Raw genomic sequence first — 61,569 nt, 5'->3', positions numbered from 1 at the left:
CTGTGGGGGAACCAAGGCCATGCCACGTAGGTGCTCGATGCCAGTGCAGCAGATCATGTAATTATTACATATCTGTGCCCGCCGGACCAGAAAGGCCATCCAACCCTCTCACTGTGTGAGAGGATCCCTTGCCCAGGTATGGAGCAAAGCAGAGGCCACGTGGAGCCAGGCCCCAGGCCCCAGGCTCCCCAGGCCCTGCCAGGCCTGGCCAGCTTCTGGGAGAGAAGAGCTCTGCTCTGAAGGGCAGATGCAAGACTCTGCTTAGGCCGGTCACCCCTCATCGCGGTTGTCTGACTGTCACAAGGCTCTCAGTGGCCACAGGCCCCAATATGAGCCCAAGCCCCATTTTATTTTATTTTTATTTTTATTTATTTATTTCTTTTGAGACAGAGTCTCACTTTGTTGCCCAGGCTAGAGTGAGTGCCATGGCATCAGCCTAGCTCACAGCAACCTCAAACTCCTGGGCTCAAGCGATCCTGCTGCCTCAGCCTCCCGAGTAGCTGGGACTACAGGCATGTGCCACCAAGCCCAGCTCATTTTTTCTCTATATATTATATATTAGTTGCCCAATTAATTTCTTTCTATTTATAGTAGAGACGGGTCTCACTCTTGCTCAGCCTGGTTTTGAACTCCTGACCTCGAGCTATACGCCCACCTCGGCCTCCGAGAGCGCTAGGATTACAGGCATTAGCCACCGCTCTGGTCCCCAGCCCCATTTTAGAGCAGGCTCCGGGAAGGTAAACTGAGGAATGACATCCAACCCAGCGCAGGGACCCAGCGCTGAGGCCGCTTTCGCAGAAGGGACAGGGGGCATTTCCAGCTCCCCTTTGCCCAGCTCCTGGCACATTGTAGGCGCTCAACATTTCTTGAAAAAAGAGCAGCATCTCCAAGCTGCAAGCGCGCAGAGCGAAGGCACCTGGAGAACCGCAAAGGGCCTGCAGACGGCTGGCAGCGCAGCGCGCACCTCTGGGGACGCTGAGTCAGAGCCCGCGGGAGGGGACCCTGGGAGAGGAGGGGTGCAGGGAGGGATGAGGACGCGGGGATGGGAGGGGGCGCAGCCGTGGGGAGGGACGCGGGGAGAGGGCGCCTCTGTGGGGACGAATGCGGGGAGGGACGCAGGGAGGGGACGGGGCGCGGCGCGGCTGACGCGGGCCAGGGTCGCGCGGCGGGCCGTGGGCGGCGGCGGTGGCGCGCAGCGACACAACGTCCCGAGACGAGGACGAGCGAGCGCGGAGCCCGCACCTCCCCGCACAGCCCGCGCCGCGCGTCGGGAGGAGCGGCCGCAGCCGCCGCCGAGCTCGAGCCGCGCTCCCTCCGCGTCCTGTTGGCGCTGCTCCGGCTCCCGGCGCCGCCATGGCCCTGGCAGTGTGGTCGCGCCTCGGCCGCATCCTCTGGCTCGCCTGCCTCCTGCCCTTAGCCCCGGCTAGGGTGGCCGCAGGTAAGGCGCCGGGCCGCCCGGCCTCCCCGCATCCGCAGCCCGCCCGCGGCCGGGCACAGTCTCCGGCTGGCGGGCCGCCCCGAGGTTAGGCTGCGAGGTGGCGCCGTGCGCCCTGCGCGCACCGCGCTCGTCCTGGGAGGCCACGGTGGAGCCCTCGGTTCTCCCCCTTCTCCCTTCTCCCCTCTCCCCAGAAGTCGGCCCAGCACTTGAGGGGGCTCCTGCCCCCTTCGGTTGCTGCTTCTAACCCCGGGTGGGCTCTGCGCTGGAAACCGCGCGGGGGGCCGAAGCTGCGTCGGGATGCTTGGGGACTGGGCACCCGCTGGGGGAGGGGAGGAGGATGCGGAGGCCGGAATGTGCCCGGGTCGTCTCGCCACAGCCCCCCAGGGTGCACGGAAGGGTGGCCCGCGGAGCAACGTTTTTGCCTTAGAATGTCACCTTATCTGGAGAGGTTTTCCACGCAGTGTGTGTTGGCTTTGGGGAGATGCGATCTTAGAACCCAGGAGGCCAGTCTGCCATTTCCTCTCTGGAGGTGATTTCCAAAATGGACCCCGAGCTGACAGCTTCCTCGGGGGCCCACTCAGCGCCCACCCGGTCGTGGGCAACCCCACAGCCCACCGTCGGAAGGCCGGCACCAACCTTTCTGCCACGTTTGGGGAATCAAAAGGACCCAGATGGGAGCCTTGTCGAGGGACAGGTGGGACGTGGGCAGCTAAGAGGGTTAAACATTATCCAACATTTTTCATTTTCCCCCTCCCCGCCCCGCCCCTAAAAGAGTGGTAAAGAGAGGAAGAGATCTAATGCAAATTTGTGAAAGAAAAGCCACAAGGTAAAATAAAAACCTGCAGAAGCTCATGGATGCATTGGAAGAATTTTGTGGGAATTGTGCTTAGTCAAGTTCACTGACTTTCCTCTAAAAAGGAGTCTCTTGCCTATTAGGTTTATTTGTGTCCAGAAATTATCGATGCAATTATAAATTGCAAAAAAAAAAAGTGAATGAATTTTTTGGAATTCGTGTGGTTCCCAGGCTGGCTGATTGAACCCTTGATATGGTCAGAATTACAGTGGCTACGAGTGGGGTTGGGAACATACCTTCTCTCTTATCTATGGGGGAAAAATAGAGGCTTCAAAGCCTTTTCCAACCCTTCCTGTGTCTAAGTCTGCCTTCGTGGAAGGTTTGTACACCAGGGATTTAGAAGTCAGAAGTCCATTACTGGACCATGAATGAATTCCAGGTTGTGTTATCCAGACTTAAGAGGTACCCTTGGGAAGTGTTTTGGGCAGTGTGCATGTGTTGTGTGAAAGGGCTAGTGTAGTCATTTTCTAGAATGTTCAGGGCCCCACATGCTGTGTTGTTGAAAATGTGCCAGCTCCAAGTGGAAGCCCTGGGGGCCTGGTAGGCAGGTATTTCTTCCATGGGCCAAGCTTTAGGACAGTTTTCCCTTCTCTTTTTTGCTTTGGCCCCTTCCGGGTCACTTGGAGCACCAGTGGAGTCCCCTAAGTCCCTGCCTTGGCTGCTCTATACTCCAAGGGCAAGTCACCTGCACTCCCAAACCTGGAAAGACAATGCGATGCGTAGAGCAGCAGGCCCTGGGCTTGGTTTCTTCAGCCACCCTTGGCAAAGGCTTTGTGGTCCATTTCAGTCCTGCATGCCCTGGACACCTCCGAGAGCCTTGAGGGAGAAGGATGGTGTCACCAGGGGCTGTAGAACACCCGATTTAAAAAAAAATCCATCTGAGAAAAAGTGCCCTTGGAGCCTCCTTGCAGCTGGGCAGGTGGGGTGCCCCAGAGAGCTGGGCCAGTGTCTGCCGCAGTGTCTGCAGCGGACCCACCCCTCCCCTCCACACCCCTCCCTTCTCCCAGCCTAGCTGCTGCCCTCCTGATTCCATTCCCCTGGCAACGGATCTGCGGATCTGCCTCGTGCTGACATGCGCCCATCTCACTGCAGATGCTGCTTGGCCATTAGCATGCAGCTGAATGTCCCTGCCACCTGCCAGCCTCACTCTGGCCCACGCTTTCAAGGGGGGTGGGGAGCAGGAGGGGAGGGGGGTTCCGGGAGCAAGAGGGAGAAGGGAGGAGGTTGCCTCTCATCCAAGTACTTCTCTCTGAGCAGCCTGGCGAAGGGCTGCCTCCCAGCCCAAGGGAGGGAGAACAGAGCTCAGTCAGGGTGGCACAGACCTACTGGGTGGGCCCAGGCAGCAGCAGCAGTGGCCCGTGTGGCCCCAGGTCCCTCAGTGTAATATGCACACTGCATTTGCTTGGAGAAGCTTCTACCACAGTGCCTGGAATTCTCTCTTTGGGATTAAGACACTGCAGGTCTCTATTTCAATGCCAGCATTTCCTTGGAAATGTCCAGCCCTTGGCATTTTGACTCAAATGGCTTTATAACTAAGAAAGGGCCCTGGAAGAAAGAGCCAGAGGAAAAGCTGGAGCTGGAATCCCCAGTGCAGGCAGGCAATGTTGGTTCCAGGTGAATAGGACGAACCTGAGGACAAACTCGCCTCCCAGTTTCACTGAGAGGCTGAGAGTCCAACAGGTTGCCCATGAAGTCCTTTAGGGCAAGAGCAAGTCCTATATTTCTGGGTCCCCCAGCACCTTCGAATACAGTGCACATGGGACACCCAGTACCACCTGGGTCCCCCTGCCACACCCTGTTCTCTAGTTGTGACTTGGCAGTGACAGTACCAGACACCTACTATGTGCTAAGCACTGTGCTGGGCAAGGGGAGATGGAGGTGACTTCCGCCCTCAAGGAGTTCCAGGTGCAGTGCGGGAGATGAAGAAACCTTCATTCCAACATAAAGTGGTGACAGCAGTGGGCTCAGGCTGTTGGAGAGCACCGAGAGGGCAAGGGGTACAGCAAAGGCTTCCTGGAAGAGGGTATATCCACGGACAGATAGGTGCAGAGGGCATGCTCGCAGTAAGGACAGCATGTGCAGAGGCTCTGAGGCAGGGAAGGGCGATTGAGACACTGAATTTTTAGTTTCAATTACATTGAAGCAATTAGATTAATTTAGGCCAGGCAAGGTGGCTCATGCCTCTAATCCTAGCACTCTGGGAGGCTGAGGCGGGTGCATCGTTTGACCTCAGGAGTTCGACGCCAGCCTGAGCAAGAGCGAGACACTTTCTCTACTAAAAGAAATAGAAAAAACTAGCCGGGCATGGTGGCGCATGCCTGTAGTCCCAGCTACTCGGGAGGCTGAGGCAGGAGGATCGCTTGAGCCCAGGAGTTTGAGGTTGCTGTGAGCTAGGCTGATGCTGCGGCACCCTAGCCGGGGCAACAGAGTGAGACTCTGCCTCAAAAATGAAAAAATATTAATTTAAATTGTGGTTAGTAACTACCGTATTGCTCAGTGCAGGGCCTAGAGCTCAGGGAGTAGGTCTATGTCACTGGGCTCTATGGAGCTCTATGGGCATCGAGAGGATACTTGAAGTCATGGGAGGGCTGAGCTTGGTTGGGAAGGTGGGTTTGAGTGAAGGGAGCAGAGGGGCTTGAAGCCCCTTCACCCCTTCCTTCTGTATCACCTCCTCTGCCCAGGTGCACGCTGCAGCCTGCAGGGCTCTCCTCCCCTTGTCCCAGCTGCTCTCTGACATGGAGCCCTGTGGAAATCTCCCCTGAAGAAAGAACCAAATTGCAGGAAAAGAGTTCCATGCAGGAATACTGTTGAATATGCAGGAGCACTGTTGAAAATTCAAATGAAGGGTTGTGTGGATTCAGATATACCTGCTTGAGGGATTATCGTGCACATGTTGAACTTGATATTAGTGAGACCACAGACCTGCTTTGACTATTTCTATATTGTCATGTGCAAATAAAATAATTCAAAATTGTGTGTAGAGAGTGATTATAACTACTTAAAAAAATGTCTATGCATGGAAAAGAGACAGGAGGACAGCAGTCTGGTAACAGTTGTTATCTTCAGGAGAAAGGGTCATAGGATAGTTAATATTCTTTATGCATGTGTATTACTTTTATAATGGAAACAAACCTTATTTTTAAAATCTTACCTTTGTAAGATTAAATGTTACATGATAACATTATGCAGCTATCTAAAGTAAAGAGTAATGACTCAGGAAAATGCCTAAGGGTAGACATGGTGACTGTATACCTATAATCCCAGTACTTTGGGAGGGGATGTAGAGGGGGGAGGATGACTTGAGGACAAAAGTTTGAGACTAGCCTGGGCAATGTAGCAAGACCCCATCTCTACAAAAAAATAAAAATAAATTAGCTGGGCATGGTGGTGCACTCCTGCAGTCCCAGCTACTTGAGAGGCTAAGGCGAGAGGATCACTTGAACCCAGGAGTTTGAGGCTGCAGTGAGCTATGATCTTGCCACTGCACTCTGGCCTGGCTGACAGAGCAAGATTCTGTCTCCTAACAAAGAAAGAAAGAGAGAGAGAGAGAGAGAGAGAGAGAGAGAGAGAGAGAGAGAGAGAGAGAGAAAGAAAGAAAGAAAGAAAGAAAAAGAAAGAAAGAAAGAAAGAAAGAAAGAAAGAAAGAAAGAAAGAAAGAAAGAAAGAAAGAAAGAAAGAAAGAAGAGGAGGGGAGGGGAGGGGAGGGGAGGGGAGGGGAGGGGAGGAAAGGAGAAATCCCCAGGATACATAAGTGCAAAAAAAAAAGTGATAAATAATCTCAGATTAAAAATATAATTAAAAAATACAGTAAGACATGTCCAAATCTGGTAGCAATGGTTGTTATTGATTATTTTAACAATTAATAAGATATTTAAATTTTTATTTTTCACTTTTCTTTGTTTTCAGAATTTTCCAGTTAGTCTTACCCTCAATATGGTGGGTGGGGGGGGTGTTATTTTAAAAGCCCCATTCCCTGGCCTCCATTGCTTTTATGCTCAAGGCCCTATCTTCTGCTAGTGACCTGCAAGGATGCGCCCCAGGCTCCCTGCAAGAGCTGCATCCAAGGCAGTGCAGGTCAAACTCCCCGAGGGCTCACCCTGGCTGGAATCACAGAGGTCCAACGTCGCCCTGCCAGGAACTCTGGAGCTTCCCTAGCACAGCCCTGTCTGGTAGGGCTTTCTGCTGTCCAGTGTGGTGGCCATTGGCCACATAGGGCTGTTGAGTACTTAAAATGCAGCTGGCGTGACTTAGAAACTGGGTTTTCAATTTGCTTCATTTTTATGGAAACTTAAATTGCCACATGTGGTCAGTGGCTACCATATTGAGTGGTGCGGATCTGGAACCTCTCGCTGTATAGATTGAGCTAAGGTCTAAGTCCAGGCAGGCCCCAGCCATCCACAGGCTCTGTAAGGCATTGCTTGGCTGGAATGAAAAAAATATATATTAATTTGGGGACGCTGTAAAGAGTCTGAGATTTGGAGTCAGTTGGGCCTGGGTTCGAATCCCAGTTTGACAATGGATTAGCTGAGTGACCCTTGGGCAAATCACTTGATGCCTGAGCCCCAGTTTCTCCACCCATAAAATAGAATAACTGACGCCAGCGCAGAGGTGGCAGTGGGGCTCCTTGCCACACCCCCTCCTGAAGTGTGGCCTTTGTTTCTGGGCTCCTAGGCCTGTTTGAACTCAGTCTCACCACTGATGGCCCCAGCACCACGGGAGCAGAGGCGACCATCTCGGCCAGCCTGCTGACCAGGGACAACAGCAGCTTGGCCCTGCCTGCCAAAGCCCACCCCTACCGCTTCCACTGGATCCACACCCCGCTGACGCTCATTGGCAAGACAGAGGAGGATCTTAGCTCCACCATCCGCTTGGTCAACAGTGCGCCTGGGGAGTTCCCGGTGTCCGTCTGGGTCACTGCCGCTGACTGCTGGATGTGCCAGCCTGTGGCCAGGGGCTTTGTGGTCCTCCCCGTCACAGGTGAGGAGCTTCCCAATTTACCTTCAAACCCTTGGTGCAGAGAAAAGCATCCGCACATCAATGCAACTTAGATTCCTGGGCTCATTCTCTCTTGTCAGGCAAGTTAAAAGGAGTCAGAAAATGATATTAATAATCCCTACTCTGGCAGGAATTGTGTTAAAATGGACACTTAAAGCACATATTGCTGCTGCGGTGTATAAACTAATACAATCCTTTGTAGAGCAGTGGGCCAGTATGTATTGATGGTTACAGGTTGTTTTAGTCTTTGACCCAATCATTCACTTACTGGTTCTCTCTCCCTCTCTGCGTGCTCACTCTCTCTCTCTCTCTCTCTCTCTCTCTCTCTCTCTCTCTCTCTCTCTCTCTCTCTCTCATCTCTCTCTCTCTTCCAAGAGTTTCCTGCCCTCTTATCCTTTTGGAGCTTCCAGTCTAATAAAGAATTTATCTTCAGGAAGTAAACCTCAATTTGGATAATGCTTTATGCGCTAAGATGTTCATTGCACTGGTCTTTATAATAGCAAAAGAAAATATAAACAAGCTAAGTGTGCAGCCACTAGGGGACTGGTTAAATATAATGAAATAATTGAATCAACTATTAACAGTGACCCTTACAATGACTTTGTAATGTCACGGGTATTGATTCATACTTGTAGAATTACATATAAAAAAAGCAAAGTACAGAATTGTCTAACCCAGACGAACTGTGTTTAATATGTGTATATGTTAAACACACACTCAAATACTTTGCAGCACTTCAAAATGTGCACAGTGCTAGTGTTTGAATGCTAGGTAGCTTCTTTCATTCTACTTTTGAGCATTTTCCAAATGAGCTCTACTGAACATGTCTGTGTTACCTTCTGCTTTCCTGATGAAAAAAAAATCATTTATTTTATTTTTTTTTCTTTTTAGAGAAGGAAACAGGACAGTGGCCTGACCCAGCCTACCACACTGGGTATGGAGATGCAATCAGTAGCACTGCTCATTTTTCTAGGTTCATCTAACATTTTAAAATATTTACCAAAAGTTCCCTTTGGTACTTTTGGTTGGGAAGCCTGCGTATTTCCTTCTGGTCCTGGGCATCTTTTGTGGCAGAAGTTTCGGGGTCCCTGGAAGAGGGGCAGGAGTGAAAACTGTGCACATGTCACACATTGCGAGTCCTCAGTGGTGTCCACACACGGGGGGGCCAACCTGGCTGCCTCTGTGTTGGGGGCTCTTCAGGGTCCCCTCACCCCACCCAGCTCTGACAGCCAGAGGTCTGGGTGGGGGAGTAGCGGCTTTGCCAGCTGCCGGTGAGGTCACTCCCAGGCTCCGCCCTCCCTGTGTCTTCCCAGAGTTCCTGGTGGGAAACCTCGTGGTCACCCAGAACACCTCCCTGCCCTGGCCCAGCTCCTACCTCACCAAGACCATCCTCAAAGTCTCTTTCCTCCTCCACGACCCAAGCAACTTCTTCAAGACTGCCTCGTTTCTCTACAGCTGGGACTTCGGAGACGGGTATGTCCTGACCCCCCTTCACTCCCCAAAGCCGTGGCCAGGGCCCTGTCATCCCATGTATGGTGCAGAGTGCTTTGCACCTCCCCGCCCTTCCCCCCTCACTTTCCCTCCAAACGTTCCTCGAGCACCTGCTGCTTGCCAGGCCTCGAGGCCCTGGGGACCAGTGGTGAATCAGTGGCTGGCTCTGCCTTTGAGTGTCGCAGCCTAGCAGAGGAGGCCATCAGTGCCCAAATCAGCCCTTTAAGGAAGGTCAAGGTAGGTAGGATTTTTCCCCATTTGACTTTAAAGGGCACCCAGCCAGGGATGGCAGATGCGGGGCAGAACCCAAGGCTCCTCTTTCTAAACAAGCCAGTCTGGAGGAGGCGGCTTGGGAAGAGGGGATTGGGGACGGAGCCTGGGCAGCCCTTGGACAGACACCCAAGCTCATAAGAGGATGCTGCTGTCCGCAGTGCAGCTCAGTGCAGACCCCCCAGTCTTCTCGGGTCTCCCCAGGTCCCTGCAGGGAGTGAGGGAGGGGCACATGTAAAGACACAGAGCCCGAGATGAACTTGGGAACCCATCTTTGGGCTCCAGGGATCTGCTGTGCTCTCTGCAGGGCTAAGAAAGGCCAAAATTTTGAAGGCAGAAAAATATGGAATGGAGTGGGAAAGAATTGGGAGAGGCCTGTTGGGCCAGCACCCCCAACCTTGCTTTAAGGAGAGTTGCTGTCTCTCTTCTTTTCAGAAATCCCCCTCCCTACTCCCACTCTACACTTCTTCTACATGGGTTTCACACGCATGATCTCATGTAATCTTCACAGTCACCCTGAGAGGTAGTTACTGTTACATCCAACTCACAGGTAAGGAAATGGAGGTACAGACCAGGTGAGCCCTCAGGTATCATCGTCCTCTTCTGAAAAAATGAGAATAATAATATCTAACTCACACTTTCAGAAATAGGGCTGCCAGCTGGAAAGTCCTCGCTCCAACCACCATACCCTATGCCCCTCCACAGAGGATACCAGGAAGTCCCTTGGTGTCCTGTTCCGGTGTTATAGCCCAGGGGTCTGTAAATGTTTCTTTAAAGGCCCACATGGTCAGTATTTTAGGCTTGAGAAGACATATGGTCTCCATCACAACTACTCAACTCTGCCATTGGAGTGTGAAAGCAGCCATAAACAATATGTAAAGAAACAAGCGTGGCTGCGTTCCAATAAAACTTTATTTACAAAAACAAGTGGTGGGCCAGATCTAGCCCATGGGTGGTAGTTTGCTGACTCTTCTCTTAACACCATCGTGGGCAGCACACTCTTCCATATTGTTAAGCAGGGCATCCTCTGTTATAGATGTAAATCTATTCCTTTTGTCCCTTATTTAAATACCTCAATAGCTTAACCCCTTACTTTAATAATGGGCATATTTTCTGTGCAATGTGAATTGAAAAAAATAGATTTTACTATTTTTCTCCTGGGCTACTCTTTTGTGTTGGATTTTCTTCTTTATACAGAATGGGGGAAAAGCAGGCATGTTTCTTAACTTTTTTATTTTATTATGCATAGTAGGCTTTCTGAGCCTAGACATGAGATGAAAGCCACCACTGGCTGCCCTAGACTTAGAGCTTTGTCTTGCTTTAAAAACATTTGTGGAAGGGAGAGCAAATATGAATAAATATATATATTTGCTTAGAAATGTAACATATAAAGCAAAAATAAAGCAATGCTAGCAATATTCACATACGAAAAGTAGAATTTGGGATGAAAAGTATTAAAAAGAACAAAAAGGATTCCTTTGGATGTAAAAGGTAAATTTACAGGGACGATATTACAGACCTGAGCTTTTGGAATATTAGAGCATCACAATATATAAAAAAGGTCCCGTTGGGGAAGTTACCCAGAAAGATTGAAAAAAATAAAACAAAAACAAAAACATTTGTCATAGATTTTAATGTTCCACACTCAGACTTTGATATTGTAAGGAGGACTAAGGTAACAACAGAGGATTTTCATAACATAATTAGTTTGACTGAGTAAATATATATGTATGTAGAACCTTAAGCCTAAAAACAAAATATTCCATGAGGTATTTATAAAAATTTTTAAAAATCACATTCTATAGCTTAAAATGTCAAAAAATCCCTTAACAGAGAATGTAGGAGCTTCATTTTCTCAGTAAAGGATACAGATTAAAATCAGCCCAGGGAATTACCAAATGCAGAGCTTCTGTGGAGTCAGGACATGCCACATTCCCAGCATCACTGTGTGACAATATGCACAGAGCATTACCACCCAGGGAAACTCAGCTGCATGTGTGTTCGGGGTTTTTATTGGGGCTTGTATTAGTCTGCTCAGCTGCTGTAACAAAATGCTACACACTGGGTGGCTTCCACTAAGAACATTTATTTTCTCACAGTTCTGGAGGCTGGAAATCTAAGATCAGGGTGCCACCAGGGTTGGTTTCTGGGCTGTCTTCCTGACTTGTAGATAGCCACTTTGTCACTGTGTCCTCACAGGGCCTTTCCTCTGCCAGGGCAGAGGAAGGGAGGGAGAAGGAGAGGGAGAGGGAAAAGGAGAGGGAGGGGGGCAGAGAGAGAGAGAGAGAGATCTGGCATCTCCTCGTCTTCTTATAAGGACAACAGTCCTCTTGGATTAAGGTCCCACTCTTAGGACTTCATCTAACCTTAATTGCCTCTTTAGAGGCCCTGTCTCTAGATGTAGTCACAGGGGGTGGGGGGCAAGGCTTCAGCACATGAATTTTGGGGGCCACAGTTCAGTACATAACAGGGGCCCATTGTCTAGGCATGACTGACTGCCCACATGGTCCATTTCAGGGTCCAGGTCAAGTGACACCATGACCCAAAGCCGCTACTCTCAATCATATTGTTCGACTATCCAGTGCAACCCAAGGCAAACAGACACCCCACCAATTCAACATTTTAAAACATGATTCATAAATGATTTGGGGTCACAAGTAACTTTTAACTGTGATGACATAACATTTAGAAAATAACTATGAAGGGTATTAATACATACAAATTTAGAGAATAGTTCCAAAGCTGTAATTAGAGTCAAATAGTTTTAAGTGTTTTAATTATTAAATAGGAATTAAAATAAAGCACTCACTCACAAAGAAGAAAAACTCCACATATCAGAACAAGGATGAAGGAAGTAATAAATACAAAAATATGAATTAGAACATAGAAAAACAGAATTGATACACTCAAAGTTGTTTTTTTTTTTTTTTGTTTTTTGAGGAGGGACAGGGGAAATAAAGTACAAAACTTCAAGCCAGTATTAATTTCTTAAGTTAAAATTTAGTTCTTAATTTTCTTAAAAGAAATTGTATTTCTATACACATACATTAAAAATCTTATCAAGGATGAGAAAGGAGCAATCACTACAGGTAAAGTGATAAGATTTTTTTAAAAATTGTAAAATAGGGTACTTTGTACAATTCAAAACTCCATGCTGATGTATTTAAAAATGTCAATGAATTGAATGATTTTCTAGGAAAATGTAAATGTCTAGAATTGACTTGAAAGTAGAAAATGTTGCAAATGAATTATCTCTAAGAAAGGGGTCTGAACCAGATGGTTTTACTGGCAAGTTATTTTATGCTTTCAAAGATACAGTAATTCTGTTGTGATATAAAGTCCTCCAGGGTATAGACCAAGATAGAAAGCTTCTCAATTCATTCTACAAAATTAACATAGCTCAAAAAAGAAGACAATATGCCATTAAATTATAACCTCAAATGCAATGATTTTTGTCTGGAATAACAGCAAATTTAACATAGCACTTCATTAAAATAATAATATACCATGTCTAAAATTGTCACTAAAATCCCTTTATCTTCAGAAGAGCAGTTTCCAGGCTCACGAAAGGGTCTAGCCCAAGAGCAACCCGTCTTTCTAAGTGGTATATTTCATATCGAAAACAGATGCACTTTTACTATGCCTTTGCACTGAAAGAAGAAAAAAAAAAAAAAAGAAAAAAGAAAACAGATGCACATTTTGTTCTCTACTCCATAATGTATCTATGTTCCTTTTGATCTAAAAATAATGGCGATACGTCTGGAAGACGCACTAGGTTTGCCCACAGCCTTTGCATAACCTAATTTAAGATGCATGGAAGTCAGGAGTATCTTAGAATACTAAAAACAATTCACTGTTAGGAATATCATTATTTGGGTTCATCATTTTAATAAGTTAAAGGAGAAAGATCCTAAGATCATCTCTTTAGATGCCAAAAAAGTGTTAGAATAGGCAGACATGGATGTGCAATGAAATCTCAGTAAAGTAGAAAGAGGAGTTGCTGGAACCAACAATTAAGATTATACGGAGTGGTGAAACTGTAGAGTGTGGATTCCCTCGCCCTGGGTGAGAATCGGGACCTGCGGTCCAACACTTCAGGTGAATTATTCCATCGAAATCCTGGTGGGGGCACTGTCCCTAGATGGAGGAGTAAGACAAGGATGCTCTTTATTCGTATCTTTCAAGGTCATCATGGAAGTTCTAACTCATTCATAAAGTCAAGAAGATAAACGAGGGATAAATATCACAAAGCAATTTGCAGAAAACATCATCGACTTGCAGAAACTTGTGTTATTTACTTGAAGAAACAGCTCTGTGTGTCTATTGGAAACTCAGTGATTCTCTCTCTACCACGTGTGGCTGTTGAGCCTTTGCATCTTGGCTAATATGACTGAGAAATAGAATTTCAAATTTTATTTAATTTAAAATTCAGCAGCCACATGTGTCTGGTAGCTATATATTAGAGAGTGTAGGTCCAGAGAAGCAGTGGGGGGGAGGAAATGATAAGAATTTAGGTAGGAAACCAATGGAAGGTATCAATAGCTTTCTTATACACCAGTAATAAGAAGTTAGAAGGTAAAGAGGAGAGTCCTATTAATAATATCAAAACTAGTTTGTAAAATAAATATAGGAACATGCTTAACCTGGAAATGGCCAAGATCCTGCGTGAAGAAAACTACAGAGCTACTGAGAGGTATCAAAGATTTAGGCAATGGATATGTACACCACTTCCTGCTTGGTGAATCTTAATATTGTAAGATGTCCATCCCTCCCCAACCCTAGTTATTCTGTAAGTTTAGTGCAAATCCAAGAAAAATTTCAATAGGAATAAGTGAATAATTTTTGGAATGTGATAAAGATTCTAAAGTTTATCCAATTAGGTTATATATATACATACATATATATGATTTTTATCATAAAAGAACATCTGGATCATCTGTCTCAAACCAGTGGACCATCTCCATATTTATTAGGGGCATTTCCTTTCAAATCAAGGACTTTATTCACCATTTCTATTGTAACTGAACATTTTTCTTGACTAGCCAATGAAATAAGGAAAAGAAACATAAATATTATAAAGGAGGAGACAAAATCATTATATACAGATGACAACACTGTTTACAAGGACACTACAAGAGACTCAACTGCAAAGTCTTAGAACTAAAAAGAGGTTTTAGTAATATGTGATGAAACAGTCATAGCTTTTCCATATAATGGTAAAAAAGATCTTTTATAATAGATATAAAACATATAAAAAACAATAATAAACTTAACCTAAAATCGTAGGACCTATGTGAATAAAACCACAAACTATACTGAGAATCTTAAGAAGACTTAAAAAATGAAGATAGAATTTCTAAATATTGTGAGAGGAAGAAAAATGACCAGAAAAGCAAAATTATGTTGAACAGGGATGGGGAAAGGAACTGAAAATGCATTCATACATGTATTTGAAAAGCTATAAACATTTTTGTAGCAACAACAGGCAGCTCAATGGAATAGAATAGAAAATACAGAAACTAACCTAAGTTTATATACATTCAAAATATGATAACAGTGATATTTCCAACCAGTAAGTAAAGATGGATTATTTAAGAAATGGCACTGGAGCAGTTATTTAAGTATTTGGGAGAGAAACAACCTGACTCATAAGAAAAGCAACTTCAGATGGATTAAGAAATCAAACACAAGGAACCAGCACTAGATCAAAATGTAGATGATCACCTGCAACTGGATAATTTGACAATGGGGAAAGCATTTCTTTCTCTCTTTCTCTCTTTCTTCCTTCCTCCCTCCCTCCCTCCCTTCCTCCCTCCCTCCCTCTCTCTCTCTCTCTTTCTTTCTCTCTCTCACTCTGTTGCCCAGGCTAGAGTGCCATGGTGTCAGTCTAGCTCACAGCAACCTCAAACTCCTGGGCTCAAGCAATCCTCCTGCCTCAGCCTCCCGAGTAGTTGGGACTACAGGCATGTGCCGCCATGCCTAGCTAATTTTTTCTATATATTTTTAGTTGCCCAATTAATTTATTTATATTTTTAGTAGAGATAGGATCTCGCTCTTGCTTGGGCTGGTTTCGAACTACTGACCTTGAGCAATCCTTCTGCCTCAGCCTCCCACAGTGCTAGGATTACAGGCATGAGCCACCATGCCTGGCCTGAAGAAAGCATTTCTAAGAATAAAACAAAGACAGAAACTTGAAAAAACTTGCTAGACCAGCATTACCAAATATAAAATTTGAATGTAAAAGAAGGAAATCAAATTAAAAGATAAAGGGTAAACTGGGAGAAAATATTTAGAAGATATATATGAGTTTTAATAAACTTCATATGTAAAGAGCATTGACCAAGCAACACAAAGATGTTCTTGTTATTAGACTTCCTTATGAAGTGGTTCGGGTAGTTGAAGGAAAAAAGCATGATGTCATATACCTTATATATTATATGATGGAGGTATGATTCTCCCTGCTTTATGGATGAGAAAGGTAAGGCTTAGAGTTAAATAGAAAGTCTGGAGCAGAGATTCAAAGCCAGGTGTTGTCTTAACTCCAAAGTTCACACTTCTCTCCTACCCATTGTGTCCTTGTCTCTAACATGAGGTCTCTCCCAGATTCCTGGCTGGGAGGTGGGGTGACAGAGAGAGCCCATGGCCAGGAGTTCTCCCAGCTGTAACCTAGTAGCAAAAAGACAATGAGCAGCCACTTTATGTAAGCACAGTGTAGGCTTCTGGCAAGTTCTCCAGGGGTGACCAGGAGGCCAGTGGGACCCAGACTTCGAAGGTGCTGGCACTGGTGAAGGCATCTGGTGGTTGGTGTATCAAAGCCAGGGGTGATTCTGACAGTCTGCAGAGCTGAGAACCCTGCCAGCCGCCTTTGTGCAACTTGAGACTGATGGGCTGTCATAGCTGCCTCCTGGAGGACACAGAACCTTTCATCCACATGGAGAGGGAGGGATGTGGGTCCCTTCCTGCCCTCTCTGGCCTCAGTTTCCTCATCTGGGAAATGGGCCAGCTGACCTTGAGTCAGCAATAGAGGCTCTGCTTCAATGACAGGTGTGCTCATTGGTAGCCAGGAACGTCACCGTACAGCCACCCTGACTCTAACAAGTCACACAAATCATTTCTGAGCTACAAGAAGGGGAAACAAGCTTCTGACACGGTCCCCATTTCTCCTCCTTGTCCCCTTACAGGACCCAGATGGTGACGGAAGACTCTGTGGTTTACTACAACTATTCCATCATCGGAACCTTCACCGTGAAGCTCAAAGTGGTGGCAGAGTGGGAGCAGGCAGAGCCGGACGCTGTGAAGGGCGTTATGCAGAAGACCGGTGACTTCTCCGCCTCGCTGAGGCTGCAGGGTGGGTCTCTGGCTGGGCTGACAAAGCCTGAGTGTCCTGCCCCATGGGGATCCCCAACACGGCTCCTTCCTGGGGGGGGGCGGGCACTGCCCACACAGATTAGAGTGGCTCAGGCGAGAGGCACACCCTGTCTTCTCGTGCCCTGCTGTCCTCTGAGCAGTGTTTGTCACTAACCTTGTTTTAAAGATGGCACCAAAGGCCACAGTGGCCGAGTGGCATTTGAGCCCAGGGCTGCCTGCTCCCAGAGCCAGAGCCTGTGACCAGCTGTCTGCCGGGAGCTGGCCCGTCCTGCTGGTCTCGTTCCCCCAAGGAGACACCGCCTTCCTTCAAGCTCACCCCATCGGGGTGGACGGCGTCCGTCCACTGCACAGGGAGGGCATCTCCAAACCTGTGTCTAGCTTTGGCGAGAGGGAGACCTGGGCAGATTCGGGAGATTTCTTGGTTCTTGCTAATGGGGTGGTGCTTTCCCGAGGGGCACAGATGATGGCTTGGTGGCAGTGGATAGGACAGTCGCCCTTTGCCTACCTTCTCCAACTTCCTCCCTCTAAGCTGGCTCCACCACCTGCTGCTGAACAGGGGAGGGCAAGACGCCACGGTGCCCTGGACAGACCTGCAACCCTCCCTTGGGAGAGGAACAGAGGAGAGGACAGGGTGGAGGTCACACAGCACTGGGTCCTGGGAGCCTATGACAGCAGTCCTCAGCCACCAGGTCTAAGGGGGCTCTTTCTGCCTTACAGAAACCCTTCGAGGCATCCAGGTCTTGGGGCCCACCCTAATTCAGACCTTCCAAAAGCTGACGGTGACCTTGAACTTCTTGGGGAGGTGAGTGGACCCCAGAGGGCTCTGCCTACATGCTCTGACGGTGCTCTTCAACCTGCTGCATCTCCTCACAGTCCCCAAGCAAGGGGGGCCACTCCGCCCCGAGGCTGTGCATGGGGAGACTGTGGGCACAGCTCCATTCTCAATGTGCCAGGGAGAGAGGACAGGCCTTGTGGGGTGTCTGGAGCCGGGGTACGGAGGCAAAGGCAGGGGAGGCTCCTCTCCTGTAACGAGCCCCCATGGGCCACGTGGGCCTGTTTCCAGCCCCCTGGCCTTTGCCTACGCGGTTCCTTGCCCCAGAGCCCCCTCCCCCTCCTCTCACATGCTCACACTCCCGTCCTCCAAAGCCTCCCGAGAGCCTGTCCTGCCCTCCTGCCAGCACAGGGGAGCTGGCACCAGCCAGCACCAGTTGGCTGAGTGTCTGCTTTGGACCAGGAACTGTTCTAGAACCTGGAGGGACACGTGTGGACAGACAGAGCCACTGCTTCTAAGGGCTCTGTGTGTATGGGGGACACCACAAGGCAGAAGCAGGTGTCCCAGGGGATTCTAAGGAGCTTGCCCGCTGGGGGCCTGGTGCAGCCTCTTGGCAAGTACAGCGTCATGAGTGAGGACGCTAGAGGTGCTGGGTGTGTCCTCCCCACACGGGCATCTCTTACCCCCCTGGGGCCACTGGGATGGATAAAGCTGCCGAGGTCAGTGGTCAGGGCCCAGCCCTCGAAGGACTCTTGTCCCCACGCAGGGACATGTTGGACGGATGCAGGCCAGGTGGAGGGTGGGCAAGGGAGGCCCAGGAAAGAGGATGACGAGCTAACTTAGGGATTGCAGGGGTTTCTAAAACTTTCGGGGGCTTTGGAGGCAGGAGCTTAGCATGTGGAGGATGGGAAGGCATTGAGTTTGGCAGACATTATCCATCAGGTGGCTCAAGTGTGTAGCTTTTACTCGGAACCTGGGTTTAGGAAGGACCTGTGTTTTCTGGCTTCTGAGCCTGTGGCCTGCAGACAGCCTGGAACACTCTCACCCTTTCTCACCTGTTAAAGGCCTAGTTATCCTTTCAGACCCTGCTCAAATGCCACCTCTTCCAGGAAGCCTTCCCAGATTTCCTCTAAGGATGTGCTCATTATTCCCCTGTGCTTCTAAAGCACACAGAGTGTGCCACTGGAGCACTCCTTCTGCCCCTAGTCAGCAGTCTGTGCGCCTCTGTTTGCCTCACTAGCCTGAGATCCCAAGGGGGTCTGGGGCCATCCCTTCTGCACCATTGTGTTTCCTGGTCTGGAATGTGTGACACTGAGGCCCGGACAGCTGGGTGTCCTGTCGTAGAAAGGACACTGATGCTCATGCCCGCGGGCCTTTCTTGGCCTTGGTCTGTGCTCATGCTCTTTGTCGAGCCATTTCTGGAAAACTGTCCCCATTTCCCTGCAGCCCCCCGCTGACCGTGTGCTGGCGTCTCAAGCCCGAGTGCCTCCCGCTGGAGGAGGGGGAATGCCACCCCGTCACCGTGGACAGCACGGAGTACAACCTGACCCACATCTTCAGGGACCCCGGGGACTACTGCTTCAGCATCCGGGCGGAGAACGCCATCAGCAAGACGCACCAGTACCACAGGGTCCAGGTGTGGCCCTCCAGTAAGTGGCCCCTCGCCTTCTGCTCCAGTGCCACACGGGCAGCACAGGCCTGTCCACCCTGTCCCTGCCACCAGCAGCTCCTACCAGCCAGCCCTACCGAGGTCCTCAGCACCCAAGCCCACCAGCAGCAGCACCATCAGTAACCTGCCCACTCCAGCAGCCGCCAACACCACTGCTGGCCCACTGCCAGCACCCCCAGCCTGCTCTGCCACCCCAACACCAGCACCCATCACTTCCGCCGCCACCGTCAACACCAGCACCACCACCAACCACCAACTCGGCTACCGCTGTCACCGTGCACTCTGCTGTTGATAATAACTCCCAGCACCATCACTACTGGCGACTCAACCAGCATTCACCCGCAATCCCCTCTGTGAGCCCTGCCCCCACCCCTATAAGCCCAAACCAGCGCCCGCCCTGTGGACCAACACCATCGCTATTAATGTTGCCTCCCATGTATTCCTGAGACCACACGTGTCCCCAGCATGAACACTCCCACGCCAAATGAGCCCCCCCACCCCCCAACCCTGCCTTCTTCACCTCTGTTGCAGCGGTTGCCACCTCGAAAACCAGCACCCCTAACAGCAGCCCCAACTCACAGGGCTGCGGTGAGTGGTCCAGGGAGAAGGAGATGCTCAGAAAGTCTGAAGCACACACCATGCCGTTAATAAGGACACCCAGCCATCTCCCCTTGGAGTGTCCTTCCCCAAACCGTCGTCAGCGGACTGGCCGCTGGCTTACGGGCACAGGATTAGCCGACGGCAGCATTGGGTTCTACACTACATTTCCTTGAGGGACTCTGGGACCCCAGAAAAATGCTTCCTTACATAGAGGAGAAAGGATCCTAGCAGCAGTGTGGTCTTTCAGATGCCTAACTTGGTCCCACCTTTCACGCTACAAAAGGGGAAACTAAGGCAAAGGGAGGCAACAAGCCAAACTCAGGCTTTCTGGGTCCTGGTCCAGTGCTGGTTCCTGGGGTAGGAGTTCCTTGTGCCCGAGCTCACGCCAAACCCTGCCCGTTGCACCTGTCCTCAAGATAGCCCTGTAGGTACACCTGATGCTGTCACTGTCCCCTCCAGTCTCCCCAGTACCTCTCTGAGCCCCTGAGCAGACACTATGCTCCACTCTGGGCCCTGGATGGGGGCCTTGGGCTCTCAACACCCACTGGACACCAAGTGCCTGGAGCCCTCTGAATACTGCAGAGAGGACAGCAGTACAGGTCATCGGCATGGCCTTTTCTTAGGAAACAGATCTTCATAGCAGAGGGTGAGGGAAGAGTGAGAGGAAACCCACACTTCCTGATCACCTGCCACATGCCAGGCACATCCATATCCCCTCCTCATTGTATCTTCATGGCAGGCTTGAAGGTCAGCATTAGCACCAGGTAGTCTGGTCACAGCCAGGATTTGAACCCAGGATTGCCCAGCTACAGACACCGGGCTCTTTCTACTCTACCATGCCATTTCCTAGCAACAGGCTCAGTGGGTGAGCCTGGAGTTGCCAGAGGGCAGGAATCTGCAGTAGATGTCACAATGCTACTTGAATGTCCTCACAACATGCCTTTCCTTCCCCAAAACACATTACTCAAGAGATCGAGGAGGAAGCTGTGATGTCTTTTATGGCTTAGACTTGGGAGTCATGCATCATCTCTCCTGTCATCTGCTGCACCCTAGGAGCTGGTCACTGAGTCCAGCCACACTCAAGGGGTAGGGGATTTAGCTGCCCCTCTTGGAAGTTACTATTAAGTAACTTGTGGATGTATTTAAAAAATACCCACACCCAAATTTATTATATATTTTTTGAAGTCCTAGATGTGCCTGGTTGGGATGCATGTACATAAGAGAAAGAAATCACTGATGGGGATTGACTATTCTCTTCCCCATTGTGCTCAACTACTGAGAACCAACATTTCTGCACTAGTTACCCAGTCCCGTGACTTCACCTCTCTCATTCCCAGGCATCCAGCCGGCTGTCTTTGCTTTTCCATGTGCCACACTTATCACTGTGATGCTGGCCTGCATCATGTACATGACCCTGCGGAATGCAACTCAGCAAAAGGACATGGTGGAGGTGGGTGCTTGGAAGAGTGGGAGCTGGGCCACTGGGCCCTGCCTAGGGAGGGTCTTTGGAGAGGGTTTGGGGAACAGGCCAGAATGCCTGGAGGGGATCTTGATATTAGAGCAAGGCCCTGGGGCTTGGCGTGAAGTGCCCATCCACAGACTGGGAAAAATTAAGTTGATATCCCATCTGACTTATCTCCTTCTGTGCTTGTCCCTTGCATAAGTGTGGCACCAAAAGCGTGTTTCTATGCACTCTGCTGCTAGGCAGCTGAGCTCATAAGGCCACCCGATGGGGTTCCCAGTGGGCGGGTAATTGACCCGTGGGGTTTTGTTCACCATAGGTGGCTGATTTTGACTTTTCCCCCATGTCTGACAAGAACCCGGAGCCGCCCTCTGGGGTCAGGTGCTGCTGCCAGATGTGCTGTGGGCCATTCTTGCTGGAGACTCCATCTGAGTACCTGGAAATTGTCCGCGAGAACCACGGGCTGCTCCCGCCCCTCTACAAATCTGTCAAAACTTACACTGTGTGAGAACCCCACCCCCATCTCAGTGTTAAGTGATTGCCTACTTGGAGCTTCGGGCAGGGTGGTGTGCACCTCTGACCAGGAGGGGTTCACGTGCAAGGAGCTGTTGGCCCTGGCCAGCCAGCCATCTGTACAGTCTAGCCACTGCCACAAGCCCCTCTATGTCACACCCCTAGCCATTTGCCCATCTATACAGTCCAGCCACTGAAGTAAGTCCTTCTCAGTTACCCTCATCCCACCCTGTCCTTAAAGAGGCTCTGGGGAGGACTCTGACACTGGGCGTGTTCCCCGTTCTCTCCCAGGTGGGCATGGCTGCCCCTTGCCCTTTCCTTTCCTATGGGCACATCTGCCATATGTGGGGGGGTTCATGTTTCCCTCCCTCAGGCAGCCCTACCTAAGCCAGAGAGCTCAGAAGCCCACATAGGGTTAAGGATCCATAACAGAGGGACACACACAGATGGGCATGCTCACAGATGAGCATGCATGTGCACACACAGATGGGCATGCTCACAGATGAGCATGCATGTGCACACACACAGATGGGCATGCTCACAGATGAGCATGCATGTGCACACACACAGATGGGCATGCTCACAGATGAGCATGCATGTGCGCGCGCACACACACACGTGTCACATGGGCATTTCAGACGATTTGCTCTGTATCTGTTAAGTCAGTTGCTGGGCTGCACCCATTCAGGACGAAAATCAAATTGGATTTTCTCCACTCAGCCCTGACAGGTCCTGGGCGCAGCCCCACTCTTTGTGCATTTTTTTCTGCAGCTCCCTCACCCATTGTAGGGCCACCCTGTTCCCTGCCTGCTTGCTGGGGGCCAGATGGGGGCAGGACCAGCGCTTTGTGAGTGCAGAAACCCTTATGTTAAACGCTCACTGAGGAAAAGAAGGGTGGAGTCAGGATCCAGTGGAGACTTGGGCCCCTGTCGGTGGAGGGGGGCGTTCTTGCCGCCCAGCTGCTTCCCAGGTGGCCTTGAGAAGGAAGAAGTGGGCTGGCAGTGCTGAGCAGGGGACCCAGCCCACACCCTCCCCTCTGGCCCAGTGGCCTGGGAGAGGCAGAGGCCGTGGAGAGGGCAAGTGACGACACCGATGGGGCCAGGGCTGAGGCCCAGGTGTGCCAGGAGCAGCCTGAGCCTGCCCAGCCAGGGAAGGACAGGACCGTGGGGTCAGGGCTCTGTCGCTGTAACCGTTCGCTTCCAGACTTTGTGCTGAAAACAGCATTCACACTGTCGTGCGGCTCATTCTCATGAAATACTGCCATTGTCGCTGAATAAAGCTTGTGTGCTCTGAATATAGCCAAGCATAGACACCAATGTGGCCAGAGTCTCTTCTTTTGCATGTGGATGTTTGTGTCTTGCAAGCAGCAGGAGCAGCTCTTGGGTGTGGCGGGCACCCCCTTTGTGTTTTGTGGTGGAGAGAACTGAATGGGGTGAGAGAACTGCTCAGGGTCCCTGGAGGTGGGTCCGGCAGCCCCAAGTGACTCAGACAAGCACCTGGCAGACTCCGGAGTCAGAGGGGGAATACGGGCCCCCTTGGGAGCCTGCTGGAAATGCAGACCCATTGCGCCCCCACCTGCCGCACCTGAATCGGCACCTGGGGAGGAGGACAGCCACCTGATTCCACAAGCCCTCTAGGCTTCTGGTGCGTGGTCCTCTGGTTTCTAGCAGGGCTGCTCGAGTTTTGATGTGCAGGAGAATTGCTGGCGATCTTGCTAAACAGCGTTTTCAGGTGGGAAGTCTGAAGTGGGGCCTGGGATCCTGCATTCCTAACACGTTTCCAGGGAGCATGCTTCGAGTGGCGAAGATCTGAGTCTAGACCTTCCTAAGTGTTTTCCCTTCTGTAGGGGGTTTGGGACTTTCTCTCAGTTGCCTCTGTTCTGCCTCCAGCCCACCCCCCATCCAGCGTGTGCCCTGAGCTCCAAAGAGCTTGATAGGATGGGCGTGGGCCCTGCACACGGTGGCCGCCCTTCGCCCCACCTGTACCACTTCTAATGAGCAAAGTTGCTTAGGGAACGTTCCTGACTTCAGCATCATTGGCACGTGGGGCAGAGGTAGCCACACCACACTTCCTCTGCCCCCCATGCAGGGGTCCACTGTGTTAGGACAGGAAGGAACCTGGGTGTCACAGGGGACCCCTGTGCCTTGGGTAACCAGATAGGAGATCAAATGAAAGCTTGGAGAAATGGGGGGGGGGTTCTGAATCTTTTTTTTTTTTTTTTTTTTTTTTGAGACAGTCTCGCTCTGTTACCCCGGCTAGAGTGCCATGGTCTCATCTTAGCTCACTGCAGCCTCAAACTCCTGGGCTCAAGCGATCCTCCTGCCTCAGCCTCTCAAGTAGCTGGGACGACAGGAATGTGCCACCATGCCCAGATAATTTTTTCTATTTTTAGTAGAGATGGGGGTCTCACTCTTGCTCAGGCTGGTCTCACACTCCAGACCTCAAGTGATCTTCTGGCCTCACCTCCCAGAGTGCTAGGATTACAGGCATGAGCCACCGTGCCCAGCCCAGCTGTCATTTCAGAATCACTCCCTGCTAGAATATGCGGTTTCTCTATGCCCCTGCATGTGCCTTCAAGAGAACCCAGTTTAAGAAAATCTAAAGTCCGCCCAGAGGAATTTAGAGGTGGTTGAATGATGAATGGCATGACATCTCTGCAAAACGTGGGGTCACCCCGTGCTTATCGTGCAGAAGGTTTTTCTTTTTTTTTTAAATAAGTCGTCAACCACTTAAAAGGTTAGGCACAGAGAACCCCTGGAGTAAAATGCAGAAAAAACCCAGAGCTATAGAAGGAAGGGTCAGCTGGCCAACCAGAGACGCACACAGCTGGGACACCACTCAGTAGGAATGTTTTTGACTTGCAAAAGTGGGGGCTGTGCAGGTAACAGGGCCACACAGGCTGCGTGGGACATCGTGGGCTGCCTCCTCGCCCTGAGCAAGGCGGGCCTTCCAAAACGCTCCCTGGTTTGTTATGCTGCCTGTGAGTGACCCTTTGGGGAGCTGCTGCATAAGTGGGGGCCTTGTGGGGAGCTGATGGGGTCTTGGCGCACCAGTCCCCAGTCGCAGGCCTGTCACAGGCCTGTTGCAGGGCTGTAGCGGTGTCCAGCCCTGTCCCGCACGGCTGCGTCCCACTCGCGTCTCTTACCAGCAGTGCTGAGGTCCTGGGTCAGCCCTCCCCACAGAGGCGCCCTAGCCCCAGGTGGCAGGAGGGGCTGGGCGCCTGTTCCCGCCACCCTGCGGTTCCAGGAGGGACCTGATCTGTCACTGATGAGAGGCTGCCGAGTCACATGACCACAGCGGAGTCAGGAGCAAACCCGACAGATTTCTGCACATGTCTAATAAGAGGCGCATGTTTTCCTTTAGGAAACCTGGCAAGGGCTGGGTGGGGGCCCCCACCCCGGAGTGGTTGGGGTATCTTGGGACGGTTCTGAGGTTTTAAACCTGAAACTATTAAGGTGGATTTCCAAGGAAATATGGACCAAACTGGGTTGAATAGTGACTCCCCAAATTTGTGTCCACCTGGAACCTGAGAATGGAGCCTTATGCAGGGTGACATTATGAGATGTAGAACTCCCTTAGCCCTGCTTATAATGTTGGGGTGCTTCGAGCCTCAGAAGCAGCCTCAGAAAACAATCTCTCTCTGACCTTCTCCTGCCCTCCTGCCACCTGCTCCCTGTTCTCCCCAAGGCAGGAACCTTCCTGACCCTTCTGGCTTGGAGCCAGCCATAAAGAAATTCTCCCATGTTCCTTGTCTGATTTCAGGTCCTACAACCCCCATTTCAGGAGGCGGCCTGCCCCGCACCACCCGGGGGGAGGAATGCTGCACAGACAGGCCTTGCCGGCTTTCCCCAGCCAGTCTGTCGGTGTGAGGCTGCACCTTTTTTGTCCAATCACATTTCCACGTGGTTGTTGGTCATGTCCATCCCGTGCAGTCACCATAAAAGGGTGACAGGGTTTGGAGAGCCGAACGCGTGGAAGTGCCCGGCCGGGGGCGGGCAGGGAAGCTCCACGCCCTTCCCCCGTATCTCGCCTTATCCACGTCTCCGTCTGGATCCTCTGTGACGTCCTTTATGACAAACTGGGAAACGTGTCTCCCTGAGTTCTGTGAGCTGCCCCAGAAAATCAGTCAAATCCAAAGAGGGAGTCGCGGGAACCCCAGCTTGAAGCCGGATGGCCAGATGTTCCTGAGGGCGCCTTGGGGACTGAGCCCCAACCTGTGGGATCTGATACCGTGTAGACGGTGCTGGAATCGAATTGGAGGACACCCAGCCGGTGTCCACAGCAGAACTGGTCACTTGCTCAGCGTGTGGGGAGAAACCTCCACGTACCAGGCAGGGGTGGGAGTGGTGTGTCTACAAGCCAAGGGATGCCGAGGGTTGGTGGCCGCCACCAGGAGCCGGGCGGGAGGCCTGGGGCAGAGTCTCCAGAAAGAACCAACACTGCCAACCCATCCCTCTCAGATTTCTGGCCTCCTGAGCTGGGAAAGACTAAGTTTCTATTGTTTTAAGCCACCCAGTCGGTGACACTTTGTTACGGCGGCTCCAGGAAACCAACGTACTTCCCCGTGTCGCTGTTGGCAGCTCTGTCTCTCACATTCCATACCCATCTGACAGGGAAGCCTTCAATGGAATCTAGAATCCTGCCTCCTCCTCCACTGCCACCCCCCCCGCCCCTCCACTCCCTGCACGGCAGCCTGAGTCTGTCCTTGAAACTGCACCATGTCCTTCTTGCTCATCTCAGAGGACAGCCCAGGTCCTGCCGAAGGACCCACACACTGCACAAGCTGGCCTGTGACCTCGCCATCCTCAGCCCCCACTGCTTGTCCACGTCCTGCCCGAGCCGTTCCCCCCGCTGGGTGGGACGCTTCTCCCTGGACACACATGGGGCTCCCTCCCCGCTGCTCACACATCACCTTCCCTGTGAGGTCGCCCCAGCACGGCCCACCTCCTGTCCCACCTGCCCCGCCATGGTGCTTATCACCTTCTAAAACACTATTAGTTTAACTTATTTAATGCGTCTCCTTCCATACAATATAAACTCTAAGAAGGAAGGGACTTTGCCTGTTTTGTTCACTGTTTCTATTTCCAACACCAGCACCTAGTAGGTGCTCATTAAATATGGTTGAAAGGAAGGAGGGAGGGAGTGAGGAAGGAAGGAAGAGATACCTCTTCAATTTTATGGTGTAGCATCTCAATGCCTGGAATTTAGGAGAGGGAAGAGGAGATTCTAGATACCTTCCTGCATTGCGCAGACCCTGTAGGTCAGGACTAATGGCCCGGAAGCCGTGTTAAGGAGATATTGTGATGTCTGGGTGTCCAGACACAGGGGCCTTCCTGCCTGTATCTTGCAGAGAGGAATGGAGGTCTGGGCCCCTCCCCACCTGGGGAGGCCACGTTTCAGCACGATAGCATCTCAGAAATAGTTCTGATGCTTGTCCATCATTAGAACAGAAAGCGACTGGGCCAGCCAGACTCTGAGGGCAATGCTGGTTTTGTCACAGGGGGGAGGGTGGGGACATGGCTGGGCTGTGGATGGCATGGCCGGGGCTGAAGCAGCAAGGTGGGCTGGGACCTGCTGGCCGAGGGGCTGAGGAGGCGCCAGGGCCACCAGGCAGGGTCTGGGCCAGGGGCTTCTAACCTGGGCTGCCCCAATCCCCAACAGATCCCAGGAGAAGATTCATGAACTTGGATGGGAGAAATTACATCGTTATTGTTACAAATGTTTAATTGAATCATGGCATTTCCTTCTGTCACAAATTTAGACCAAAAAAAAAAAAAAAAAGAAAATGACAGTACTATTAGCAGTATCTGTGACTTTGCCATTAACAGAAATCAGAAATATTTTCCATGATATAGTCCAATTGTTATGGGTGTCTCAAAATATTATTTGCTGATCATGGCCTTGAGATGACCAGTTATTATTAGACCTGCTGCTGGATTATTATTATTTCTATTATTATATTAACAACATACTATTTATATTATATAATAGTATTAAAAGTATTTTACTATTAGTATTTTGATGGCTGACCTTCCATATAATTGGTTTCCTTTGAAATCCTATTTTATATCATGTTTTTGAAAACATTCTTAGAAGAGGGCTCAACTTCACTTAAAGGTCTTAAACTCTAGCTGTCCCCTAGAGAGGCCCCTGTAGCTGTCCCCTAGAGAGGCCCACAGAGGCAGTGGGGACTCAGCGGACACTGCTTTTCTGGGGCCTTAAAGGACCCCAGGAAACCCGGTGCCAGGCCCCAAGACCATCTGCATGCAGTGCCCAGTATGTCCAGCAGGTGGCAGCCTCTGCCTGGCCATGCTTCCTGCAATCTCCCAGGCTGGGCCAAGGTGCATGGCTCAGGCGTCAGAGGGGCAGGGATGGACGAGAGTCCTGGCACTGCAGCACTAGCAGACACGAACACACCTGTGCACATGCGTGAACACACAGGCACACAAAACATGTTCACACTCATGTAGGCAGAACAGCCCACCTGGCAACCAGCTCCCAGGACATTCAGCCCCTTCCAGGACAGAAGGTGTTCCCGGGACTCTGTCCCTTGAGAAGTCTTTTCAGAAGAGGAAGTCTCCTTTGTTCTGCTGCTTCTTTTTCTTGCCCAGTAGCTTTACTGAGGCATCCACATGTCAGCGGGAGCCACCAGCTCCAGCCACAGGATGGTCTGATTGCAGCTGAGTTGGGCAGGGGGGTGAGGACGTGGAGGGCTGAGCTCTAGCCTGGCTCCCGGACCTCGGACAAGTCCCTTAGTCTGTCTGAGCTTCAGTTTCTTCATGTTACACAAGGTGTACAAAGAGTGAACTCATACAAGTCAACCACTAAAAGACAAACGACCCAGTTAAAAAAAAAAAAAAGGGCTAAGGACTCGAATAGACATTTCTCTGGAGAAGATAAACAAACAGCCAGAAAGTACATGAACAGATGCACAACATCATCATGGGTCATTAGGGAAATGCAAATCAAACCACAATGAGATACCACTTCACACCAACCAGGTAGTAAACAAAACACAAAACAAACAAAAAATCCTCAAAAACAGAAAAATAACAAGTGCTGGTGAAGATGTGGAGAAATAGGACCCCTTGTACATTGCTAGTAGGTCTATAATGGTGCAGCCCCTGTGGAAAACAGTTTGGTAGCTCCTTAAAAAGTTAAACACATACATAGTTACTATATGACCCAGCAATTTCCACTCCAAAGTAGATATGTAAAGAATTGAGGCCGGGCGTGGTGGCTCACGCCTGTAATCCTATCACTCTGGGAGGCCGAGGTGGGCGGATTGCTTGAGGTCAGGAGTTCGAAACCAGCCTGACCCCGTCTCTACTATAAATAGAAAGAAATTAATTGGCCAACTAATATATATAGAAAAAATTAGCCGGGCATGGTGGTGCATGCCTGTAGTCCCAGCTACTTGGGAGGCTGAGGCAGGAGGATTGCTTGAGCCCAGGAGTTTGAGGTTGCTGTGAGCTAGGCTGATGCCATGGCACTCACTCTAGCCTGGGCAACAAAGTGAGACTCTGTCTCAAAAAAAAAAAAAAAAAAAAAGTATTGAAACCGATACTAAAATAGATACTTGTTCATGAATGTTCATGGCAGCATTATTCACAATAGTCAAAACATGGAAACAACCCAGATGTCCATCAGCTGATGAATGGATGAACAAACTGTGGTATATGCATGCAACGAAATATTATCCAGCCATAACAAGGAAGTCCTGACACCTGTTTCAACGTGGATGAACCTCAAAAACATGTGGAGTGAAAGAAGCCAGACACAAAAGTTCACATAGTGCATGATTCCACGTGTATAAAATGCCCAGAACAGGTAGATCCACAGAGGTAGAAAGCAGATTGGGGGTTGCCAGGCAATTGGGCAGGGGGAGGGAGGAATGGGAGCCGACTGCTTAATGGGTACAGAGAATTCATCAGGAGTGACGAAACAGTTTTGAAACAGGACAGAGGTGGTGGTTGCACAACATTGTGAATGCACTAAAATGTTTACTTTAAAATGGTCAATTGCATGTTATATGAATTTCATGTCAATTAGAGAGAGAGAGAGAGAGGGAGGGAGGAAGGGAGAGAGAAAGGGGCAGAACGAATGCGTGCCTTTTCCAGGCATTCCTTCAAGGAACATTCTGGAGCCTGCCACCCCAGGACTCAGCCGACACTGGACACATGCCCCAGCTTGCAGCACAAGGCAAAGGGCTGTTGTAGAGACTGAAAATGGAAGATTCTGTTGGAACAAGTGACAAGTGCGACTCAGGGGAACTACCTACCCCTCCCTGGGCTCTGCTGTCTTCTCCGGCTCCTTACCAGGTCTGTGTCAGCCCCCCTCCCCCGAGGCTCCTGAGCTGGGCTTCTCATGGGGTGGGGGAAAGTTCCTAAGTGAACTTCTCCATTTGGGGGTAACTCTTTGACTCGCTTTGTGTTGGATATTGGGGACACCAACTCAGAGGAGGGAAAGCCGGGCTGTGGACCTTGGCAGCCCCCTGGCCACTCACTGGGCCTCCCTCCACGGCCCGAACTCACACCTGTTTGTGTCCTGCCACATTTTCCTACAACTCACCACTCCTCATCAAACCTGGTATAAAAACACTCAGGTTTAACTGTTTCTTCGCATCTTCATTTCTTTACGAAGGCTCCTGTGTCTTGTAAACTTATATTGAATAAATCTGTATGCTCTTCTCTTGTTAATCTGGCTTTTGTCACAGGGGCGCCAGGGGAGAACGCAGAAGGGTAGAAGGAGAACTTGTCCCTCCCCTACGCCTGCAGGTGCTGTGTTACTACAACGATGACCACCACCTGCACCCACAGCGACACACATGCTTCGGTCAGATGCTAGTGATTATTAGGAAGAAGATTAATGGCTGTGATCTACTCATTCTTTCACTATGGACACAGTGAACAGTCTTGGTATCTTCAGACACCAGCCTGGGCTTCCTGCACACGAAAACTAGGGAGTCAAGCTTCCTCCCCGTTCTGAATAACGCAGACAGCATTCTCACTTGATGTTGAATTTGCCCTGAGCTGTGCTCCCGGGAACTAGAGAAAGGGAAAGGACTTACCCCTTGGTGTTCTAGAAAACGACTTATTGCAAAAAGCCCCCTTCCCCCCCAGGATTAAGAGTCGACTCTCGGGTGAGCCCCTAAGTTTATCCAGGACGAGTCAGACACACACTCACCTTCTTTGCCTCGTAAATGATTAGCTGAGCAGCCTGTCCCCGCCTGTGCACAGAACGCTTGGGAACCAAACCTGGGCTCAGCTGCTCTTCTTGCGCAGGAGCCTGAACTTGGTGCCTCCTGAGAACACGTTGGCCTCAGGGCAAAGCACCCTCTGGCCTGCTCTGCCACCAGATACCCTTTCACGCCCGGCTCCTCTCCTAGGCCCCTCTACCATTGTTTACTCCTTTCTATTAAAAACAAATTATTTTTGCATTTTTGCCCAACTCTTGAGTGGCTTGCAGACCATATGGTCCGAGACTTAATCTTCTTGCGATAATCCTTGTGCATGGAGTCTCTCCTTACTAAAGTTGTTGATGACTCAATACAAGCTTCAGGAGGTCTAGCAGGAAGCCTGTCTTCCTCCCACCCTCAGAAGGGCAGGCGCTGCCTGGGGCGCTGAACGGGGTCCCACGGTTGTTGAGGACAGTGCCTTCACATCCAAACAAGCCAAACCACAGGATTTCTGGAACACAGAGACAGTGGTGCTGCAGCCCTCACATCCATCCTGACAGACAGACAGGGGTGGCCGTGTCCTCCAGCTCTCTCCCACCCCCTAACTCCTGCCTCCCTGCCCAGCGCAACCCCCTCTAGCTCAGCATTTGCGATAAACAGGAGGAAGCAGTGGTTATCTGATACAACAGCCTGGAGGCCTGCCCTCTTCTTGGAACCAGGAAGGGGAAAATGCACAGAGAACAAAGCATAAATTAATCTCCCAGGGATTCCTCCTACCTGAGCAGCTCGCCACTGTTACAGAGCTGGGGACCATGCAGCTAGGCTTCGAGCTCCCAGCCTGGTGGATTCTTTGTGCGCTTCCCAGCAGCTGCTTCTCAGGCCCTCACACAGCCTACCTGCCAAGGCCCACCTGTCTGGGAGTGCCCAGGTGCACCTGGACCAGGAAGATGGGGCTGAGCCACAGGGGCTGCTCTGACCACCAGGGGGCGCCCAGGGGCCACAAAGGGGGCGGGGCCGGCAGAATAGCTCAGGGCAGAAATGAAGGTTTGAGACCTCTGGTCTCCTGCGTTCTCCAGTTCTCCATCCTCCCGGCAGCTCTGCAAGGGAGGACCAGCAGGGCAGGGCTGTGTGGGCTCAAATCCTTGCAAGCTGTGCAAACTTGGACAAGTCCTTTTGCTTTTCTGAGTCTCACTGTCCTTGTCTCAATTGGGAGCATTAATGGAACCTACCTAAGGGAGGACTTAGTAAATATTGAGTCTGCTACTGTCTGGTACTATTACTACCAACCCCATTCTACAGATGAGGAAACTGAGGCCTGGACAGTCTGGGCTACCTGCACATGAAAACTAGAGAGTGAAGCTTCCTCCCCCGGTTCTGAGTAAAAATCCAGTTGGCAGTATGACTCAGGCATGGCTTCATGCAAAATTCTAGAACCTTCCAAGTCTCCTGAAACAGAGATGTATAGAGGATACTCCCCACAGTGTAGAAGGCAGGACCATGGAGACAGAAAAAGCCCCAGGTTGGCCACAGGCAGCTGCACTAACCTCTCCCACCCTCAGTTTCCCCAGAGATGATGCCTGGGAAGTGGCTGGGAATTAGGTGTGGGGATGTATGTGAAAATGCTTTGTTCTCAGGAGGGGTTGGCCCCAACTTGGCGCTCCTTGAGGGCAGGGCCAGTGGCCAGCAATGTCCTGGGGTACAGGAACCAAGGGAAAATCCAGCATTTTCTGCTTCCCGGTTCTGGGAAGAGGACAGGCCTGCAAGCCTTTGTATCAGACAGTCACTGCCTGCTGGTGTTTACCGGGAAGCTGAACTAGAGGGGAAGTTCTGGGAGGCGGGGAGTTAGGGGGTGGGAGAGGGTTGGAGGACGGGCCCACCCCGTCTGTCTGTCAGGGTGGGATGAGAGCTTTAGGCTCACAAACTCTCTCGGCCAAAGGGACAGGAGGGGCGTTGTTGCTCTGAGTGCCCAGGGGGGTGGGGGTGGGGTAGACAGACATCTGTGTCCCAGCAGCCACCGCCTGGGCCCTCTGATGGGCTCCGCAGCTGGGTCCAAGGGCACCCCATACAACAGCCGGCTTTTCCCCTGAGAGCCGTGACCTTCAGGAGACGCTCTCTGTGATTTTCCCCGCAGCCTAGCCTGCAGCTCCATCTTTAAAAATAGTTGCAGAAAAAACCCATTGCTTATTCAATGAGCTCTTTTGTTAAAAAAAAAAAAAAAGAATACCCTGCAGCTTCAGTTTGTTTAGTTCTTAAAAAACCCACTGTGATTATCAAACAACAGGCTGGTTAAAGAGAAAGGACCCTGGGAAGGAGTGGGGGCCAGGCTCAGGCTGGAATCTCCAGGCCCCTCTGCAAACCTGGAGTGGTCATTCCACGTCTCTGAGCCTCAGTTTTCTCATCTGTGTGTTGGGTATAATAATAATGATAATGATAATAATGCCAGGTGCTGGGATTCAGAGCTGAGTCAGCCACTGTCCCCTCCTCCACCCACTGCCCTCTCTTCCCAGGCAAACTTCTGGAAAGAATCGTGCCCACTCGGGTCTCTCCTCCCTCTCAGCTCTCTGCTAATGAGACCTTCCCCCCACTCCCATAGCTGCATCTCTGAAACTGCTCTTCCCAAGGATATCGAGAATGTTCCAGTGGCCATATCCACCCTACTCAGTAAGTAGGTGTTGAGTATCTCCCGTGAGCCAGGCATGGTCCTGAGCAGCTTCCAGCCTCATCCTGCCTGGAGCTTGGACGCCTTGGGTCCTGGGTGCCCCCACCCCCAAACCCACTGACCCCGCACTCTCCCTGGTTTTCCTCCTACCTGCCAGCTGTGCCCTCTTCCCCTTTCCAGGGCTCAATCCTGGGATGTCAGCTGTCTTACTTGCCCCAGAGGGGTCTTGGCCTTTCCAGGAGGTCACCTAACTCAGGACCACGAGGTGACCACCTCACTCAGCAGCCACCACCTCCCTCCTCTGCAGCCCAGCTCTCTGAGCTTCCTGCCCACCCATGGGGCAGAGGCCCCTTGGAGACTCAAAAGCCACCTGCCCAGAACTTGCTGTGCCATCACTGGGCTTGCAAGTTGTCCATTTTCCTTAGGATGGGGTCCTCATTTTGTTCTGGAGCGACATCAGTCCAATTAAACTATGCTTTCCAGTTCCCCATACAGCTGGCAGTGGATGATGAAATAAAAGTGGACATTCTGGGTGAAATTTCCATGAAGGCTCCTTAAAAGGCAAACAGGCAGCCTCTTTCCTTTCCTGTGGCCACCATCCTACTCCAAGCCTTGACCTTGATAACAATGGCATCCCAGCTGGTTTCTCTGCTCCCCTCATTCTACCCAAAGCTGCCAGAGGGATCTTTCTGGGGTGCAAATATCTGACCCTGTCACTGCCCTGCTCAAACACTTGCTGTGGCTCCCCATTACCAGGGAAGAAGCTCAAACTTCACGTTAAGCTTATGAGACCTCCAGATCCCTCCAGCTCTCTGTCCACCCTTCTTCCTCCACCTCTAGGTCCTAACCCCGAGTTGTCCTGTAGAAATATAATATGGACTGAATATGTAATTTTAAATTTTCTAATGATCACATTAGAAATATAAAAGGAAACAGGCAAGAGTATTTTAATGATATCTTTTGTTTAGTGCACCATGTCTAAAATATAATCATCCCACCATGTAATCAATACAAAATTTATTAATGAGATATTTTTTTACCTTCATTGTTTTTTCATACTACGTCTTCACCATCTGGCACATGTATTTTCTTCTTACAGAGTGTTTCAACTTGATCTGCATTTAGATTTCATAAAATGTACAGTTGAAAAAGTAGCTACACATACCCGGGTTGTTCGGAACATAATGAAAAGTCTTCCAAAGACTGTATGAAAGATCTGTTTTTATGTTTTAATTTTAACTAATTCAAGTGAAATAAAATGTAAAGTCAGCTCCTCAGTGGCACTAGCGCTGTTTCAAGTGCCCTGCAGCCACCTGTGGCTAGTGGCTGTCACGTCACATGGCGCACCTGGGCATCGTGGCTAGCACTGACCAGCCACCTTTCCTCAAGGATGAGAATACTCCGTACATGCACTGCAGCATGACTTTTGAGCACTCAGGCACTGAATTTTTAATTCTGTTTAATTTGTATTGATTTAAATTTAAATGCCACATGTGGCCAGTGGCCACCCTGCGGTGCAGGTCTTGTCGTGCAGAGCTCCCGTCATTCCCCAGACACCCTTTTGCCCCCCAGCCTTGGCCTGCGCTGTTTCCTCTGCCCCAAAGCACTCCTCCTCCTCGTGGCCGAGTAGCACACATCCATGTGTTGTTAGGTGACGACCCGGCCCTTGCGGTCCCCATCACCTAATGAGTACATTTTTATTATGATAAATTGTCCAATTGCTCTTCCCAGGTGGAGGGTGAGCTCCATGAAGGCATGGGCCATGCCTGTCTCACTCATCACTGGAGCCCCAGTGTCTTGGGACTGGGAAGTAGTGGGCATTCTAGAAGACTTAGGGAATGAATGAATGAATATTCATGAATGAATGAAGTACTGCACTGCCTGGTTCCCCACCAGTAGAGAGTCTTCTATTCATGGTTAAGCATTGCTTTTCCCTTCCTCTCCTTTCTCTTCTTGCTCCCTTTTCGGGTCAGTCAACTCCCAACACCACAGCGATAGGTACTACTTGTGCAGCACTGATAACGTGTGAGGATTAGTTTGGAACACGCCATGTCACTTAGCTCATTCCATCCCCACACCGCTCCTCTGAGGGGGGTGGTATTATAGCTGCATTTTAAAGATGAGGGAGCGGAGGCTCAGAGAAGTCCAGCAACGTGCTCAAGCTCACACACCCCACAAGCAGCAGAACCGCACCAGACAGTCCGGCTCCAGGGGCTGTGGTCAGATCAGCGAGAAACGATTTTCCAGCGCTTTTGACCGTGACCCACAGCAAGAAGTGCGTTTTACGTTCAGACCCAGCACATCACACACACACCTGTGAAAAAGAGTTTTATCAAGTGTTACTTACATCATTACACATCATGAATCCCGATGTGTTCTATTCTAGACGGTTCTATTTTATCCTATCTCATTTAAAAGGGTGCCGGTTAGGATTGATTTCATGGTCCATCCACTATCCTATTTATACGTTTTATTAGAGACTATCTCAAATGTTGAAGGAAGGAAATAGTGACCCACGCCATGACCTCGTCACTGTCCCCGACAGTTCTCAGCTCGTGGCCGGTCCTGTTGCATTTTGAACCCGATCCACCTTCTCAACTGTAGGATTTCGAAGTAACTCCCAGAGTTGACATCATTGAATGTGTAACGATTTCAGTTCTTGTCTCAGTCTTTGGGGGCTGCCATTAAAAAAAAAAACAAAAACACCGTAGGCTGGGGGTGGGGGGCTTACACAGCAGATGTTTATCTTCCTGCAGTTCTGGAGGCTGGAAGTGCAAGCTCAGGTTCTGGCAGGGCTGGTTTCTGGTGAGGGCTCCATCCCTGGCTTGCAGCTGGCGGCCCCCTCGCTATACCCGCACACGGCCTTATCCTGCTGCATGTGTGCCGAGGAGGGCCAGCTCTGGTGCCCTCTTTTTATGAGGACACCAATCCTATCGGATCAGGGCCCCACCTGTATGCCCTCGTTTAACCGTGATCACCTCCTTATGGGGGTCAGGGCTTCGACATATGAACTGTGGCGGGGCACGAGCATTCAGTCCACAGCAGTCTATGATGGTTTTAGCAAAGATGTCCTCCCTCGGTGGGGGGAGTTGGGATGTTGGTGCTTTGGGACCTGGAGCGGAGAGGACCGATGGGAAGGTGCTGGGGTCATCTGCTCCCTCAGAGCTTGTGCACCCCTGAACCTGCAGAGGGGCCTGGGGAGGGACGCAGGCCCTGCCTGGGATGGATTCTGGGCTGTATCAGAGACCCCGGCTGTGACAGAGCTGTCGTGGAGGATTCTGGGGTGGCCAGAATCTCACTGTTCTGTGCCCGAGAGTGCTGCTGTCTCCATGAGCTGGGACGCAGACCTCAGGAGACCTGGGCTTCTGTTCCCCAGGACGCTAACTCTCGGCACGGCTTAGGCAAGTTGATGCTCTCTCTGGCCTCAGTGTCCCCTCTGTGAGAGCAGGGGTGGCAGCTCAGGCCACCCAGTTAGGGATTCCCTCCACTGTAGCCCAAGACTGGGGGCCTGGACGCAGGCAAATGCCGGCAGGTCTCTCCAGGTTGCCTTTCTAGAAGGATCGAAGGATCCGCTGCCTAGGGGGTGGGGGCGGGGAGGGTGACCCAGAGCAGGGTGGGAAGAGGGCACAGTCCTTCCTTGCAGATCTGGAAGATTCCATTTGAGGTAGAGGGTGGGGAGGGGTTTAGCAGCCCCTTGTTGGGCCACTCTGGTGACAAGTAGAGGCTGGAGACCAGGTCCTGGTGGGGGAGGTGATGGGGCCAGGAATGGGTCCCAGAGGCAGCATTGGCCCAGGACCTCCAGGGCCAGGGTTGCCTTGTTTCAGTTTGAAGATTTGTCTAAGGCTAGGACAGAGCCCAGAAAAAGCCGCCTACAGGCAGCGCTGAGTCCCTGAAGCTCTGTGGCTGTGACGTCTGGCCGAGCAGGGACGGCTGGCGCAGGGCACTCCTCGTAGCAGGGCAGATGGAGAATTCAGCGAAAGCCAGAACTCGGTGCCAGACGGGCCTGGAGCCGTGTCAGCCTGCGGAGAGAATCCCCAGGGAGCTGGCGGGAGCCAAGCTCAACGTTGTGGAAATGTAACAGGACAAGGTGACCCCAGATGGCCAGCGGGCTTGCGGGTGACGAGAGAGCCTGGCAGATGGGCAGGCAGCAGAGGAAAGTCTGTGCTGTGATTTCAGCTGGGTCCCCCCAACGCGCCCCCACGCGCACGCACGGCCAGCAGGTGGGCACACCTGTGTAGGTGTGCGCACGGCGGCACGACTGCGGACAGGCAGACACCTGAGGTGGCAGGCTGGCCTCCCCTGCCAGCTCTCCCACCGACAGCTCCCGTTCCTAGAGGTGTGCTGTCCTAGAAATCCCTTGCTATTCGAGGATTTCTTGGATGCTGCAGCCAATTTTCATTCCTGCCATGAAGCTTCTCGGCAGACCCTGCCAGGAACATCTCTTTTTCATTTATTTCAGGCGCAGGAGAGGCAGGGAGAGAAAGAGCCCTGCAACGTCTCCGTGGTATTTTCATCAACACAGCAGCCTCCTGAGCACGTACGCCCTGGAAGCCAGGGCCGGGCTCCAGAACCGTCAGCGAGGCAGGGAAGCAGGTGGAGGTGGGCGTCCGGGCACACAGTGTCCCCTCTCTCCCAGATCCGGCCCCTCACCTGCCCAATTCCCAAATTTTCTGTCGTCTTAGGACAGGGGCCACGACTGGGTAGCTCCAGTGTCTCGCGCAGTACCCGGCCCACTGAGTTGTGTTAGTTCAGGTCCACTGGAATCAGAAACCAAGAAGGATTTTATTTGGGAAAACACCCGCGTAATGGGTTGAAGAATGTCCCCTCCCCAAATTTACATCCACCTAGATGTCAGAATGTGACCTTATTTGGAAATAGGGTCTGTGTAGACATAATTAGTTAAGAATCTCAAGGTGAAATTATCCTGGATTTAGGGAAAACCTTAAATCCAATGACTGGTGTCCTTATAAGAAGAGGAGAGAACACAGAGACACACAGAGAACAAGGCCACGCAACCACGGACGCAGGGGTTAGAGCAATGTGCCTACAAGCTGAGGAACACCAAGGAGTGGGCAGTCCCTAGAAGCTGGAAGGGACAGGGATGGTTTCTCCTTCAGAGACTCCAGAGAGAACCCACTCTGCTGACAGCTGGGTGTCCTGAACTTCGAAGGAACATATTCCTGCCGTTTAAGCCACCCAGTGTGCGGTCATCTGTCATGGTAGCCCTAGGAAACAAATTCAGCTTGTGTAAGAGAAAATGGGGAGGGACGTAGGGAGGCTGAGTGCCACTGGATCAATGCAAGTGAGACTCTGAGGGAAGGAGAGAGGGAGGGAAGTTTGCTCGGAAATGCCCTTAAGTGATGTGCAGATTTGGGCAGATTGAGCAAGGCTCTCGGGGAATCCTTGGGCTGAACTTGGCTATCAGAGTCCTGAGTCTTCCAGGAATGGGTCTACTGCAGGCAACCATTGTCTGGGATCAGTCCATGGGAAGGGTGGCCTTGGGGCCAAGGTAGCCATGGACTTCAGAACAGAGCAGTGGCTGGGGTCTGGCGGACACATTTTCATGGCTGCTGCAGAGTTGAGTGAATGGATGGATGATGAAGGGAAGTTGCTTTTGGACCAAGAAAGACCAGATACTTTTAAAGCAGGTGCCTTTCTTGAGGAGTTGAAACCAGAAAGAGCCATTGCAGCAGAACCTTCAAGAAGGGAGAGGGCCTGAATTTGTTCCCTAGAGCTGCTATCACAAATGGCCACAAACTCACAGCTGCTGAGGTCCTGCTCCCAAGGTTCCTTCAGCTTAAAACAACAGACATTGACTCTCTTCCAGTTCAGGAGACCAGTGAAGGAGCAGTCCTTACTTTCTGACACCAACTGCAGAGTTTGGAAGTCTCCAAGACCACCTTCATTTCTGATACAGATTGCAAATTTAAGGGTTCCTAAGACCAGCCTCAGAACTCGCTGAAAGCTGTCATACTCATAGTTAAGGTTTAATACAGCAAAAGAACACAGATTAAAGTCAGCCACAGGAAGGGACACATGTGGCAAAGTCCAGAGTGCTCCACACATAGAATTTCCAGCTTTCTCCTCCCAGTGGGGCCGTGGACAGCACTAGCATCTCCCAACGATGGTTTGTGACAACGTGTATCAACTATCGCTAAGCAGGGAAACTCGCCTGAACCTCGGTGTCCGGAGTTTTTATTGGGGTGCTGTCATATAGACACAGCTGACTCCTCATGCAGCTGACAATCTCCAGCCCCTCTGGAAGTCAAGCTGATAGTGCATGACCCAAAGGCCCCCCCCCAACCATAAGTCACATTGTTAGACTATCTGGCATGGCCCAAGGCTTCCAAGTAAACAAAGACACTCTTACCAGGTGGAATAGTCCAAGGGATTAGTGATTACCTTTCTGGAGCCAATGGCAAAAGCCAGACCTCTCCTTAAATACGGTTGATTTTTTTCTTTTTTTGAGACAGAGCCTTGCTCTGTTGGTGAGGCTAGAGTGCTGTGGTGTCAGCTTAGCTCACAGCAACCTCAAACTCCTGGGATCAAGCAATCCTACCGCCTCAGCCTCCCAGAGTACTAGGATTACAGGTGTGAGCCACTGCACCTGGACAATAAGTTTGATTCTTATTACACACAAGCGAAAGGACCTTGGACAAGACACCAGAACCTCTCAACTCCTCAGTTTTCCCATCTGCAAAGTGGGCATGTTGGCACTTTCCTCCTAGCATTGTCAGGAGGGGGACTGTGTAAGATTGCATCTATGAAAGGTTCTAGCCCAGTGCCTGGCACACAGCAGGCACTCAATGAATGCTTGTTCAATGAATGAATGAATGAATAAAAGCCCCCAGCCTAGTCCTTTGCACACGGCTGGCACTCAGGGAGGGAGGGTGCCTTAAGAGAGTGGTGCTAGCTCAGCCTGCTGCCTCACTCACAGGTGAACTGTCTCCAGCCTCAGGATGACGAGATCTGAGGGTCGCTGGCCAGGGTGCAGGGTTCTGAAAAGGTGAGCCGACAGCCCGGCTGCTGAGTAAGAGTTGAGCTCATTACGTGTGGCCTTTTTGACGAATTATAAAGAGCCCGAGCCTCGTGCTGAGAATGCAGAGGGAGGGGTGTGAGGCCAGGGCAGGTGTGCACATTTTATTTCTGAAGTGAGCAGAATTCTGCCTCTTTACGGGGAGAACCAATCCCCATGCAGAATGACCAGACATGCCCAGGGCTGAGAAGTGCTGTGACACAGTCAGGAGGCCCTGTCGGGAGGAGGCAGCAAGGCCAGGTGTCAACTGTGCCTTTTAGGGGATGAGTCCTGGGCAGTGTCATCTGCTGGCAGTGAGGAGTCTGCGCTCCTCCTGGAAGGTGTTTCTTCCTTTTTCTCCTTTGAGAAATGTGCTGACAGGCTCGGGCCTTCTCGGGTGGAGGACCCGTCCTGGCCAGGGCTCCCCGGGGCAGCTGGTGGGCCGTGGGTGGTGGGTGCTCTTTGGGTCTCTCACTTCTCTGCCCATCACTCCTCCTTGTGTCTCCTGGAATGTGCTCCCGGTAAGCTCCTGGCGGACCCTCAGGTCTCCGTTAAGCTTTGGTCCCTCTCACCCTTCCCATGTCTCAGGCCAAACCCCGGCGATCCCCTGAACCTCTCTCGTTTTTTTCCCAACCCCACCTCCAATGCATTGACAGATCCTATTGGGGACCTTAAAATTTAACCAGAATCTGCTCAATTCTTTGCACTCCTGCTGTCCCCACGCTGGCCTGAGTCACCGTCCTCTCTTGCCTGGATTACTGCTGTTGGTTCCGTCTAGTTCCAGCCCAGCAGTCTGTAAAGGCCTGGGTCGATTATGTCATACCCCTGCTCAAAACCCTCCAAGATGCCCGGTCTCCTGCAGGACCACCAATGTCACCGCTTGTTCATCTCTCCGTAATGTGGCCAGGGGACCTCATGGGCAGTGCAGGAAACACCCTGTGAATAACCAGAGAGCTCCCCGTGGGAAATGTATCGGTCACTGTTTTGTTTCATGATGCCAGCCAGAATCCCAAAGAAATACCTCTCTCTTTCTCTAAATATGTACACACACGTGAGTGCATACACACACACACACACACACACACACACACACACACACACACACACACACACGGGCACACCCCCCTCCCCCATCATGCAGCTCCAGGTTTTTTATGAGATTTGATTAATTTAATCCTCACAACAACCTATGAGACAGGTGTGTGGGGTTTCACTACATTCTCTTTAACACCATTGCAATTACTGTCAATAGCAGCTAAGTATCTGAAATTCTTCCTGGGACAGATGGACAAATGTGAAACCCAAGATAGCTGGGCAGAACACGCCCCTTGGTTTGTTGGATCCACAGGGGCTCAGTAGCCACCCAGCCGGCCTTGGGATGAACTTGGAAGAGTTGCTATCCCACCATTCCCACCCCAGCCGAGCAGAGGTTAGACCACTGGCGACACGCGGCAGGGAGCGGCTGGAATTCTCCTGCTAACCGCTGGCGTGCGAGCTGCACGTGCTCTGGGCCAGGCCCTTTGCTGAGTGCTTTGTGTGACTGGTCTGCTTGAATGCAGCCAACGACCCGGCATCATGGAGGGTGCGACTCCATCGTACAGATGAGGGGACAGAGGCTCATAGAGGCCAACTAACTTGCTCCAGGTTGCTCCGTGGCAAAGCCTTAGAGCCAACACCTGGGAGATTCACTCTGATCCAAGTTCCCACTTGTCCCCGGAAGGGCTTTCTACCCGAGGTAGACAGGATGTGCAAACTCAGGGGCAAGTCAGGGGTCCTCCTGACCTCTCTCCATGCCTGGCGAGGGGCATGGACTCTCTTCTCTGTGACGCTTGGCTGAGGGACCCTCACTCCACCCAGCCTCTTGTGTCTCTTCCATGTATACATTTTTCACAATCTGCCAATCCCTGCACCCCCAGGGCCTCCTGTCATAGTCTTTCAGCAGCCCGGCCACCCCTTATCCGGATTCTCCAGGCTCTACCCAGGGACCAGTTTCCAAAAATACACATCGGCTCTGGCGTGCGGCTGAAGGGCAGGGCAGCCGGGAGCTGCGGGGGCTGGTGCTGCAGGAGAGCCGGCGGGTGGCTCTCTGGATGGAAAATTTTACCCAAACTCCCGGAGATGCAGCAAGGATCCACCCCAGGCTCTGAGGCTCATGCGTGGGGACGGGCATCTTGGACATCTGATCTCCCAGCGTCCCACCTGTAACCTCTGTCATCCGCCTGAGCCATGGCCAGGCAGCTCTTTCCCACCGTGAAGGCAGATCTGTGTGCAGGGCCATAAAACAGAATGCATTTGCCACAGAGAGGACACTTTAATAAAAGCCACTATACACCCTTTTCAAGAAAGGCTTATCTGATGAATAGCTTGGATGAGCCTAATAAAGTTATAGGTGAATGGAAATTAGGTCTTTAATGGGTCCAGTAGCGGCTGGGATCATTCACGCTGCCTTTTTATGAGACCAGGATAGGATTTCCCCTCCTTCTTCATTCCTTCAATTCCACCTTGGAGCAAAGGTCTTCATGGCTGAGACCTAGAATGTTCTGTTAATCTCCCCCAACCCTCTGATCTCCCATCTCCTTTCTGGCCAGATAGGCAGGGCAGGGGGTAGATTGACCTGCACACCCTGGGAGGAGCAGAGGCCTGGCTTTGTGTTCACAGCATCTTCTAAGCGATAAGCGAACCAGAAGACAAGAGGGGACTTGCCCAGTACAAAGGAGGAGCAAGTCTGCGTCTGCGACAGCCCGTTCTGTTTCACAAACTTGTCCCGAGTCTCCTCTGAGTTCCTGGCTGGCCACAGCCTCTTTGATGGGCACCAGGAGCAAAGCATCCTGGGAGGGGAGCCCAAGGCCCGAAGCAGCGAGGCGAGAGTGGGCATGTGTGCGCGGCCCGGGGGTTGCCCGACCTTTCCGCCCCACTACATCGCCGCTCATCTTGGAATAAGTTTCTTTTGATGGTTGGAGCCCTGTTGCTGCCTTTAATAATTTATGTAGCCATAACAGTACTTGACATAGAGTCCGTGGCTGTTTACTGTCTTTTCAAGACCCATAAAGTGCATTTTGTAGACATTAGGATAAAGGAAAAGTGGAAATTTTTCTTAAAAATGACCACACAGCTTCTCAGAGTGCAAACGTTCATGGGGCTTCCATTCCCCAAAGGCAGAAGGTTTCAAAGCTTCTTCGGCTGTGATGTAAGATGGTCAGGATGAATGAACGTCAGAATGAATCAAGGCTCTCAGTGGAGATGTCTCTGCATGTCACATTCATTTCTCAAGTTCATCTGATTGTCATTGTCATAACTGCTGCAGGCTCAGGTAAACCTCCGTATTCACCCATCGGCCAGGAACGGCGTGGCAGGGACTGGGATTTGAGGATGAGTTAGACGTGGAGTTCACAGCCCGCTGGGGGTTGGGGAAGAGGTGACAGGGATGAAGGGACGCAGGCCCAGGATGGGACAACAGCCAGGAGGGGCCCTGGGGCAGCGCAAGGGAGAGAGACAAACCCACAGGAGGGAGGAGGTGTGAGTGGGACATGACTCAGCAAAGGCTGCCCAGAAAGGCCCAGGAAACTTGTCATTTCGATTTGACCTTAGAACCTTCTATAAAGAGGCAAGCAAGTGACTGGTGTAGAAAACGTTGCAGGGGGAAGTTTATAAATCACATCTTTGTAGTTTAGCAATACAGCTAAAACTTGATGTAAATTCCTTCATTTTTTTGGCTTAGTGAATATCATTTATTCACTATGAAATCTTCATACTATATGTTCCATATGTTAAGAATAAATGTATAGTAAATCATAATGTAAAAAAAAAAAAAAAAAAACAGCAACCAGTTTTCATACTGCTGGGAATTTTTGCAGAGGATGGATCAAGCCAGGCAGAGGGTGAGCTGGTGGTGACCCGGCGGCAGCACAGCAGCCCCGACTGCCCGGTGAAATCAGCTAGACTTTGACAAAATCTCATTGCTGTGGCCACCACCACCGCCACCATCACCACCAGACACTCTGATTTCATTGGCCTGGGAGTAGGAATTAAAAAAAAATATTTTTTTGCCAGATGATTTCACTGGCAAAGTAGCAAGAGATTTCACTGGTCTGGAAGTAAGGACAGCTGGGTTCTGCCTCCAGCCCTGCCCTGCCTGGCTGGGGGACACTGAGGCCAGCTGGTCTCCTTTCTGAGCTCCGGTTTTCTTCTGTTTTCCCGAGTAGAGGCAGAACTGCATGTCCTATAATCTGTTCTGCATCCTTAGGGACACGGGGGGCAGCAGAGATGGGCACTCAAGGGTTTCTTTCTCTCTTGCTCCAGCTGGAGACAGCAGTCCCCACAGCGCTGTGGGGTCCCTTTGCCAGCCCCAGTCTCCCGCAGCCTAAGCCAGCATCTATAGCCACGTCACAGCTCACAGCTGCCTCCATACAAGGCCTGAGACCTCCGTGGGGTTCTGGTCCTTTCAAGAGTCTTTTCCAGTGCATCGCAGAGGGCGAGAGGAGGCACAGGGTGTACTGATGGGGATCGTGTGCTTTGGCCTATTTTCCCAGCTTGCTCTGGCTCTGGCTGCAGCCCAGGGGCCTAGGGAGCTTGTGATCCGCCTGGTGCCACAAGCCACTTTTGTCCTTGTCCCAGTTTCACCAGCCCATGGGTTTCAGCTGCTCTCTTGTGGACTCTAAAGCTAGAAGCCGGTGACCCTCTGGGGAGGGGTTGGTTGCCATGGAGATGCTTTACCTCTCAGCCTCCTGCATCTCCCCAGGATGGGGCCAGCCCTGCTGGGCAGAGTTCTTGCTCAGATGTGGTCTCTGCCAGGCAAGGGGCATCTAGCTCAGCAACACCTGCAACAACAGTCACAATGACAAATGAGCTGAGTGCTTCCCCCAGGCCAGGCTCTCTGTGGCACCTCCATGGAGAGCAAGGCTGGAGCCACGGGCCCTGGGCAGTCATTGCTGTGGACAGCTGGGGGCACAGCCCCTGAGCACACTCAACAACCCAGTAGAGATGCCTTATCTCTTAGTCCATTTTCTGTTGCTATAACAGAATACTGCAGACGGTGTCATTTATAAAGAAAAGAAGTTTGTTTAGCTCATGGTTCTGGAGACTGGGAAGTCCAAGAGCATAGTGTTGGCATCTGGTGAGGAACTTCCTGCTGTGTCATGATATGGCAGAGGCGAAAGAGTGTGCCAGAAGAGGAATGCCACTGCACTCCAGCCTGGGTGACAGAGTGAGACCTTGTCTCTTTAAAAACAAAAAAGAAGAGATCTCTCATCCACTTCTTATAAAGCCACCAGTCCCATTATGAGGGTCCCGCCCTGATGGCCTTATCTAATCCTAATTACCTCCCAAGAGTCCCACCTTTAAATGCCATCAATATGTGAATTTGGGGATTAAGTTTCCAACACATGAAATTTGGGGGGCACATTCAAAGCATTTCAGGTGAGATGCTGTCCTGGCTGTTAGAATGACGCAATCAGTGCTCAGTGGGTTTCACCTGCCTCCGCGCTCTCAGCCGTCAGAGAGTGGGGCAAAGTCTAGTGAAGGTGATCAGAGGTGGCCCCTTTCCTATGGGTCCCTCTGTGCTCCAGATCTTGATGGACCCCAACAGCAGGCTTGGCACCACCTGCCATTGCAACCTGCTCACGTTAGGCTGGGCACAGTGGCTCATGCCTATAATCCCAGCCCTTGGGAGGCTGAGGTGGGAGGATCGCTTGAGGCCAGGAGTTCAAGACCATCTTGGTTAACATAGTGAGATCTCATCTCTACAAAAGAATCTTTTTAAAAAATTAGCTGGGTGTGGTGCTGTGTACCTATAGTCCCAACTACTAGGGAGTCTGAGGCAGGAGGATTGCTTGAGCCCAGGAGTTGGAGGTTGCTGTGAGCTATGATGATGCCAAGGCACTCTAGCCTGGGTTACAGCGCAAGACCCTGTCTCTTTAAAAAAAAAAAAAAAAAAGAACCTCCTTATATTTGTGCCCAGTCAGCCTCACCCTTAGCCTGGCTGACCCTACCTGGACTCAACACACTTACCCTTCTCCACCATCAGCCAGAGCCTGCTGAGTGGCCACCTTCAAGGTGGGACAGATGAGCCCGATTGCTGGGTGGGCTCAGTGATTCCAACCCAGGGCCCAGAGTGGAAGCCTGGCTATGTGGGAGGGGACGCTAGGTGAACACCCTGGCACAGGAGGTGGGAACAACACTTTGCATGGAGTCGGGCCAGTTTGCATTAGAGAAACAGCCCAGTGTCTCCTAGTTGTGTGACCTTGAGCAAGTTGCTTGACTGCTCTGAGCCTCACCTTCCTCCTGCAGACACTGGGGTTAGTAGTGATGTGGCCCACTTCACAGAGTGACGATGAGGATGATGAGAGATGGTGCAGCAGAGTGCGGACGCTCTCAGGGCTCAAGTAGTTATAGGGATTATTAATAACCTCATGTCGATGGGCTGCTGGGGCAGGGGGCTTAGACTGAGACCCATGGGGAAGACCCTCCACTAGCTGTGGCCACGGTGAGGGCCTTCTCTGCAGAAAGACAATTTTTTGGATTTATCAGTGTGATACAAGCTAGGGGGAGTTCGTATGATTGTAATAGCCCCCACCCTCCTGCAGGCCCCCATGGGAGGCGGTTTAGCATGCTGGTGACTAACCTGGGCTTTGGGGTCTGGCAAACCCCAAAGGTCTGAGTCTGGGTCAGGTCTGAGTCCTGGCTCTGCCACTGTATGAGCTAGAACTTGCCAGAGTAGTGCTGCGGGAACAGACCAGCCTGGAGCTCAGGGCTCACAATAGTAAGTGTTTATGCTCATGGATCTGCAGGTCGCTGTGGGTCTCTGCCCCAGGCTGTGGGTGTGGCTCAGGTCTGCCCTGCACCCACTGGTTCCTCAGCCACCCAGAAGGGTCCGCAGCCCCCGGGGGGTGGGGTGGGGGGGAAGCAGGTTCATGGCTATGGCAGAAGAGGGAGCGGGCGAGCCCAATCAGGCGAGCACATCTTGAGCCTTTGTTCCTTGCGCATCAGCTCGTTCCCTTGGCAAAGTCACCCGGTTGAGCCCAGCACCAGTGGGGTGGGAGTGTAGTAAGTACGTGCTCAATAACCCAAACCTGCCTCGCCACTTAGCAGCTGGGCAGCCCTGGCGCTTGCCCTACTGTCTGCGATCCTGGGTTCCCTCCTCTCTAAGGTGGGCAAACACACAGCACCTGTGAGCATGAGCAGAGGTGAGGCCCAGAGAGTGACTGTGATGCTCCCTGGGCCACGTGGCCGCCGGCAGGGCCGTAAATCCCGGGATTTCTGACCTCAGCTTGATCGGGGCCTTTCTTTCTTCTCCACGCTCTAAACCGTTAAATGTCGGTCCGGCCAGGTTGGGCCTTGGGGCTGCACCCAGGCCTGCAAGTGGGACGTGGGCCAAGTCCTGCCAGTCAGCATTTCCGAGGGAACAGGGGGAATGTCCCTGGTTTGCTCCCCTGAGGAATGTTCCTTGCCTTTATTTCCTCCCCATGAGGAGCTCTGCGGATCCTGACTGTGGTTCATAATTACTGAGGATCGAGTTCTCTGTTCTCTCTGCGCCTGTGTGGGAATTCCACACACAGATGACGTCCATTGCAACAAGTGCAACCACAGTCCCTCCTCGCTGCCCCCCCATGGCAACCCCCTCCACACTCACCACTCCTGACGTTTGCACAGGGCCTAACTTCTCCCTTTCGGGAGCACCTGGAGGTGGAGGTGCTGATCCTCCCGCCAGGTGTTCATTCGACACACCTGTGCAGTTCAGGCCCTGCAGGCACGACGGGATGCTTGCTGGTTATAAGGTCCTGGCTAGGTGCTGGGGACACGGTGTCCCCCGAGATGTAGCCCCATAGGATCGAGGGACACTTGGCTGTCGGGGTACTTGCCTGGCCTGTATCGCATCTTTGGAACCATCTGTATACGCTCTGGCCTCCCTGACATCTCATTCAGCTTTCTTGTATCCCTGGCAAACGGTTGGCATCAGAGAGGGATGCAGGCTGAAGCGGAGTGCAGTTTTCCTACAACATCGCTGCCACCTCCCAGGGGAAGCTCCGGGTCCTTGGCAGCCGGATCCACAAGCCCAGAAAACCTCAGTTCTGTACCCAAAACGGCCACTAGGCCGCCGCCTCCCACACCCCAGCGCCCTCAGGCTTTCCCGGGCTGGAAAACTAGAAGTTGGCCTTTTTTTTTTTTTTTTTTCCTTCCCTAAGTTCTACTGACAGCCCGAGAATTCTGTGATTTATACGATTAATATGAGAAGCAACATCATTATTCCGTTAATATATTATTCATTTCACTGGTGATCTATTCTCTCCACACCCAGCTCTGTTAGTCAACTTTCCCTCCCTGCTATTTTAATAGAGCTGCATTTTAAATGGCGAGAACAGTACATTAAACATGTATAAGATGTAATCTCATTTCGAATGCGCTCTTGCAGCGGATCCGCCTCATAAGCACAAAAACAACAATGGTGTCTGGGCTTATCGCAGCCCCGCACGGGTGGGCAGCCGAGGACAAAGTCAGCCTCTAATTAAGGAATATGTTAAGACTTCGGATCTGGGCCTCCTCCTCATCGGCAGGGGAATCAGCTCTGTCCCAAGCCACCCGCACTGGGGAGGTCGTCCCCTACTCTTGTCAATCACGTCCCCGAGAAAACTTCCTTTCGGGGAAGAGCCTCTGCTCTCTGGGAGAGTCGGACCCTCGTCTCTCGCTTAACTAGAAAGCACTTTGGAGGGCTCCAGCCTTCGCGAGAAGCTCCATCCTCATCCTTGCAAACCATAAATCAGAGCCTCAACCCAACTCTGAATGCACGGAGGTCTGTACATGCTGTCCCAACCAGCCAGCACGGGTGGGACACATTCTTGATGCAAGGTGGAGGGGGACATGAATAGGAGCTTTGGAATATCCCAGAAGCATTGGGTCATTGTCATCACGGGGCACGTGATGACACACACTGTGTCCTGACCTCGAGGACCCAAGTCAGTGGCTCCCTGCCGTGTGGAGCTTGGAGGTGCCCGAGAGTCTGGAGAAGGTGCTCTAAGGGCACAAAGACAAGAGCTTCTGTTTGAGGCCATCAGAGAAGGCTCCCTGGAGGAGGAGGTGTTTGGATGGTTTGGCAGGATTTTGCCAGGTTGGGTTCCCTGGAGAGGGCGATTGGGCAGCAGCAAGGACATGAGGAGCAGCATTGGAAGCTGGGTGGAGCCAGTGTACAGAGGGGCTCAGAGGATGGGCTGAAGAGCTTGGGCCTGCTGGAGGCCATGGGGAGCCACTGTAGGTTCTAGAGCTGAGGAGTGACTCAATTGGAATCGTGCAGGTTCCCATTTCATTCATACCAGTGGGCATCTGTATCCAAGTTGTACATTCTGCAAGCAGCTCAGGGCCAAGGGATGAGGTGGGAGGCTGGTATTCCTTGGCTTTCTTCTTCAGAGGCAAACTCCTATTTATCCTTCAAGACTTTATTCAAGTGGCTCCTCCTCTGCCAAGCTTCTCCTAACTCCCTTCTCCTCCACACCCCGTGTTTTGTCCAGCCCTTTGCAGGTCGTGACTGAAGAACAACCACGGCTCTCAGGGTGTGATCAATAAAGCCACAGGTAATGGTTGAGATCAAAGGATTGTCTCAGAGGGGGACGACAGCCTGTCTCAGTTTGGGTTTCCCTGAGACAAGGGGTCAAGTGCAAGTGGTTTATTTGGAGGTGGCCCAGGAAGGGAGGGGTGAAGTGTGGCAGCCTGCAAAGGGGGGGTGACCAGGCAGGTGACCACTACAGGCAACTGGAGCTAGCAAAGCTGCTGGGAAGCTCTGGGAGACCCCGCAGGCGCACCCTGCAGAGTCATCCACTCTGGGGGAGGGAGCTGGGGTATCGACGCAAGAGCAGCCTGCATCTGAGGAGTCTGGCCAGCCGCATGTCCAGGCAGCGGCAAGTAGGCTGCAGCCGGAGCAGTAGCCGGAGGAAGCCCTCAGGCCACGAGACAGGGAGGCTGGCAGCTGGGAGCACAGTGGCCTGCGTAGAAGTGGTGAGGCCCAAGGGAATGAGGACGTGATACTGGTAGCACCTGCCCCAGAGCCTCGCCCGTCCGAAGGAAGTACCAGGGTGTGGCCACAAAGCTGGGACCTCTGGGAGACACGAGCTGGGGTGTGTGTCCAGCCCTATCCAGTCCTGTTGGTGGCTTGGCCACCACAAAACTCTTCTCTGTTGGGAGGCTGGCCCGGCACAGCCACGGGACAGCCCCCCTCTCTCTCTCCCTTGAATTCCAGCTCCAGCCGCCTCCTTTGATCATTAATCCAGTCTGCCAGGGGCCTCCACTCCAGGAAGGGGGTCCCAGGTGGTAGACATGAGTGTCTGGCACTTGGAAAATGACCAGGCCAGCAAGCTGCCTGGCACGAGTCTGTTTCCAAGAGATGGGGTTTGCTCTGTGCCCCGACAATTCCCGGTGTTTGGGTCCCACTCTGGGATCACTAGCTGCTTCCTGAAAGGCGTCTCTCTGCTCCCCTTCCAGGCAGGAAGTGCAGCCCTGTCATCCCATCTCTGGATCTCCCCTCCTTCTGTTCCCCTCCCTGGAATGAGCTCCTTGGGGCACGGACCGGGTGTCAGAAGGTTCTGGCCTTGGTGCCCAGCCCAGGGGGCCTGTGGAGTGTCCAGTGGGCAAACGGGCCTGATCCTAAGGTGCAGCCCTGAAGCACTGACAAGACCATACGTTCTCAGCAGCGGTGACCTAGCCTCAGGGGGCCAGAGCTAGTTCTTGGAGGAGGGGTAAACAAAGTTTTAGCGATTACGACGGTTTGAGGCCATGTAAAGTTTAGTGCTGCCCCACAAAGTCTTATTCCTGAGTATTTAATTTCATGGGGAGTTGAGTGATTACTTAAAACATGTCTAAAAAGCCTCCTTAGGAGGATGGTAATGGAAAAAAGTTGAGAAACACTGAATGAAACCAGTTCACTGCTTGCCCACTCATGACTCCGCGTGGATCATACTCATCTTGCTTGGGAGCCCAGTTGGTGCTGGGGCCAAACCTGCTGGGTGAGCTGGGTGTCTGTTGTGGAGGGGACTGAGAGGGCTTGGGTCTCTCCAGAAGGTGCTGACTCCAGGACCCCAGCATCGGGAGGGACAGGTCCCCCAGGCCCAGGGGTCACCTCCACAGCTCCAGGGCTAAAGGGCTCCAAGTTCTGGGCAGACATGGCCCTGGATTTATTAATTCCTCCATCAAAGACCACAACCCCCTGCCATGAGAGTGAGCAGGTTCGAATTCACCCCTCTTGCAGCTGTCTTTCCAACGGCCCTTAGTTCTCCTTGCTTGGAGTGTTGGAGGACCAGTGCCAACCAAGCCGGCACGTGATGCTCAGCTTTTCTTCCCCCGGTAGGGGGAAGGGCTGCAGCTGCGGGGTCCAGCCCTGGGTTCTGGTCTCCTGGGTTCAGCAATGGCAGATCTGGCTACATGGCAGGAGAAACCCCGGCCTTGTGGTCTGCGCTTGGCAGCCCCGAGCCATTCCCAGAGCCATGCTTTTGCTTTACCTCCCTGCCTTCCCCCTGTCCTCTTCTGTCGCCCCCACACCTCTCTCCTAATGAGTCCCAAGGAGATGCCGCCTGCCTCATATCACCTTCCCCATTGGCAGATGAGAAGTTCCGAGAGCCCCTGCCGAGTGTGGCCTTGACTCAGGGTTTCCATGGCAATGGCGCTAGTGGTAACAGCTTTGGCTTGTTGCCAGGGCAGATGACAACCATGACAACTAGTCAGACTGTGTCCAGCTGCACTTGCAGCCGGAGGGGATGAGGATGCTGGCGGTGGGGGCTCTCCTGCCCCACTTTGTGTCCCAGAGGACTAGCCTGCTTACCTGAACAACCTCAGCAGGGGCGTTAGGGTGCAAGAGGAGCCCTGGACAGGGACCCAGGACATGGGAGTAGGCCAGGCCATTTCACCGCCACACTGTGCAAAAGTAGGCAGCACTGTGTCCTCTGGCAGCCCTGTCCACACTTTTGTCCCTACCTGAAGCCTTTCCTCCCCCATAGGCCAAGGCTGAGAGTGGGGTCTTGGCCCTTCTCTGTGGACTCAGGTGATTGGGCTAAGTGAGACCTCTGGCTCCAAGGGGAGCTACCCCTTCTTGGAGAAGGCTCACTGCTGTTCTGGCACAGCCCAGTGTCCCTCTCAGAAGGGCCCCCTGGGGTCACACTGGGACCCCCAATTGTGTGATCTCTCTGGGCTGTGCTGCTCTCAACAATTCCACAATTCTTAGATTCAAATATCACAGAAGAGATGGCAGAGTAGAGGTGGTTAGAAAAGAGAGTCTCCCAAAAGAGCCTCCTATAATTAATACCATATCTTGGTGGTCACTCAAACACACATTTCTCAAGATCATCTCCTGCCAACATTCCACACAGGAGTGTTTGCAGGTTTCAGCCCCGGGGGAGGTAGAATGTGAACTACTGCTCTTCCAGGTACCAATTGCCCCATAACAAATGACCTCAAAACAGCTATATTATTATCTCTCATGGTCCTGTGGGTTGGCTGAGCTCAGCAGGGCTGTTCTTCTGAACACCCTGAAAGCCTCTCATGGGTCGTAGTCAGACAGTGGCTGAGCTGGCTCCATGAGTAGGCTGGGCTGAGATAGCCCTGCTTCTCTCTGCTTCCTATAGACAAGGGTCTTGCCTCCCCATGTGGTCTTCTTGGAGAGCACCTGGGCTTTTTAGATGGTGGCTCAGAGCTCCCAAATGTGCAGATTCCAAGAAGGAAGAAACTCAAGTTCACAGCTCTCCTATTTCTCAAGGCCGGGCCTGAATTGGTACCTTCTACTCACAGGGCTGGTTCAGTGTGGGAAAGAACCACGTGAGGATGCGAACACCAGCGGGTGTGCTTCATCATGAGCTGTCTTTGGAGACTACCCCATCGCCCTGATCCATGGATGAGAGAATTGGGTTCAGAGGAGTGACAGGATTTAACTCTTGACTCAATGACTGGCATCCTTATAAGAAGAGGAGAAGAGACCAAGAGCTGTGGTTTGAATATGTCCCCCAAAGTTCACGTGTTGGGAAGTTATCTGCCATTGTAACAGTATTAAGAGGTGATTAGGCCATGAGGACTCCACCCTTGTGACTACATTAATGCTGTCATCATGGGAGTGGGTTAGTTATTGCTGGGGTGGGCTCCTGATAAAAAGGATGAATTTGTCCTGATTTCCTCTCACTGTCTCACACTCTCCTTGCTCTTCTGCCAGCAAGCAGCAACCCCTGCCCCCCGCCAGGTGCCAGCACTATGCTCTTGGACTTCCCAGGCTTCAGAACCCTGAGCCAAATACACTTCTTTTCTTTATAAATTACGCAGGCCATGATGTTTCATTATAGCAACAGAAAACAGACTAAGACATCCAGAGACCCAGAGACCCACTGCCAAAGGCTGGGAGTAGGGTCACATGAAGACAAAAGCCAAGATTTAAGTGTCCACAGTGAGTTAGCTGTGAAGCAGGGGTTCAAATCCAAGATCTTGCCACATCTTCATGGAGAATTTCAGGGGACCCAGTGGCGGTTATTCTCTGAAGCATTCAGAGGACAGAAAGGGCAAGGCTGGGATGAGGGAGGAGTGGGCCTGGGAAGGACATCGGATGTGCTGCCTAGGACCCCTCTGTGTCCTGGGTCTCTGGGATTGCAGCTGTTTGCTCGCCAAGAGCCCCAGCCTCTGCTGCCACCACAGCCCATGCCACCTGGTCCACCAGTATCCCTGGATGACCAGACCTCTCTCAGGGTAGTGCATGGCCTTGGGCATCTTCAGCAGTCACCTAAAGGTGTCAGCTGATGCCCCTGGAGTATGGGCGCATCAACTACCCATGGGGCCAACTTTGAGCAAAGCAGAGAGGAGACGTGATGAAGCTGGGAGATAAATTCTCCTTCCCTCCTTCTGATAGATTTCTCTGAGGCGTGGCTTTCCGTAAGGCCCACTTGGCGAGGCCACATGGCTTCACCACTTTGCAGCTTGTGAGTGAGTCATTTTGTCTATATCTCCACCATTCTCTGTCTCGTTTCTTCCTATCCTCATCTTACCATCCTGGGGGTGCACCTTCCAGTGACACATTAGCACCTACATCTTGTTTCAGGCTCTATTTTGTAGAAAACTCAAAAACTAGGATAGATAGTCCTCCAAGACCTAGAGAGAATGGAAATTTCTCCTAAGGCAGGATGGCGGCAGCATGAGTCTTGATGGTGAAATTTCATATTCAAATCCTGACTCTTCCACTTAGTGGGGTGTGATCTGGACAGTCGTTTCCCCTCTCCGAGCTTGTTTTCTCATCTGTCAAATGGAGATGGGTGGGTTTTGGGGGGCGGGGGGCTGCTGCAATAAATTGCTGCAAATTTAGTGGCTTGAAACAACAGAAACTTGTTCTTGCGCAGTTCTGGAGGCTGGAAGTCTGAAATCAAGGTGTTGGCAGGGCCAACCATGAAGATGAGGAAACTGAGGCCCAGAGATGTTGAGCACTTGCCCAAGGTCACGCAGCTTGCAGGAAGTGGGGCTGGGACTTGAGCAGTCTGAGTCCAGAGTCCTTGTCTTTCACCAGAATGAAAAGCGCCTCCCTTAGTCTTCCTGGCAGAAGCATTAGTCTTTAGAAAAGATAAATACTTGTTCTTATCTCTTCAACAACTGGAAAGTTCTCCCTGTGAGGTAGTGAGCTCCTCATCACTAGGGGTGTGTAAGCAATGATATCATAAAGGGGTCTCTTACATAGACTTCTGTGACTACTAACCCCTGAGTTTCACATGTAAGTCAGTAATCTGACATTCTGCAATGTAGGTAAATGAAGGGGAGTTTTTGTGATTTAGGGTATCCCCTCACTCCTCCTTCTCCTTCTTTTTGGGTCTGAGGTTCATTTCATATATTCAAAATCCAATACACCCACACTTAAATCTCCTCCTCAGTATCAACATGTTGGCAGATCGGTGGTTTGGGGAGATGTTTGGGTTCCCGCCTTTCAGTGTTTACAGACCCAGGGAACGGACTGCCTTTCCAACTCTCAAACATCTGTTTCCACGCCGCACTGTTTTGTCTAATCTGTGGTTCTCCACAGATCTCTGCCACCCAGTTTATGTGGAGATGCTCTCTGCCCCTCTGGTCTGGACACAGGTCCCGTTCTGCACCCCACCCCACGCTGCGTCTGTCTCCAGGTTTGGTCAGTGCTGGGCAGAGAAGCCCAGGGAGTGCCAGCCGTTCCCCTCCTCCCTTCCTTTGGCTGAGACCTCTGCTGCTTGGGAAGCTATGGAAGCTGCCAGGGCCTTGGTGGCACCATTTCGGCTGCCTCCTCCAGCTCCGGGGGGACACTGTTAAGCTAACAAACCACCCTCCCATCTCAGTGGCTCTCCACAGTGAAGGTTTATTTTTGCTCACACCATGGGCTGTGGTGGGCTAGGTGGGTGCTCTGTTCCACACAGTCACACAGGGACCCAAGTCCTTCCACCGAATGGCAGCATTGTCCCCTTGGGCCTCGGATCCACAGGAGGGAAACGGGGTGGAGGAGGGTTTTGTGGATCCAGCCCGCAGGGGTTGTACCTCACGTCCACCTGCAGGAGCCTGTCTGCTGGGAAAAGCCATCCGGTGAGTCCAGGAGACACACACCAGGCGGGCTCTGCTCAGAGTGTCACCCAAGTGGAGGTTTCTGCAAGCCCAAGCCTTGACCTGATGAGGGGAGCCAGAGGGGAGGGCTGGAGGGGTGCGTCCAAGGGGAGGGGTGAGGTTGGAGAAGCAGTCCTTGCAGGAGGAGCAAGGAGACCTCGAGGCTTCCTCACCGCTTGCCCTTGGTCCTGAAGCCTGTGGCTGGTGCCCAGGGTCAAGCCAAATTTCCAAGCAAATTGTCCCTCCCAGGGTTGGTCCCATCCAGCCTGCAGCCCCATGGGACTCAGACACTGGGCTCGGGAGCTGGGGGCAGAGGGGGCAAATGTGACCGGTGGGCTCCAGGCCGGCTCCTGCAGTTTCCAAACCTCTCCTCCTTGTGTCCCCGTCACAACTCCCACCAGCCCACCCCACATGTGAGGGCCCCCCAGAGCCCCCCCCGCCCCCCCGTGGGGCTTGAGCACTCCCCACCACCCCAACCGTGCCAGGAACCAAGTCAGATTCCTGCCACTGCCTTGGAATCCGTAGGTTCCAGTTCTGGGTATGAGCCCCGGTCCGTCGGTCTGTTTGTGCAGTGTGGAGGCTGGAAACGAACATTTCTTCCCAAATAACAACATGCACAGCCACCTCATTCAGAGGGAGCCGGTACCTGCCGAGAGCTTCGGCAACTGGGCAGAGACAGGGCAGGACTGAGCGGGGGTCTAGGGGACGGCAGACCCGAGCCCAGGGACATAGGGAGCAGCGGAGGGAATGCACTGACTGCTCAGAGGCGCAGGCAGGAGGCGATGACGTACCCCGCCCAGGGGGGGGGCGGTGGCGCGGCAGGCCTGGGAGACGGCGCCCTTGCTGGCTGCTGGCCTGCCCAAGGGCGCCGGCCTGCCATCTGTCTGGCAGGACGGCCAGCGCTGGGATGCTAAGCCTGGAGGGTACGTTCTGCTGTAGGCTGCCTCCGGGGCAGGGGCAGCTCCTGGGCTTTCGAATCTGCCAGTGGCTGGGAGTCTGCCACTGGGACCCTGCCACAGTCACCTGGGGCACCCCAGCTCACTGCCATGGATCATGTCCCAGCTCTGAGATGGGACTCAGGGGCTTCTTCATGTGTGTGGGATAAATGCAGGTTCAAATCCTGGCCCTACCTCTCCCCTGCTGTGTGACCTTGAGCCAGTTTCTCAACCACTCTGAGCTTCGCTTTTCTCATCCACAAAGTGGGGACAGTAGCAGGACTGTCTCGAGGGAATAGAAATCACATGTAATATAGTGAGTGCCTGCACCTGGAAGTACCTCCAGTGATTGTGGCGAGTGTTGTCATGGTAACAAAGAGGCTGCAGAGGATGGCGATGGCTCCCAGGTCCTGTCCCTGCCATGTGCCCCTCCCGGACCTCCCGCCTGGCCCTGCCCAGCTGGATCCCAAGAAATGAAGCGCACAGACCTGCCTTCTCCACATCATTCATCTTCAGAAAACCTTTCCTGGCACCAACCTCATCCTTCCTAGGCGTCATCTGTCAGGCGAGCGGCTGGGGCCAGCCCAGGCTGGGCAGGGTGGCAGTGGCAATTCCCGATCCTCAAAGAGCCTTTGGATACAGACAGGAGCAGAGGCCACCGCGGAGCCCGCAGAGCCGACTGTCCGTCGTGGGGACAAGCTCACCATGTCACTTGGAAGCACTAGCCAGGTGACAACTGGGGGGGACTCACCTCCTGTACCCTCCAGCTCCGACAGCCAATGTTTCTAGGACACTTTCGCTCTTTTCACAGCGCTGCAGGTGTTTGCTGTCCTTGGACGGCCCTTAGTGACCATCCCGCCCTCATTCTACAGAGCAGGAAACTGAGGCTAGGGGAGGGGAGGGGTGAGCTCGAGGTCACACTGGGTCATGCAGCTCAAGCTCTTCAAAAGACCCCATGGATGTGGAGCTGCTCTGTCCCTCAACCCAGACCCAGTGTCCCCTGCCCTGCTCCTTGCATCTGCAGATGCACAGCGACCGGGTGTGTGTCGCTCACACCCTCTCCTGGCCTCTGAGACGGTGGGACATGAAGAGCACCCTTGAGCTCCTCGGCCTCCTTGTGTGGCATCAGCCCTGTACCTCCCCAGGGCCCTTTTCTCCTAACTTAATCTCCTGTGACAGGTGCCCACGGCTGTTTCTGCCTGGTGGTTTATGGAGAAAAAGTGGGTCCTCTCGCAGACCGAGGGCAGGCTGCCTCAGCACCAGGACACCCAGGACAGACAGTTCTGGGTTTGCCAGATGCACAGGGCTATGCCCACTGCCCCGTCTTGTCCATCCTGGGGACAGCAAAGCCCCTGGACCACTTCTGAGTGTCGGAGTGACTTTATTTATTTATAAATACAAATCCTGTCATATTCAGCCCCTGTTAAGCCATCAGATGTTTGAAAAGATTTTGAAACATGAACCAAAGGGTCTATTTGTAACAACTTGGCCATGTATGGCAAGATCCTGCCCATTTCATAGAGTTCTACAAACGAGTAACAGAAAGTGTAAAATGAAAGGGAGATCCCTTACAGGTTTGAAATTCTGCTGCTGCACAGTCCTGTATGTCTTATGTATTCAAGAAGTTTAGAGTCGTTTTCAGAACTCATCCAACTTCTTAATTTAGATATTAGCAAACCAGCCATGGCAAAAGACACACAAAGAAGAACACCACCAGGCATGGAAGCCCATTTGCCTGGGACTGAGCACACATCAAGATTCTGCTGTCACCTCCCAGCATAGCACAAGCCCCACAGCTCCCAGGGACTGTCCCCACCCCTGCTGCCACCACACACACCTCCATGTCTTGCCTGCCGCTATGTGGCAATCCCAGCATCTGAAAAAGCCCTATTTATTTATTCTTATTGTGGTAGAATATACATTGCAAAATTTACCATTTTAACCATTTTTAGGTTTCTAGTTCCGTGGCATTATGCACGTTCGCATTGTCACACAACTGTCACCGCCATCCGTCTCCAGAACTTCTTCTTCCCAAACTGAAACTCTGTTCCCATTAAATACTGACTCCCCATTCTCTCGTCCTGGAAGCCACCATTCTATTTTTTAATAATATCTCTGACTTTGACTGCACTACATACATCTGTAAATGGAACCATACAGGATTTGCCCTTTTGTGCCTGACATGTTTCCACTTAGGCTAAAGTCTTCAAAATTCATCCATGTTGTAGCATGCATTGGAATTCCCTTCCTTTTTAAGTCTGAATGATATTCCGTTGTATGGATAGATGACATTTTGTTTGTCCATTCATCCGCTGAAGAACACCTGGGCTGCTTCCACCTCTTGGCTACTGTGAATAATGCTGCTATGAACATGGGTGGGCACATGTCTGCTCGAGTCTTTGCTTTTAGTTCTTTGGTGCATGTACCCAGAAGAGGAATTGCTGGATCATATACTAGCTCTAGGTTTAACTTGGTGAGGAACCGCCGCACTGTTTTCCACAGCGGCTGTGCCATTTTATACCCATTCCATGGCTGGGGTGCCTTCGGCGAGGAGTGAAGGAGCAGGTAGGAGAGATTCAGACGCTGGGGGCACAGGCCTCATCTGGAGGTGATGGGAACTGTTGGTGCCCAGACCTCAACCCAACTCCCAATCTTCTCCCAAGCAGCTCTGGCTTGGAGCATCCTTGGAGGCCCTGGGCTCCCTGGGGTGGGTTCTGGTCCCTGACTCCCACCGTCCCATGGGGGCCTCCCCAGGGCTGGCCCAGACCTCTGAATATCGCTCACACGAGTAGCAGGGCCGCTCCACCGAGGCCCAGCCTCCTGAGGGATGGGGACAAACCCATGAGCCCACATGTTTGCAGTGGGCCAGCTGGGCCCTGGGATCTGGGACGTCCTCCTGGTGGCCATCCCTCCCCAGCCCTGGACTCCGCCCACCCCAGCAGGGCCCTATTCTGGCAGCTGGTTGCAGGGGTCCAGGAGCCCCTTGCTTTCCAAACATATAGGGACCCTTTCTTCACTCTTCTCTCCTACAGCTCTGCCACCAGCATCGCTGGGCGACTGTCCCCCTGGCACAGGGCTGGAGTCGAGGGGGTGTCCCCAGCCCGCCGAGCCCCGGCTGGGGTGTCGGTCTCCCTCGCCGATGCTGGGCAGGAGGACGGCCTCAGGCCCAGCTTTGCTTCCCTTGTGGTCGCGGCAACAGAGTCTGGCCCAGTGGCAGGGAATCTGCACGTGGTCCCCGACCAGGAAAGACCCGGCTAAGAGGCGATTTACTGCGCTTGTTTGCCTGGGTCTGCTGACTCGCTCTGCCGCTCGGACAAGCCCTTCCCCTTCCCGGAGCCTCAGTTCCGTTTCTGTAAAGTGAGGCGGTGGACTCAGGTTTCCTGCAGTGGTTTCTACCTCTTGCATTTTGACTGTATGATTTGACTTATTGTTATTAATATTACAGGTTGAGTATCCCTAATTCAAAAATCTGAAATCTAAAACACTCCAAAATCTGAAAATTTTTAAGTCCCAGCAAACGTGACTGAATAAAAGGAAGCCTCGGAGCTAATCAATGCGCAGATGAAGAGATGCATGGACTGCACGAGATGGCACCTTTCCAGTGGCAGCATAATGACCAGAGTGACCACGGAGTGCAGCCACAGGCTGAGGGGCGCAACGCTGGCCCAGCGGGGCCTGGCGGGGGTGGTCTGAGTGGGGCGGACGTGGGTGAGTCCGCCCAGGCTGCAGTCTGGAGTCGAGAGAAATAGAGTCCAGGTGAGCCCTGTGCATGGAAAACCAGATGTCCAGACTCTGACTTGAGCCAACTCACTTCTCTTCCAGACTCAGTTTCTCTTTCTGGAAAGCGGGTGGTGTAGCACGGTGCCTGGGGCATAGAGAGTGTCCAACAGACAGAATCTTCTAGTTGTGGGTCACCCTTTGCTGACCTCCCACGGTCTGGAGACTGGAGGTTGGGGGTTCTGGGACTAAGGCAGGGACCAGATCAGTGTCTTGGGGAGCTTCATCCTGGTGCCAAAGGTTGGGAGGGTTGGGACGCTGGACGCTGCTTCAGCTCCACCCTTAACCTAGAGCCTGGTGCAGCCACTACTCGGATCTCGGGACATCAGACAGGATGTCACGACAGGGATTCAGGCAGATCCTGGCAGCTGGGAGCAGTAGAAGGAATCCAACCAGACTGCAGAGTGCTACTCACAAGACTGTGACACAGGCTGCTCATCCCACAAAGACCTAGAGGCTCTAGTGGGAACCAGCTCCACCTGTTCAAGCCATGGGACAGTGGCACAGCACCCAGCACCAGGGTCCCAGACCCATGAGCCCAAATAGAAATGGATTTGCTAACCTCCTGAATCTATGCCAAAAGCAGATTCCTCCCTGCTCCAGGCCAGGGCCCCGGGGACAGACAGCACGGCCTGCAGTCAGCTGTGGGCAAGGGGCTCTTGTGGCCATGGCTGGCCTACAGGCGGGAACTGCCCCAGGCTTCAGGATTCATGGAAGTTTGTTGCCAGGTCACCTCCAATCTCATCCAGGTGTCATTGCATGGCTGGATAACTTATTGACATGTTAATTTGTCCCCATGCTGCAGGAAGCTTAAAAGACTGAGAGGTAACGTTCCCTCCTTGTTCCAACAAGAGAGTGGAGCTGAGAAGTCGTAGCCTGGATGCTTTGCCTGGTGGGATTAAGAGCAGTGGGCCCAGGGTTCAAGGCTGAAGGTGGGACAACCCACCCAGGATTGTGTCTGGGGATCTGGAGCCGCAGACAGAGGCTGCAATGGGGATTCGAGAAGGCAGAGTGGCCCG

At 52.0% G+C, this 61,569-nt stretch overlaps 1 protein-coding gene across 2 annotated transcripts; it reads left to right on the top strand.

Annotated features, from left to right (window-relative positions):
• The first annotated feature begins 1,218 nt into the window (after positions 1 to 1,218).
• Positions 1,219 to 22,760, top strand: TMEM130 (transmembrane protein 130). Of its 2 annotated transcripts, none has more exons than XM_012759434.3 (8): positions 1,219 to 1,438; positions 6,963 to 7,268; positions 8,600 to 8,759; positions 16,229 to 16,395; positions 17,133 to 17,217; positions 18,634 to 18,836; positions 20,794 to 20,906; positions 21,238 to 22,760. In XM_012759434.3, the coding sequence occupies exons 1-8, from the start codon at positions 1,354 to 1,356 to the stop codon at positions 21,424 to 21,426; spliced, it is 1,308 nt and encodes a 435-aa protein (XP_012614888.1). In that variant the 5' UTR covers positions 1,219 to 1,353; the 3' UTR covers positions 21,427 to 22,760. The 2 variants fall into 2 exon arrangements, with proteins under 2 accessions (XP_012614888.1, XP_012614889.1); XM_012759435.3 differs by having other exon boundaries at positions 1,222 to 1,438; positions 21,274 to 22,759.
• The last annotated feature ends 38,809 nt before the right edge of the window (positions 22,761 to 61,569 follow it).

Source organism: Microcebus murinus, chromosome 19 (assembly GCF_040939455.1).
Source record: "Microcebus murinus isolate Inina chromosome 19, M.murinus_Inina_mat1.0, whole genome shotgun sequence".
Lineage (NCBI taxonomy): Eukaryota > Metazoa > Chordata > Mammalia > Primates > Cheirogaleidae > Microcebus > Microcebus murinus.
This window is presented reverse-complemented; position numbering and strand designations above follow the sequence as displayed.

Excerpts from the sequence above, each read along its gene's own strand:
- TMEM130 (XM_012759434.3), top strand. The coding sequence starts at position 1,354 with ATGGCCCTGGCAGTGTGGTCGCGCCTCGGCCGCATCCTCTGGCTCGCC. Across the intron at positions 16,396-17,132 it reads CGCCTCGCTGAGGCTGCAGG|AAACCCTTCGAGGCATCCAG; the intron begins GTGGGTCTCTGG and ends TCTGCCTTACAG. Across the intron at positions 20,907-21,237 it reads AGCAAAAGGACATGGTGGAG|GTGGCTGATTTTGACTTTTC; the intron begins GTGGGTGCTTGG and ends TGTTCACCATAG.